General features: G+C 42.2%; 1 protein-coding gene and 1 long non-coding RNA gene across 2 annotated transcripts; one reads left to right on the top strand and one right to left on the bottom strand.

Moving 5' to 3' along the window:
• Positions 1-24,759: 24,759 nt before the first annotated feature.
• LOC122396820 lies at positions 24,760-35,179 on the top strand. The gene is made up of 2 exons (XR_006259065.1): positions 24,760-25,042; positions 33,326-35,179. It is a non-coding gene; the product is annotated as an uncharacterized LOC122396820 (long non-coding RNA).
• Positions 35,180-40,113: 4,934 nt separating this feature from the next.
• LOC122397093 (disheveled-associated activator of morphogenesis 1) lies at positions 40,114-58,235 on the bottom strand. Its single transcript, XM_043395970.1, has 12 exons — positions 58,024-58,235; positions 56,613-56,720; positions 45,662-45,970; positions 45,259-45,483; positions 44,572-45,169; positions 44,211-44,485; positions 43,787-44,119; positions 43,147-43,622; positions 42,221-42,657; positions 42,014-42,141; positions 41,673-41,843; positions 40,114-41,614 (listed from the first exon to the last, which is right to left on the bottom strand). Exons 1-12 carry the CDS (start codon positions 58,093-58,095, stop codon positions 41,348-41,350), a joined length of 3,399 nt encoding a protein of 1,132 aa, XP_043251905.1. The 5' UTR covers positions 58,096-58,235; the 3' UTR covers positions 40,114-41,347.
• Between the last annotated feature and the right edge of the window lie 13,854 nt (positions 58,236-72,089).

Below are 72,089 nucleotides of genomic sequence, written 5' to 3'. Positions count from 1 at the left end.
TTACCAAATATTATGCCTCTTCGAACGTTCCCTGATACTACTTTCACCATTGCACGCCCGCCATCGAGGCGCGATCGAACATTCCACGGATAGATGCCTTCTTAATACTTCAAGACAAAGCGTGAGTCTATAATTCGGTCCATTAACTTGTGCCGTAAATACGTAGTGTTAGTGAGTGCTGTTTAAACAGTGATGGTGCCATAATACCACTGTTACGACGCGAAACAAACGGTACAATTTATTCTGTGTTGCAGCGTAACAGTAAATTCATAAAGCCATCGGATGTAGAGTCAAACCTTTTCATGCCATCACGTTTTGCCTATAACTAAGTGCCATTAAGGCTGCTAGTTAAGTATTAAATTCATTTCAATCTGCATGGTCCTCCAAATCCAGGCGTTCTATGACTTTACTATCTGCAATAACCAGAAACCCAAGGCCAGATGTTTTATGGCGAGGCAGGTATCGCAGGAAACATCTGGGCACCAAGCGCGGACCTGGGCCCGGAGCCGCCTCGTCGGAAAACCCCAGACGAGGGAAAAATTAGTAACAAGACCCGTTACATGCCGCCTCCCACCGACCACACTGATTGGCAGTATTTTTGCACTATTTTGACCAATCGACGACTTACGCTGCCTCCTATAGCCTTGGGTACGCCCATAGCAAGGTTAGCTGCTTAGAAACCCTTGACCGAGACGGCAGATCAAACTTGACTGTTAAACACCACGCATCTCTAGTATTTGAATACTTTGTATATTTCGGCAGTCCGACTTAGAAATAAACTTGTTATTTGTTTGTTACACTAATTCACTGATTGTGCTGCAAGCACTACCTTCCGTATCCTTAAAAAATCAGTCACTCGTCATTAAGGTTAACGTGTGACGTGAGCATACTCGAAAGTTTCTTTCAATAAATTAAAATCATTTTGCTCACCCCTCAACAACCACTACTGTACGTATCGCCATGTTGCAGGACGTGAACCAATACAGTGACCAAACTTTTGAAATTAGTAACCTCACACAAACCGACACAAATATACCAATGGAAAATAACAATATAGGCCAAAAAAACAAAATAACCATACCTAGAACCTCATTTAAAACAACAAACGTTGCGAAACAAGAGTACTTTCCAACCGAAAATCAAGGAATAATACTGCAATCAGTCGATGGTATTACCATCAAAGAATACGCTCGAGCAGTTGGGAACATAATAGGACCCAAAGTCAATGTCAAATTTAAAAAGGATATCACTTGTAAGGTGATGAAGTATAGTTCTCTTGTTCGTGTCCGGTGTAAAACCAAGTTCAAAGTAAATTCTGTCGAATGTCCAACTAATTCGAGAATACAACCAATTCTGGTCAATGTCCATTGTTCTATCCAGGAGGAAGACTCCATATCTCCCTTTTAGTGCCTTTAATAGCATCGAAGCCCCACTTGACACAAACCTGGAAGCAATTGCAGTTACTGTTACGTTTCAGTCTAACACAAATACTTGTAATTCACACCCTAGTTCACTCTTGTCGCTTTCAATTCACGTAGCCACTCAAGATGCATTCGACCGTAGTTCGCATAACATATTTAACAGATCATTCCTACATAATTTTATTTCCCATTTAAATGACACCTAATTACAGAAAACACCTCATTTTTGTATAATATTTTAATGAAACCCAATATGAAGTACTGCGCATCCGCAAGAAGTTGGCTAGTGAAAGGAATGCGAGTGTGATCCCCTATTATAGACTCTAGTTTAGAGAAACGATGAAAGTGGGGATGAGTGGAACGAGTCAAGGACTCCCCTAACCCCCTTTCAGACTGTTTCTTAATAAACGTTAGCTGCGTATAATTCCTGGGCGTCACGGTGTTCCGAAATTTGACGCGGAAGTGTTCGCGAAATTCGTGAAAGAAGTCGAACAAGTGCCCCAGGGCCAGAGAGCTTGGCCATTTGCTGTAGGAACGAACAGCGAACGTTTTTGACAAAACGCTCGAAACCATTCGCTGATGGGGGTAATTACAGATCCGGGTCATACGAGTGAATAAACTAAAAACGGTACCCGGCGCGACAGAATTGTGTGTGCTGCCGTTGCCCGCGGTGATCGATTTGTCAATCATTCAAACATGCTCCAACGGTGGAGCGTCTCGCGGCTTCGTTGCGGATCAGCCCCGTAGATACGCGTGTATGTTTCATGAAAATTGACTTTCGATCCACTGGGTTTAACCCTTTTACTGCCACTCAACTTCACGCGGCGTTTTTGAATACGATCAAGCCAGTTTGACCGAGAACTGGATGTATAATTACGTTTGAACACTTCTTTGGTCGTGAAAACGAGTATTTATTTAAAAAAAAACATTGACGCAGTAATATTAATTCAAAGTGCTTTCAACAACGTTAACAAGCAATTTTATTTCAGTGATCGATACCAGCCAAAAGAAACTTTCATATTGAAATATAAAAAGGGAGCTTAAATGCACCTATTATTTGAGGTTGGCTTTTGCTAATTCGTGAAATATCGGCTTTTTGTGCTGGGCATTGTATATTTGAATGCCACCAGACAACGAGGTACATTTGAATGAGATCAAACGATCGATCGATCCTCCCCGCAATGCGATTCATTGTTAATTTTTTTTTTTTTTAAGTTACCTCGGACGCTTACAGCGGGACAATATGCTTAAATTTATGAGCTGCATCGATTCGTTTAAAACTTGAATACCGCTTACTGTAAATTCAGTCGCTGTGTTTCAACCCCTTCGAGCGATCGTTTTCTTAGGAGCAACCTAATTAAAAACTAAGTAGCCTGAGTTTTTCGCATTAAACTTTCGTGTTTTCCTTTAATCTGACGTGATATCTCTGTAGATAATTCTTCGACTATAATTGCGTTCAGAACTCTGGAAAAATTTTATTACCTCTTTGTTCTTCTTTTATTCGATCCTGTGCCGTATCTATGGAACTCTCGACTCGTTTTCCGTTCGCGTTGCAAGGTAAAAACTGTTTCACTCGTCATACAATGTGTTAAAAAAAGAGGTGAGAATTTGTAATTAGAAATCGTACAGTAGTCGGTGAACTGAAAAAAAATTACAACGAACGTAGATCGAAAAATCTACGTTATTAGACTACCCTAAAATAATAAATACTTATTAATAGATATCGAAGAAAAGATATCTGAAGGCAGTCATTATGTAATACAGAAAGAGCCAAACTACTTGCATTATTAAAACAGAAAGTCTGGTCCAACTTTGACCAAATTAATTTTAGCGAGACCCGAGAGCCCTGAACTATTAAACTCCTTAAAGATTCTGTTATCACTAATGTCAGAAACGAGGATAGAGGAAGGATGCGAATACATTCATTCAGAATTCTCCACGTTATAAAATACGTTGCAATGGAAAATAATTGAAATAATTATTCAGTTACAATTGCTTGTACTCGCGCGGAACGTTACTGCAGTTTTACGAGAGCTAAGTTCGTTATAGACTGCGTACGGTTTTCAACGGTACCGTTAATTTTTTACCGCAGACCAGAACCGTCTACCGTAATCACTGCCCCCGGACAAATACTCTTGACGAAAGTATTAGACAACGTTTAATTAAAACGTCAAAATCCTCTTTCCGCCATGCGACGAACCTTTATAACGAGTGCTCTTTTTGTCTCCGACAACTAATCGAGCTAACAAGCTCGTTCTGCGTTTGATAGGTACAATTACAGAACTTCCGAGTGCTATGAACATGGTTTCCATCTTACTCGTGACATTTATAGCATGGCTGTCGCGATGACTTATCGACCATTACAAAAGTTCTTTGTGGTCGCGATATTCAATACGCGATAAAAAAACGAAGATGACGTTGATTCGATTGTACAAAGTCACGAATTGTGTTTCTTAAACCACAGACGAGGTATACGAGCAGACCTTACATCCAGTGTAGTTTTTCGCCCCTTTTTCTGGACCTCTAGAGCCCCATTACCATTTTCGTGATACTTGCAACGTTACCAACAGGTTACACAAATGAACACAAGAGGAAGCGAGACAGAAAATGAAATTATAAAAACATTCCTGGCCACACATTATATTTTCGGTAACGAATTTTTTTCTCGAAAATACGTGGAATTTCGGGAGTATATGTGTTTACCAAAAGTGATTGCAATTAACCCCCGCAACCGAAAATAATTTTTCCAGAACGATTTGAAATTTTTCTTTTCGCCGAAAAATTTAGGCACCTACGGCGTGCTTTTATTATTGTTATAATTATAGATAGGTTGCAAGACAAAGCCTAACTCAAATTTATTTAATTTACTTAAACCAATCTAGTACACCTTATTCGAAACACTCAATCTATTGTTAGTGCTCATTAACTATTTTTTACTTGAATAAGAATTAAAGTATTTGATGCTTCTTCGTTGTAAAATTCTGCAAACATCAAAAATGCATTTCTGTGACTTCTTTGAGCCTATTTCGTAGCTAAGGTTAAAGTAATTCCGAAACGTGGACCAATTTCTTCCCATTCGTACGCACCTAACGCAAGATGGAGGAAGCACTTCCGCTGACCAAGAGAAAAATCTTCGAAAGCTGGCGGAAACAGAGGCCCACTAGAGGCTCCTTACCTGATTGCATTCGCGTCGCAACGAGTTCTTGTCGCTGGCCAGACACAATCGGGGGTGCAATATGTACACGTGCGATCGTGTAAAGACTCTTCTGTCCCCCATTCTTGTATAGCCCCATTCCCAGGTTAGAACACGGTGTTCCGTAACAACTACGGGACTATCCCCAAGATTGGCGAGTATCTTGTCGCGTCGACGGACACGAAAAGAAAGCAAATGGCCGACTATGAGTGCCCAGAGCGAACAGGGATCCAGACTGGTTTCCAAGGGAGGTTATCGCGCAAAAAGTGCCCCGTCCTCGCGCGACACGTATTCGTCTAATATTTTACGAGGAAATCGTGCCTGCCTTTTATATCGGTTTACTCAGAAGCCCCTCTTTCCGATGTTATTTGCTGGCGCAGCTCTTCCGTTAAAAGACACACGTTGCGTCCGGTTTTTATTACACACACGCGATCCTTTCGATAATTTATGGAACAATAATTTCTACGTGACCGTACGATTCCTGTCGTCAGATCTTTCGTCGATCAGATTTATGTCACGTTCGATGATAACCATCCGCGTACAGAAATTGTCTGCCACCAAACGTTATTAATTTCGTGGACGAAAACACCCTAAAGGATCGCGGCTTGCGGGCCCGCATGGTTGAATTTCGGTATCGCAAAGTATACCAGCACGTTTTCAACCACAGTTGCAACGCGCAAACAACGCACCTTCTAATTCGGGGAGCATCTAGGAACTCGAGGAAAAATAGCCGCCTCTATATATAAACCGTTTGATTAATTTTTATCGGGATCATCGCGGGGAACGGAGAACAGAGTTCGCGCCAAATATTCTCGGTCCCCAATTTAAAAGTCTGAACACTCCCCCCGGACTGACCGTTCCTTTATTTTCCCACCCTCAGATATTCGTTCTTCTTCGTGCCTGCCGCGTTCATTTTTAGCTTTTCCTCATTTCTCACCTAGCCTCTTCGTTTCGTCCTCTCTCCCGTTTTCTTCTTCCCGAGCTTCACGCTTCCTTCCTCATCCTCTTCCGCCTCTTATTCCAACTCGGTAGCCGAAAGTCGCTCCCAGGCGTCTCACTCGCGCCTCCATCCGTTTCCTTACACCCGCCGGCATTTTATTACCAGCTCCATTACCCCGCAAACAGCCCCGCGCTTTTTCACGTTTGAAGATTCGCACGATTTCACCCAGACCCAAGTTACGCCGGTGCACGATATTTTACTGGCCGTTCGCGATGGAACATAATTATTACCTGTGTTTCAGCAGTGTTTTACTTTCCCGGATAGTCGTCTCTGTTTATTTAATCGACATCCTGGTTAGCGTTCCCTTCTTTCGGAGTGGTTGATTTTCCTCGACGTCTTGTTGGGGGGGTTTCTTTTAATTATACGTAAGCATATTAAAGATTCAACATTTTATATTAGATTTAAACTATCACAGGTTTGATAGAGAATTCGTTCCTCTAAAGTCTCGTAAAATGACAGTTATCACAAATTAATAGATTGTCCATTCAAAGGAACGTAACGTCTCGTTTGAGAATAAAATTGCAGTTACATTTATTCAGAAAGCTGCGATTACAGTTTATAATATCATTCTGCTCTTCCTTCTTCCATTCGCTTTTGTCTTCGACAAAACAGAAGGAATAACAAGCAACTCTTTTTGCATTCGTCCTCGGTGGTGCATAAAATGATTATGCTGTACTTTCATCCCCGCGGTGCCTTTTTTATTTCTGTTCGCGTCGTGTGCGCGTAGGTTCCGCGAGCCGAAGTCGATTCAAAACGTACGTAATTTCGTCAAAAATTACTCCCGCGTACGGCCGAGTCTGCCACCAGCAGCATTGCCCTTTATCCAGCTTTAATTTGCAATTTATTTTATCCACGTAATTACTGCACGCCTGCTCAAATACACACTTGGGTAATGTCTTCTTTTTGGCGGCACACGTTCGACGAAAGTTTGAAAAAACTGCAGTAATTCTACCGTGTCTGATTAACTTTCCGTGTTGACTTTTCGCGAAAGTGCATGTGAATTTCTTATCGGAGACATTAAGAGACACAAGCTTTAAATTACTCGTGCACGGGGCTTGGTTAAAATATTTAAACATACGCGAAGAACAAAGTAGCAAAAAGCCTTGCCTTCTTGTTTTATATCCCCCTTTCATACCATGGAACTTTTGTTATGAATATTTTTCATGCGCGAAACGTAATATACTACGATATTCTCTTTCAACATTCTAGTGGATAAGACTAGGTTAAGTCTGACTGGGTTGTTTTGGATGTGAAACCTCTCACTGTTGAAGTCTGTTTGATGTCTAACCTTTTAACAGTAGTTCGAAGTCAAAATATAAGGGCTAGTAGCTTGTTAAAAAAGTAACATAATAATATATTGTTCGTTTTTTCAAGTTCAAGCGCAAACTATAAACACGATCATCTAATTTTGTAATTTCTCTTGTCGACCTTTATTCTAGATTAAATTATATTTACAGAACGTTTAATCGACGAAGGAGTTGAACCATGCTAGTGGAAATAATTTTGCAATTTAAAATTGAGAGAGTCTTCCCCGTTCGTTTATCATGTCTGTTGCAGCAATTGACGAATAATTTGAGATTGTAAAGTGAAGTGACTCTTGCCGTATGCGGGTTCCTGGAGCAGATATGGAAATGGCCGACGATATGCTGGAAACCGACGAATAATTTGACGATTCGCGTGATCGCACAAAAACTGGCGGAGGTTGGTGGATGCGAATAACGCGAGGGCACCGACATTACAGTCGATATGAGATTGTTGAATGTGAGCCAAGAATGGTAATACGCGGTAGGTGTGCTAAGGGAAAGATTATTTCTCCGATATCGCGCGCGACGATTAAGACGATATTATTGTGACGAGGTGTCCCCGCGGAGCTGAACTACCCTGTAATTTGTCCAAACTGTTCCGTAACGATTAAACGTCAAGGAAAGGGAACTCGCCACGAAATGGTATCGAACAATTTTCAAGAAACAATTTATTTGTCAGTTAGGGCGAACGTTATTTCATTTTCTAGCTCCGAGTCGACTTAAAACGAACTTAAGAAACACCATTAGCGAAGAAAGATTAAACAGCTTAGAACTATTAAATATTCATAGAAGTATTTCAATTGTTCCAGAGAAAGTACCAAAGAGAATTGAAATTAAGAAATAGAACAAGTATAGGGAATATACGAGCATAGTTTTTGCAGTTTTCAAAAAAATCTATTAAACGAAACTCTCTCGAAGTTATGTTCTGCCTACGTCACTTGTGCAACCCCCGTCATTTTTACACGCTGTCCAACGCAGCGAAGAGTTTGATCGTTTTCAGGATTTTCCCTTAAAGGTGTATACGGTATTTCAGTCCCGTACGCGAAGAAAGTTTCAGAACTAGAAAGGAAGTTCAATGTCCACGAATCCGCCCGCGTGATGGTCCTAACCCCATGGTCCTTCCGGTTCAAGTTTTCTTCACGTACGCTGTCCTCGTGCCTCGAGATTTATAACACACTATGCGTTGCTAAGTTTCCAGTAGGTTTTTTGTACCATTGTATCATAAATCTGATCAACTGCTCGAAGTCCTAACAATATTACTGTAAATTGTTTGCTCGAGGTCTCCGCGCCAATCAATGTCACATCTGGAGTTCTCTAGTTCTTTATTGTTTATCTTGTACATTCTTGTACTTAAATTGCCAATTTTTGCTACAAGCTGGCGATCGAAAAATTTTAAGTTGAGCGGAAAGAGGGAAATTTTAATGTTAGCAAAATCGTCGATCGAAGAATAATGTTAAGTTTGGTTTTAATATAACTCGTCCTTGACTTTTCGCGAATCACTGTTTGGTATTGTAGATTTCTGACAGGAAATGGTACAAAAAATGAGGATCTGTGAGCGGCAGTGTAAAAAGGAGTACAAGGAACGTGAAATATCTCGGAGAATTCGTTGAAAGGTACAAATGGAAACCTCAGTCTGATACGGTGAAAAGTAACGACATTCTGCCAAGATGTACCTCGACAATGTGCCTCGATGCAATCTATAACGTGTATACGTTCGATAGCAGCGATAAAAGTCGAGCAGCAGTTCAAGTCGACCGCGTGTTGCAAAAATTTCGATCACAAATCGGTTTAGCTTACCGTGTGCCGCGATGATTAAAACAGAATCCCCACAATTTTAAACTCTCCCCGGAATTTTAAAACGATTACTCGGTCGTTCTATTTTTACGATCAAAAAAATAAGATAAATTTATCCGCACTTAGCAGACGTTAAACAGTCTTCGCTCGACGAGACTGATGAAATTTCCTTCTAGATTCTCAACTATTTCCTTCCACTCGTCCCCGACTCGAGTTTCAATTCGGTCGAATGCGTTCGTTGAATGGAACCCACAAGTTTTTGCTCGGCGAGCTTGAAATTATGTAGAATATTCGAGACGATGGACTGTCGAGAAAATCAAGGGAAATCACTGGAGAACTACCAATTAGTCCCTTTAGAAGCAAGGTTCCATTAATATCAGGAAGTGGGGTTAAGCCACAAAACCACGATCAATGACCCACGACTAAATCTGCCGTTGAGGGTGCTCAAATAGATCTAGACTTAGTTTATGCATTATAGAGTTTGAAGTACGCTTCATAGTATATAATTACGATGTAATTGCCCTCTTTATTGCGTTCAAAGGTTCAAACCGCGTGGCGACAGGAATTTCGAACAAAAGGAATGCTTTGTTAACGGGTGCGGCTCGTGGGGGCTTTTATAGGAATTAACGAACCTTTCCTATAATTGTAAAAAAAGAAATCTCTATCGGCGGTGTACGTCATCGGTTCGATTTATCAACGAACGACAACAGGAAACGAATGGTTTTTAAGTTTTTTTTTCGGGATACACTTCGCGAACAGGGGCGCGTAATTTTGTGCGACTTTTCCGCCGCTGGTCGATTCCGATAACTGGTTACCAGTATATCTTGCTGTAGAGCGGAATGTAGTACACGGCCGTAAAATCTGAAAACTGTCCTGCTAAAATGTTTGCGCGGGCATTATGCGTCGTACTTCTGCGTCCTCTTCCGTTTTATTGCGTTAAAGCATTTATAACCAGGTTACGTATTTAAAATTTTATCGCGGAACGAAGTTGCACAATCGCCGGAGGAAAAAAACGATTATAAATTACACCCGATCCTGAATTTCTGGCGTGAAATGTCCAGCAGGCTGCTACGTATTGCGAATTGAATGTTTACGGGGCGAGGTTGTCAATTTTTCAATAATAAAAAATTAACGAGAAATGGAGATGCACTGTACTTGAAATAATAGAGTTACGTTTGTTTAGAAAATACTATGTAATTTTCAAGTTTCTATGAAATTCTTTGTATTTTGAATTCTTGATAAAATTATAGTATTTAAATCATAATTTTAATGATAGCTTATAGCTAAAGAAAAATAATATTGAAGATACTATGAATGCTGCAACTGTTTCCTATATTGTATGCATCTCGTTATGTATGCACTGCATGCTCGTACACAACTGTGCATCGATACAAAATGAACAATACGTACGGAAAACTTTTTTCAATACTGCCATTTTGAAATTTAATATACCATTTAAGTAAAATCACGAAAATAATATTTCAAGATGTAATTGCTATCAAAAATAAGAAAAATAATGTTTTGTTTTCGTTTCGTGATCAAATAACGCTTCAATTTCAATGTCTAACAGATTCTGTTCTGTTGAAGAGGCTGGAAAATTATGGCGCAAAACACAGAAGAGAAGACTGTATATCGCACGTTCTTAAAAGTTTAGTACGCGTAATAAACATTTTACACGCGTAACTTCGATACAACGATAGCATAATACCAGTCCATTATCGTGGCATTAGTATCGATAACCGTTTTTACGTACGATTATCACGAATTTCTTGGTGAATAGCCAAAGTTAGTTACCGTGAAATAAAGTGAACAGGATTATTCGTTTCGTATACTTCAGATACTGATCGATCGTGAAAATTAATCTACGTCCCGAAGCACATTTTCCGTAATATAAAAATTACTTCGGTTGCTCGTACTTGTTCACATTGTGGTGTACAGAAACATTATTGCCTCAATCGTATTTTGCAATTTATACTTTGTAACTGATCGTTATACATTGCATACTGTCACAGAAGCTTATTCCACATCTTTCCTTAATCTTGTGAATTTCCATATTTCTCACCGATAACGCTAAAAATAAACAGTTACGCGATAGGAGCTTCTGTTTTCGCGGTGATATCAATATGTCGCAACATTGTCGGTTTTACCACTTATTCAATAACCAGACGTGGGTTTTCCAAAGTGAAATAATTCACTAATGTGCATTTGCCAATTTGATAAAGTCTCATTTTTATTAATTGGTCGAGTAGATCTCTAGAAGCTAAATACTCCTGATAACTCTGACGAATAATTTCCACGAGAAGGGAGTCCCGTACGAAAAAATTTGATCATACATTTTCGACTTATTTCTGCATTAGGAATCGCCTAGTTTTTTTTATTGGACGAGATTCCTGCCCGCGCCCTGTATATATTATTGAATATCGACGGTACGGTCGGAATATTTAAATATTTCCCTTCTAAGGTGCAATTGCGCCTCATTTATATTTCCCGATGGTGCAATATATTTTCCGCCTTCTCGCCCCCATGCTTTTAGTTTCCACGGGCAGCGAAGTAAATCAGTTATCGCGAAACGGACTCGGTAAAAAGGCATAATAGCGCATTAAAATCAGTTTGTCTCTTTTTGCTCGGCCGGCCGGGCGCTCCTCGAAGTGCGGGCTTTAAGGCACGAAATCGATTTCTCGACGGCTCTCGTGGAAACCACGTTGAATATACATGTTCACCACCACCGAGCGATCGACCTCATCCGCATTCTAATCAGCTCTTACTTCACACGGCCAGAAACAGCTTGCTGAACTTTAAATCGTTATCCTGGTCGACCACGGAAATGCCGTAGCTGGTTTGGCAGCGTCGACCGATTCGACCGTACTTGTTCGCGAATGCTTTTGATGCCGAAAAAATATTTGCCATCCCCGGTGGCGTCTCTAATTTGCATAAACGGGAGATTCCCTGAAACGAACGCGTATCGCCCACGACTGCACACGGCCACCCTTATTGCCCCGACGGAACCAAGTTCGTCGCGAATCATTAAATCGCGATGTTTATAAGAGTACGAGATCGAGATCGACGTTACGAGCACTGTGCAACGCAGGGGAAGAAACGACACAGAAAGGACAACGATCGTCGAACGTCGCGGAGGAATTCTTAAGGGGGTAGTCTCATGTGTACGTTGCAAAATTTAACCATCTTTATTAATTTTTTTTATCTAAATGTCATGGGCACCTACAACTTTTCTGTAGGGCGTCAAACAAAATTACTAAAAATAAAAAATGAACTTTTAAGAAAAATCCACAAAATTTATCAGCGACAAAAAAAATTTCAAATCATTCTGGAAAAATTATTTTCGGTTGTGGAGGTAAATTACAAACATTTTTGGTCATTAGACATACCCTCAAAATCCTACCCATTTTCGAGAAAAAAATTTGAGAAGGTTTGTCATTTTTCGACAGAATTAAAAAATTCCAAATCGTTCTGGAAAAATTATTTTCAGTTGCAGGGGTCTATTACAATCATTTTTGGTCATTACACGTATCCCAGAATTCCTGCGCATTTTCGAGAAAAAAAATTCAGTAGGGGTGAAACTTTAAACGTTAATAACATTTTAATGAAGCCTCCATCAAGAAATTGGTATTCTTGATTTTCGTCCTATTTTAGCCTCTAGAATCTCTCATTACAATTTTCCCCAGGGCCGAACACCTTGTATATATTTTCAAGAAATGAAATAAAAAAAAATTGATTTTTTTAGCTCTGACACGAGACTACCCCCTTAAATACGATTTCTTAACCAGCCTGTAAGTCGAGAGATTTCGTTCATTAAGTTACAAAATCTTTCGATCGTGAAACAGACAATTTTGTGGGAAATTAATTAATCTTATTAGTCTTCATAAGTGTATTTCGAGCCCAGTGATCCTGCGACCATAGTTAGGGTACTTTTCTTAAACCCTAGTCGCCTGTAGCACAACACACTACCGCAAAGGGTTTAACTCTGTTTACAGTTTATCAGCAGACCGTGAATGCTGTCTCAGTTGCCCGTGTCTTAGATGCTCAGCTAGCTTTGCACGATGCTTGCGAATACAACAACGTACGCCTGGTGTAATGTTAATAGCACCTGGGGAATGTCTCGATCGTCACTACAAACTGAACGCAAATGGTGTGTCATTTTCTATTATATTAAGCATCTGCAGACAAGGTTTCGAGAATCTATTTTTTCAGAACGTGAACGGAAAGAACAATATTTTTGGATGGTCTAGACCAAAATACTCCCATGACTCTTGATTTTTTATCGTTTCCCGAGCGTCTGGAAGAACTGCGAAACACGGAGCCACGGTTTGATCATGGCTTGTTTCGGGACGATGAATCAGCGAGACTGTCGCTGTTTCCCTTCAAGCGAAACGCAAAGTAATATTCGTGCATCGCGATCGTCGATAATGTTGTCAAACTTCGCGAGTTCGACTGACGTTTAGGTAACTATGTTTCCGGCAGGCAATAGACTTCGTACGTTAATTCGACAGACTTTGATGAGACTCTATGAAATTAGGAGCAGCTTTGAGAGCTAAGAGTAATTTCGACCAGTTGGGTCTCTCTGCTGATGGAGACCGGTTCCGTTGGAATCTGAAACTATCTGAAATCAACTGCAACTGCAACGTGATGCTGGGTCGAAGTCCTCCAACTGCTGAAAGGACAACGAGACGGTGTCGTTAACACGATGATGCTATACCTAGGTGTAGTGGAAACACACAGCTATCGAAACAACGAAAATGGACTGGGAGATATTGTTACAGTTGCTTAAATTAATTCCTAAGATATTTTATGAATTCTGTACGTCCAACTATTATCTAGAAATTCTAATTTCATGCTATTCCGACTATCGGGACTAGTGAAATCCACCCCGCCATAAGACCTGGAAATTTTCGTATCGCGGTGCGAGGACGGTTATATTTTCCATATATATTAATATTTTTTCACGAAAATTGGCAAGAATATTGTTCGAGCTTTGCATTTTTAACCCATAAGGGAAACATTTACATTAGGCGATCCGTATCGTCAGAAAAAATTCTCGAATATCGGTATTTTTTCGGTCCTAAACGTTCCCCTTTAATACGTTTGCAGCAGTTTGGAATGTATGAAATTATATTCGATTGAAAAAATATTCCCGACGGCTGAAAATATTTCTGCAAGCTATTCGCCGGAACGCGTATAACATTAAATCAAGGTTTATTCAACTCGACATAATTATGTTTCGTACCGAACAATTATAATAGCTCCTCTGTAAATTAGTCGTTCCGTACACGAATAGAAAACTCGATTTAACAGTGTACAAAAATTGATCAAAAATTTTCTCAGATTGTCCCTTCGTGCCATGAATTATTCCAATGTGTTCGCGAAATACACGGAACGACGACGATACAATTTCGAAGAAGTTCGCAACACCCTATATTACAGTTTCGCGGCGGTAGCACACACAAATCCACTTTTATTTCCGCCCCCGTCGAAAAGGAATCCACTTAAAGGAAAGGGGAATGCGTATTAGGTTCGCTGGCGAGTTCTCTATAAAGCTCCGCTTAATGAAACTTTAATCGAAAGAATCGAGCACATAAATGATGAAGTATGGCGACGCGAAGGAGTCGGGCTTTCGGAAAGTAGTTTGCGATATCGTAAATCACCACCCACGACCACGGCTGTGCACGTACACGCGTACAAACAGCGTAATGCATTCGCGTGCGTACCGCTCGGAAACTGGATAATGTATTCAGAGAGATGTAACGGTATCGATGTCGAATCTTCCCCGAAAAATAACTATGTCGTTCGTGCAGAGGCGCGGAGAGGGCGAGAGGGAGGGGGGGTGGGGGACCGTTTGGGGATAGAGAACGAGGAAGGAGTGGGGGGAATGAAATTACGTGGTAGGGAATTCGTACTTTTGGGGAGCCGCAAGCAAAAGGACAATTGGGAATACCCAAGGAAGGAATAGAAATGGGAATTTAGTTCGATCGAAAGGATTCTTATTAGTAGCAGTTTCCGAGGAGGTAATCACAGCTGGGATCGAGAATTGCGAAACATTAAATTGTTAAATGAACTGGACGCGTCGTAACGACACGGTTAAACGTCAATCACCTGGATTAATTTAAAAATACCAATTGTTTAACTACTTCGTTCCGCAAATTTTAAATATAAGATATTTCGAATAAATTCACGATGCCTCGCGCACTTATGAATCACCGTACGCAGCGTGAAGTATCGTCCGCAACACAATGAAGATTTTATCTGTAGGTAAGTTATGAAACAGTAACTCTTTGCCTCTGAACATGCAAATTGGAAAGTGCATCGAAATTATATTTCATGGCTGCCGCGTTACGAACGACGCGCGCAACGAATTTTCTCTGTTAATTAAGCAAACAACCAATACAATCTTTTCGTCTTACGTCGCGACAGTTTACACAACGGATTCGTCGATTCGTATCGATATTTTCCAAACGTTCGAGTAATTTGCCCATCGACGTTGAATTCGCCCGCTTTGCCTCACCGTGAAATTCGCCCGACGTTCGCGAAATATGGCTAGCTGGAGAGTGACCTGACAATATTTCCAAAATAATGCCGGCCTCTGGCATAAACGTACCGGGAAAAAGGGGACCGTCGGGATCCCGAAATAAAAAGAAAGTAAAAACAAAATAGAAAACGAAGGGAAACGAATGCAAAGGAAATGCAGCCCAGTTTGTTTTTTCCCCGTGGTACGCGCCAACATGAAAAAAAAAATAGGGGGAGGCAGAGGGAGAGGTTGGGCCGCCAGGAATACTTAACTGCGTCCGTTGAATATTCCGAGACAGAGACGCAGATGGCCTGCACGTATGTACGCGCGCGCACAGGCCCCCGGTTGCATCGATATAGGCACACATAATATATCTGCGCATGCACGTATATCCGAAGCTCTTCGGAAAAGGGACAGCGCACGGCTGTTTAAATTACTAAACTTTAAACTTTCACTCACGTATGCAAACTAATGCAAACTGGAGGCTTGTGGAAGGAACTGCAAACAGCTCACTCGGGAGTCCCTGCTACCATCCACGCTCCCATGACGGGTCTCTCGACACCCTCCAGCCTCTGGCAGCCGCCTCGCTCTTGCTCCTCTCCTGCAACACCCCTCTTCAGCCATCCTAGGCAGCTCCTCTGCCACCAGAGCCTCCCCCGCTATCTATACATCGGGTGTCCCAATTTTCCTGTCGACGGAGCACCGGCTCTCGCGCTGTCTCTGCGCCCGCGAATGTTTTCGCTTAACCGGACGAAGACCGAGTAAAGCACGTCATTAAGGACTCGAAGTGGTATTCATTTCTGAGGCCCTCCCACCCGGGGGACGTTTGGCGCCAGGTGAGTTCGACGTACCATCGCTATCCCGAGGCTTTGTCGCGCGTAAACAATCTTCTCGACTTCCAGCCGCGGCTGTTACGAACGTCATTAAACGCGGAGAAAGGTCAACGGTTCTTCAGTCATCGATTCACGTCTCTGTGGACGCGGCTCCGTGATTTTCTATGGCCTAGGCCCCACCGGAGACCGTCTCAGAAACGGATGCCTGCGTCTTAGAACCGAGAATATTGAGATACCGAGAAGTTGATCACTCGGAATAAACGCTACACTGTATTTTTCGCAGTTATCGAAACATTTGATCTTCGTATTTGCGAAACTATAGTAACGGGTATGGGAATTGAAGTTTTCCAACGTAACCTGATTCGCTTATATTATTTGAACATCAAGATCATCTTACGTCTACATCCCCGTCAATGTTGACGTTCAATTTTAAAACGATCTGCTCGGTATCGTACACACGATCGAAAATGTTATTCTATCTATCAAAGTCTATTCAAGACCACTGAAGAGCTGTCTCCATTGTACCGTTTGGCGAACCCGATACTATATCTGCCATATTTTCGTCCAAACCCGCGAGCAGCTAGAGTATTGTCTGACACACAGTAGAGACAGTGGCTTTGATCAGCCAAACGATTTAAAATAATAGAATATTTAGTTTACACTATACTTTTAATTCGATAAAAGAACATGAAACTTTATAATTGAAATGATTTCCGTAAACTTCGGGTCGTAAGAAAGCTTTCCAACGAACTCCACGATCCTTCGTTGCTCGATCATCATCGATAGCTTCCGTTCAAAATTCGTGCCGCCCCAGCGGGCCCGTTAATCGTCAACGAAGTTCGGCTACATTACGCTTGCAAACAAGTTATAGCGCTCACAATATTAACAAAAGTTCGTACTGTTCATCGGCAAAAAGTAGTTAACAACGTTTCGTCACCTTCGCTTTCGTCGAGTCGAAATAACTTCCTCAGCAATTTCTAACGCGTTTATAGTTACCGGTATAATGAAATTAGCATCAACGAAACAACGAAGGCACTACTAATCGCTTCGCGACGCAGGTGGATTAACTTCACGATTGTAATTGAGATCTACGATTGCAGCAAAATGATCAGCACTTTCTTTATCTCGCGTTTTCTTGCTGATTGGAATCCATGAATTGTAATCTAGTTGAACATGGATGGAAATCTTCTGGTATATTTAAAACGATACAAGCAGAAGATATTCTAACACAGTTGCGTACGATACTATTATTATTGATGTATGACACAATTACCTAGAGTAATAGAAAATGAAACATCGTAGCTTGGAATCTGCAGTTGGACTGTACATCGTGTTTAATAATTTACAAGATCTCAGACATCGATAGCAAAAAAATGATCAATTTGGCAGAGTTTGACCCTAATTGGAAGTGGAGCCAATGAAAAGACGATATGACGAAATGCGACCCGTAACTAGCAGCTAACCGACAAACCGTGGAGACACTGTGCAGTACCCTTACGCGCAAGAGCAACGATAAGTCAGCGAAATTATCGAGATTGTCTTTCGAAGTTCCTGTGGCTGTGGTTTGTGGGTAATTTACTGCGAGCCGTAAGTAATAATCGATGCCGAGCGAGTAACGCGGTCTGCAGTAGACGCTAATAAGGACATACATACATACATGTACATATCTATGCATAATACATGCGGTGTTGTGTAATAGATGCCAGTTGTAACCCGCGCAAGAGAGCTCGAACGTCCATGCTTGCCAGGAAGTGCAAGATTTATCCGGCGTTACTTGAAAATTAAACGAAACCGGGACCTACGCTCTCCCCGGGCACTTATGACTCCATTCTTCGTCGTTGAGAAAGAATGGCCTGCCGTTGGCCATCACAAAGTTTGCACAGCCACTTATTCGGCCAACAAAGTTTGATAAATAAATTAAGCTTCGTTTGCGATTCTATTAAACCCATCAGTTTCGAAAAATATTGTAGAAAAAAGTAGCCATCCGTTTTCCTAGCCAGAGCACACGAAACGAGAAATCTTTTTAAAGTTACCGACTGGCGTCTTACGAAAAGTTCCAAATCTTGAATGTTTCAGACTGTTCTGATACCTTAACGTCGAACGAGTGCTATAATTTGTATGTCACGGCGTTTTTTTGTCAAGTATAGTTCGAAATTAAATCGCTTAAATCGAAGATCGCGAGTTAATATCATCTAACTGTGCAGTCGATAACCTTCAGTCCGGTCGCGTATTACAAAAGAGCAGCAGAAACCGTCGCGCAATGTCGACTGGGAAGCTTTTCCGGTCAGTGCAACACAGTTTGCCAACCAAAAAAAAAAAATGCCGAAACATTCAAGCGTGGACTTCAAAACCATATGCAGAATTTTTTCAACGGAAAACAACGATCGTTTAAAAAAAGAGACACAATGCGACCGCTGTGAAAAATTGACACGAGTCGTTTGTGGACGAATGCCACCGTGTAAGTGCCATTATGCTTCTACCCACTGAAGCGAAGGCCATTGTAACCGTAACAAAAAGCAATTTCATTATCTTTGTAAGGATTTATAGAAAAATACATGTTCTTCAAAAACAAATTACGTTGAAGCATAGATTTCCTGATACTATTCGTTAACACGCATCTGCGGTACGATATAATTGCAACCGCGAGACTGAAGCGGAATCTTGACTTTCGTACAAACGAGAATACGCATTTAGAATTAATCATTTACTTTGGACGTTGCCTGCCATTCAAGATCTACGAAAATAGCGTAGAAATTAATTTCAGTCCACGGTATGCGGCTCGATTCGCGTTTCGTATAGAACCCGCGTGTTTCACGATTCCCGTGACACATGACACGGATAGATTAATTGCATCGACATTAATAATAGGAACGTAAACTATATGTACATATATACGCACCGCCGTCTCAGTTTCATTCCACTCGCAGCTATTTTAATTATGATAATGAATTTTGTCGTCTTCGATGCGGATTCACGCGATGTTGGAAGCGATACAAGGGTTTTTTAATCATTCATCGAGCAACGTCGCCCCAAGAAATTGCCCCACATTAATAATTACCACAAATAAGGACACTATCACAATATTATTAATTTGCTATTTTTATACGAGTTAAGATTGAGACTTTCGATGAAATATAAGTATTAAATTTCGCAAATGCAATATATAAATAGTTCAAAGCGAATCATAAATTGAATCTGTGCTACTGCCATACGCTATGAAACAGACGTTTAAATAATATCTGCGACAAGATGTGTCGAATTTTACTAGTCATAAGTTACGACTCGTAATGTTCCACGTCATTTCACAGCTCGAGGATTCCCCGTTCACCTTCATCGTGAGACAATTTTACTGCCATGAGAAACAGCTGTTAGGAATTTTAAAGTAAACGCCATGCATCTTCGGTAAGGTGCTTTTTAAATCTCGGTTTCGCGAAGGATAAGGTGAGTGAAAAATGCCTGACCGAATGGTGGACCGTATTTTCTAAATATAAGCTCTAAGATACCAAAACTTCAAAGTCTGTACCTTCGATAAATTTTGATCTCTTAAAAATTAGGGTAAGTTGTCTGCTGAAAGATTTCATAAAACTTTCTCTGGACGCAAATACAGATTTTTTGTATAGTTTGTACATTTGAGGTTTAATTATGGTTAATATTACTTAAAATATTTTTCACGATTCGTTTGCGTTTCGGAAAAGGAAACTTCCACTGGGGAGTAAAGTTTCGTAATGTAACCGATGAACTGAAGTCGTATCAATTTGAAGTTAAACGGAATGAAGTGCAATGGTTGAGAAAGCTCGCGTCTGCCAATGAAAGTGGTTGAATTAAATGGCGCGACTGAATGGTACGAATTAAGATTGGTTACGGTAGAATATTTTCGGAGGTCTCTTTTTCTTCGGGGATAAATTATTCATGACCCCAATGGCTGATTAATTGCGTCCTTAAGCCAAAGGATTATTAAGATAAATGATGCTCGTAAAAAAAACACTTTTGGTATTACCTAGAACACTGAAATATTTTTTACACTGACTTCTAATTTATCCCACGAAATTGTATTATTCCGTGCATGCATGAAATTTGAAAGGCACTCGATTAACAAGGTATCGATATAACGTAGTTATAAATTTTTATTATTTCTAATTCATAGTATGTGATATTTTGCTTAAATACTAAATTATCTTTGTGAAAATTTTGTAAACTTTTACATCACAATTTTTAGATATCAGATCACTTTATTTGGAACCAGAGTTCTTACATTTAATCTTTAGTCTTCCGCGTCGGTTGTATCGGAGCCCTCAGTCTCATTCCTTCGTTAATACCTCATTGACTTCATTGAATTAATTCCTGCCATTTTAGGTAATCCTTTCTCTTAACCTCTTTAATCCTATACCATGATTACGTGTACCGAAGTTATCTTGAATTGACTAAAATTAAATAGTTTGTCCCTGCAGTTGGTTAAAGATCCCATGTGGTATTTTTCTATTTAACAAATTAATTAAATTGTATTTTCTTCAATACAGGATACAAAAATCTAATGAAAGTGTGCTTAATAAAAAAAAACATTTTAACATGCCTGTTTAATTTATCCAGCAAAATTTTATATAACATAACGATGATGGAACGTTTCTAATAATTCGCTATAGTAGTAAATTTAATTGAAACTATAACTTCGCAAATTCTATAAGGGTACGTTACCGTTTTCTACTAATACCACTGCCTTCAACTGGCGAATAGTAACAGAAAATTTTAAGTAGTAGGAGATCCGAAGATTGTCGAAGTCCTTCTTGTAAATTTCACATCTTAACAAAACTTTAGTACAAACTTTATGATCGTTCGTTGCATAAACGTTATCAACGGCTTCCCTTGAAAGTTTTGTACCGTCCCAACGAGCACGTTAATTCTCAGCGAAGTTTAGCTGCGTTTCGCTTCCAAAGAAGTTGCACTTTGTCGAACGTTAACAAAAGTTTCTACTGCTCACCGATAGAAAGTCGCCGCGTGGGTTGTACACAGTGTGAATATTATACGTGAAAAGTGAGTACAAACAGATCATATTTTTTCAGCAGGCTGTACAGGCTGTGTTGGATTTTTATGTTCTTACGATACCCGGCTGCTAGCATTTTCCTCTTTCACTATGCGATCAATGAAATATCGATACGCATCGGCGATCAAATGCCTAGAGCACTCATTGGCAAACAATACACCGGCGCCCTCAGAAAGCGTTTTATATCGACAGATGCATATATCGAAAGTTGAAGTACGATATATGTATATTTGTTCCCTAACGAACTACATTCCGGCGTATTCAATTTACCAGAACGTTTTGCAGACTGGGTAATCAAATCGTAATTAAAAGTGTATTCCAGGCGGAAATGCAACGCTAGAATTTGTGACGATTAAATGCTTACGAACGGTATCTCACGGTGATTAACTTTTGATCTGCATCAAGCGCTGATTGCGATACAGCGAATGCCTCTATAAAACACTCGTAAACAACTTAATTTACTATCGTTGAGCACTTACTATGTATTTCTATGTCGGATCGATAGTTACTTCCGTTTTATTTCGGTAGGTGAAAAAAAGAAACGGAAAACTTTTGTTAGAGTAGTCACCATTTGATTTGTCACTTGTCAATGTTTTATAGCCAATTCTCCGAAACAATGCAACAGAAAGGAAAAAATAGAAATATAAATTCCAGCGGACTACGTAAAAGGGCCAGGATATACTCGTCGATTTTGAAATGGAATATGATTGGGACTATTCGAATAATTCAATTAATAACGCGTAATTTAAGCTTGTAAAAACTAATTCTTTTCAAAATTCTTCTCCAATGTTGTCACCCATTCGAGCAGGATTTCTTCATTGAATTTCTGATTTATTTGGCAGAAAGCAAATCATTTACTGTAATATTTGTATTATTTAATTACTCAGATATTCAAATGGGAATTTTGGCAAGTAATCGAAATATATAGAATGTACTTGAGATTAGGATTCTGGCAGCACTTTTATCTGGACCTCACCTTTCACGGAATATAATATAAAATTACTGAAATCAAACTTTTCCATGTTTTAGATCATACCGTCCATGGAACCACGAATCAGAAACAATAGGCACTAAATAATTATATTTCATATAGAATATAAAGGGAAAGCACTCCGTGTAAAAAATTTAAATGAAATTAAATCCAACGTAGGATAAAATTACCATAATAATTTGTTCGAAAAATACGATATAAACTATAATAAATTTTAATTAGAAGCAGTATAAAAATTCCTACTTAAATGCAAGCATGTAATATTTTATTATAATTATAATGTGCATTCATTATAATTATAATATATTCCTTTTACAGAAAATTGAAATCGTAGTTTTGAATAACAAAGTATGTACTTGGTTTTAAAAGCACAATGTTTAGTAGTAAATAATAGTTTACCGCATTTCTAAAGAAAAAAGGAGAAGGAATGTCGAAACGTATATATGTTTACTACACATTCAAACTATACTGCGCATTCTTCTTTAATTTAAAACCAGGAAAGTATACTACATTCTTAGTCACTTGACGGGATACGAAATACAAATAATTAATAATTTATCACTCATTGCGTGTATCAAGAAGGTAAAAGGAAACGTATTGCGTACAAGGTGATTATCGAACCGCGTAATTCAGAAATATTTCAGACGAATTTGTAAGATTTAAAAAATGATATTTTATTTCAAGTTTATTGATTTTACGTCAATGTTTGTAAGTTCTTGGTAAAGACCAGTAAATGTTATTTTCGAATATGGAAATATTATGCGCTATTCTGATGCTTCGATTGATACATAGTTAATCTTGGTACAAAAAACAAGATATGTAATTAGAATAAATGAATACCTGAAACTTGTTAGAATATTGCGCGTCAATACACATGACGATATATAGTGATTCGTAATTTTATTTCGCGCATTTTTTTCTACGCATAAACAGATTCATATGTGATTATAAATTTTCCTTGACACATCCGCTTCCCTCACAGTAATTAATTAGTACTTTATCTACGCTCGGATCAGATCTAAATACCGACCTCTATTATTCATATTTACGATCTTATCCTATTTATTAGACAATATATACGATTCTATATATAGCTTTGGATATTCCTAAGAGCAAAAACACCGATTATCGTCTGAGCACTATCGGCGCTTGGATAAGTGATCATTTAGGCCAGTGCGTTTCAACTGATAGGTACGTAAATAACAATTTTTGCCCAGCTCCGTTTAACATCGAGAAACAGCGTAAAAATAAATGAGATTTATTTCAGCTCCAAATAACAGCGAATTTATCTAGAAAAATTTGGAATTACGTACTCGGTGATTCCCCCGAGGCCGCTACGCGCGCCGTTTCAATGAATCGATGAAAGATTGTACCATTACTGTCGGAATCGTAATATTCTTTCCGGTTAATGTTTGCAGACAGTTAAAAAAATGTTCTCGTTGGGCAACGTATCATTGTTCCTGGAAATCCCCACGAGACACCACAGCACGTTTATTTCTGACGTCTGAACCTGCCAGTTACACGTCGCGCATGCGTCAAGGTCATGGTCATTGAACGAGGATAGTGCAATCGGGTGAAGATCGCATTAGTCACGTCACGACCGAACACAACCGATGCTTTCAACTTTAATTGAACGAGGACAGAGCGATCGCATTGGTTATAATCCAAGCAAATTAGAACATTCATCGAATTATCGAGACACTCCGCTACTCTGAAGAGGTTATGTCATCGTGGCGGCCTTCTAACGGATGGCACTTTCTCAAATTTTTTATTTCGATGCCTGAATTAATTTTATTTCTACGACTAGAAATATTATTATGATGAAATAGCAAATATACCAGTGTATTATCAAATAATTTCTCATTTTCAAGCTACGGTTTGAGAAAATGCCAAGAGCAATCCAAAACAGGGAAACCTGGAGTGGCAGTCAACGTATTAATTATAAATTAAGTTAGTGTAACGGGAACTATTAAACTGTGTGTAAACAATGTTCGATAACACCACGTTTTCCTCATTGGGGAATTAACAGGTCGATCGTATGTCAATTTCATGAGTAATTGATTGCATGATTTATTGGAAGAAATTTCATTAGACGTTGTATGTTGCATGTGAGTTATACATGACGACGAACTCTCCCATTTCGAATTTTAGAATTGAGAAACTTTAAGACAGGGCCGTGGACGGCCATTTTGAGCACTTCTCGCGAAGGTGAACGACTGTCCATTATTGGAGCGTAAAAATAGCTATGACTCGGTAGCAGGACCTTATAGGGCACGCGTTTACATGTAATATTCCCATTGCTTTTGTATCCACGTTCCTGGCGTATATCCGCGCGTGTCAAAGTTCGATGACGCCAGGCGAGCCTAAACAGGGGATTAATCGCCCGAAGTTGCTCCGACGTCATAAGGAATCCTATTTATGGAGGGCTTCCTGGCGTTATCCTGCCGGGGGTATAAATACGTTCTTTTATTTCCCAGGAGAGGTCCGAAAGGATGCTGGAAACGCAGAGAGCGCTTCGAAAATGTAGTCTCCTCACGATCAGACCAGTTCTCTAAGAGGTGATCACCGGCTGCTTCGGATTAATCCCTTCCCTCGTTCCTCCTCCCGCCCCGGTATTCCGCGAAACTGGTGACACGTCTAGAAGGAGACGGGTAGAGGCCTTCTTTCTCGCGCGTTCCACCTCCTTGGAACGGATCCTTTCAGTGCCTGGCGTAGATTAACTTTTGATACGAGACCTCGCAGTCTCCGAGCGAGTCTCGATTCGTACACGCTGGCTGGGACACGTCGCGAGCTACCGATTATCAAATTTCTATCAGCGACAGCGAATTACTCGTAAAGCGCAACTTTACTGTCCGCCTGCTGCAAGCGCAGAGAGCTCGAAGGCGCCGCGCCAGCGAGGGATAAAGGACGGGGAACCGGAAGAACAGGGTGGAAATAAACGGGCAAACGTGAGTGCAAAGTAATCGTTAATCTTGTTGCCCGGGCGAGAAGCGTGCGAAAGTGTAAGTTTAATCTAAATTATGGAAAACGCTTTGCATCTCTAGTAGGCGCTTTAGGGCTTCTCGCCCCGCGCGCGTTAAACGTTTCACGCGCTGCTTTATTGCCGATTTTGAGGCGGTCCGCGATTACAGTCGGATCAAAATCAACTGCTCGTTTGAGGCCGAGAGAAACACCGGCTACACGGACGTTTGCTTCACCTTTATCTCCTGGCGTCTTCGCGCCGAGTTGCAGACGCTTGGTCCGTGTTTCTCATAAATTAGTTTCTCCCTGGACGGAGAGGCTAACGAAGGGCTCGAGATATTAGTCTTCGATTTTAATCTACTGTTGCAAAATTACAGGCTGCGCATATATCTTGCGAAATGCTAAGCGCCTTCGACTCGATTTAGGTGAAATGAAGTTGTGTGCCTTGCATCGTGAACATTGATTTTCAAGTAACGCTCGAGTTTTACTATTGCAATATTCGAGATGCCATCGAAAACAGAAAAAAAAATTTCTTGCTGCAATCACACTTTTTGCTGTTCGCCTTTTCCGGAAAAACATCTTTGTCGACGTTACGATTCATTTCTGGAACGCAATTAACTTTGTAGTATATCAAGTTGTGGTTATAAATTCCTTTGAAAAAAATATCCAGCGAACCAGTTCTATCATCTACTTCTTGACTTAAGTCCGTAATTAACGCCCATCGTTCTGCATAACGTTCAATGCAAACCCACCCAGTTGCAATTATTCTTATCTGTATTGATAAACGAGCGTAGACGAAATTCGTTCTGTTTCGCGGTTAAAAAAAAAATTGGTAAAAGGTGAACCGAAAGGAAACAAGCACCCGCGAATGCGTCATCTTCTTTGACACGTAATTTCGCAAGTCTCATTGTACGTACTTCTATGCGCGCGATCGCATAAATTTCCAATGCACGTGGATATCCATAAATTATCCGCGGACCAAGGAATTAAAAATGAGTTCGCGCGGGTTAAACGTAACGATACTACGAGACAATTGATCATCGCCACTAGAAACAGATACGATAAAATAAAGAAAGAATAACTCAATCTAAATTCCCATGAACTACGAATAATTCATCATGTTTATTGTCCCAACGACTCCCATTTTCTTTCGAACGATGAACCGACTCTGTGCTTCATCGATCAAGTTACCGGTTCTCAAAGCTGCACCAAACGTTCTTTTACGACATAAACGAGTTGCCACTGAATCACCAACAGCGATAGGATCAAACGTACCATAAGTTACAAGCGAAAGAAACAAGTGGTACTTAAGGGAAGTTGAGAAAAAATGGTTAAAAAATTTGTAGACCTCTTATGCTCGATAAAATTTACACTAAGATGAAATTTTAACAAGAGTTACAAGATTTATGAGATAATATTGTTTTCGAGAGTTTACAGATATTGTTAAATGCACCCTGATTTCTTAATATTAAATAGATATTGGACAGCTATTCTATATGGCAAATTAAAAACTACTTTTTATTAGACGTTTATGTAGACCATTATACTTAGCAGTTTCATTCTTTCGCTGATAGCATAATCGATGTTCTTGATTTGAATACCCTTTGTGCAACGAAAGAATAATAAAAAGGTGTAGGTGGGATTAATGTAAACTTTTCTTTCGACTGTAAGAGCAATAAACGTTTTATTCGCACTTTATTCGCTCGTGCGTACGAAACAAGAAGTCTGCATTAATCCCACTTTAAAAAGTTTTAAATATTGAAGCGGAAAAGAGAACAAAATCAGCGTTCATATACTGCTATATGCAAGATAGAAAAATAACTACAATTATTAGTAATAATTTCTTTTCGAGCAAAGAATTTTCGAAGATTTCTATTTTTATTAAATGAAAGAAAGTTTTGATGACTTTAATGACCTATAATACAATTTCATTGGACTTTGAAGTGACCTAAGTTGTTCGCCCACCCGGTATATAAAGTAAAGTCGAATCTACTGTTCGGCCACTCAAAACTCGAGAACCTCAACCTCGATTTCGATGCGGTTTTCGCCAATGGATTTGTCACTTCTCGAAGAAGCTTCCAAGCTTTAGATCTCCACATAACATCTTCAGAAAATTCAATAAATGCAAAAGATAGTTGCACTGTATATTTCACAATTTCTACACCAAGCAGCGAGATCGTACTTCAAAAATGCCACCAGAAGAACATCCAGAATATTCAACTCCATTTTATTCAAGTCGTGAAAATATGAAATAGCGAATCAAAAATTTAAACATCGTATCTAAGAATAATACGATGAACGCATTTGTTTCGTGTCGACGTTTTAGCGTAAATTGAAGGTCTTCGATATCACGCCATGTACGTTCTAAAAATTAACACAAGCACGACAAAATACAGTAAAATTCCGATTATTCGGCGTACTTGGGACTAGGGTAATGCCATAAAATTAAATATGATGGATAATTGGACTATATGTACATATACCTACATATGAAATAATAAAAACGAGGAATTGGACAATTTTTAAGGGGTTTTGTCACTTTACGGGATTAAGGAACAACTTTTCCAACATTCTTAGAATTTCTAAATATTCTTCAATAAAATACGCGTTGTTTCCATTTTGAAACATTAAAATCCTTCAATCCATCCTAAAGTTACGATCCTTTAAACATTTCTGGCCACAAATTATATTTTCAGTAAAGAATTTTTTTCTAGAAAACGAGCAGGATTTCGGAAGTATGTGTATTCACCAAAAATAGTTGTAATTGAACTTCACAACGGAAAATAATTTTTTTACAATGATTTAAAATTTTTTAATTTCGTCGAATTTGTTCACCTACTGAGTTTTTTTTCTCGAAAGTGGATAGGAATTCGAGGGTATGTGTATTCATCAATAATGGTTGTAATTGATCCCTGCAACCGAAAATAATTTTTCCAAAACGATTTGAAATTTTTTAATTTTGTCGAAAAATTTAGGCACCAATCCGCTCTCGATTTTTCTTAAAAATTCGTTTATCATTTTTAATCGTTTTGTTTGACGCCCTATAGAAAAGTTGCTTAACACGTTTTTGTAGGTACCTATCAGGTCTGCTTCAGAAAAAAGTTTCATTGAAATATACTCACTATTGTAGGAGTTATGGCTGTTTGAAAATTCGACCATTTTTATGGGGTTTTTCTCACTTTGCGAGGTCAAGGAACAACTTTACGAATATTTTTGGAACCTTTACCTTTAAAGAATTTTTTTCATGAAAGTGTACTTGAATTTCTTAAATTAAACAGTACATATCGAAGTATCGTGTTAACGTTCAAAGAACGTAACTATAACAATCTTTGCCCGCGTTGGGAAATAGTTGGAAAGAGAATCGCGAGATACAATTATTCGGAAATAACGACAGAGGCACGGTGATTCTAGTTTTTTGAAACAACAAAAGCGACGAGTGTTACGTTGAAAAATTACGATACATATACATCGGCGAAACACGGGGCAATAAATTATTTAAAAAGCCGTTACGCGTATTATAATGGATCTCTTTCGCGCGGCTTTCCTCGCGAGGAATTCTGATAAAGGACGAGAAGAATTGTCCTCGGGCGAATTCCCGTCTCCAACAAGAGTTACAATTAATTGCTATCTACACGCAATAAATTGCCGCGGAGAGCGCACGAGGAACGATGATAATGTAAAAGCTTGGCGTGCTCTATCTTCTTGAATCGTAGGTCATTGTATCGTCCAGAGGAGTTGAAAACTTACTTTTAAAATTATTGCAAAACCTCCACATCTGCGTGGTTCGTGGACGTTTTTTATTTGTATTTTATCCTATAAATTTCTTGAAGCAAGATACGTATTTATCGGAGTATGTTGCAGATCGGATCAGGTTCTACCATTAACTTAGACTTCATTGACTAAACTATTCCGTCTACTCTCTAATCTATTTACTACATTTAACCCGAACCAATATTTAATCCATCTGTAACACTAACCGAGATTTGAAAGTCTAATCTAGTCCTTCTACCCAGTAACCTATTGCCTAGATTTAACTCAAATCTACATCTAGCACATACCTAATGGTAACACAAATTTCATCTTCTAATTCCACTACCTCTATCCTCTGAATTACTAAGACGCTGTAAAAAATGTCCTAGAGTGATATTCGCAAGAAAAACTCGCTTATTGCATCGACCGAGGAGCACCCTTAAGAAAATGCATTTCCAATTCCGGATTCTCGCGTCCGAAACGATTAAATCGATGGCCCCCAAACGACCCAGGAGAATCATATAATGCTTGTTTAAAGCGTCCACATTTTTCGTGACCAACACACAAGCGTTCCCCGGCTCTCTTCGCACAGATGAACGAACTTCTCCGACGCGGTAAAACTTGCCCCGAGCAAGACGAGGAGGGGGGGAAGAAAAGAGATTATATCGAGTTCTCCCGGTAGCGTTGGGCGCGAAAGAAAGAGAACGCGTTTGTTTCTTCGCTATCGCGTTTCGCGAAATTTTCACGGGGTTCCAAGAGGGGTGGATTCACCCGATGGAAAGTTTGAATTTAATTTTCCATCCGAGACAAAGCTGCACGGTGCTACGGCGTACGAGATTCGGACGCGGTCGACTCGTCGCGCGTCGATTCGGGATTCCCGTGTTCTTTCGCTTCCGGTGTATCGTCGATAAAACTAGTATCCGACGCGCGGTGCCCGGCTCGAGTTTGAAAAACCGCTGTAAAGTCCGACTTTATCTAGAAAACTGTTCCCCCGGACGCGGACGTAAATTTTTACGCCGTCCCATAAAGCAGAGAAGCTAGCGTTGCTTAGCTCAAACTATCCTCCGCTTGTGCCGCGAGGATTAGGGGAGTGTTCTAGTCCAGACTGAAAGGCTGAAGCATTTTTAGAATTTTATAACAAAATCTACTTATGATGCGCGTCTTTGTCGGGGATTTATAGCCTTTACGATCGAACCATTGTTACTAAATTCTGTTCAGAGACAGTGTGATTCGTGACACTTGAATAACGTTTATGAAATTGATTCATACTCCCAGGATCATTTCATAAGACCTCCGACGGATGCTTCCGAAGGTTAAAAAGATTGGACTAACCAGGATACATTGTTTGTAAAGTAGCAGTTTAATACCTTTCGTGCTTTTCTAGAAATAAAATTTCAAATATTTACCATTATTCGAGGCACGAGGAACCCTCCTTAACTTATCGGAAGTCATCCACTTCAGGATCATAAAGCAAGCTCTCCGCAGACTCTGCATCCTCCAGAAATGATTGATTGATTCTTTCTTGTCTGCAGAGTATTCTGGCGTTTTTATCCCCGTGTGAATGCTCATATCATGCATAATCTTTAATAAAAACGATGTATCTTCGTAGTAGACACACGTGGCTATAACAGTTTCCATATATTGATCAAGTTTTTATTACTGCTTCGACGGGAATTCACCGACAAAATATTCGTAATTAGATATTCAAAAATATTCTGGTTTAAAGTTTCCTAGCAGTGTTTGTATAGTTCGATATTACCTAGTGGCTTTGACTCCTAGTTTTCGGGGAATTTATCAAGTTGTTGTCTCGAGTTAGTAGACAAGTAAGAACACTTCGAATCGCATTTTTCGTATTGTTCCACGAATCACAATTTCGTTGGTCAGCTAAACTAGAATGTAACCCCATCGTGCTACGAAACAAACAGCTCATCATAACACACAATATAGTTAGATGGGAGTTTCGGATATTGATAAGACCCCAGGAGGCAAGAAGTCGATTATGTACCTGCCATTCTACCTAAACTAAGCTATCTACTCCAAACATTCGAATTCCCCTTGAGAAGACTCGAACTTGCCTCGTTCACGCGGATGATACGAGAAATTCGTTAATTTTTGACAAATTGCCTGAATATTTTCAGAAGTCTAGATGTTTTACAACTCGAAACTCGCATCGAACATAACACGTTCGTCTGGCAACTGGATGAGCGTTTGCGATGAATTAAAGTGGCTTCAATACCGCCTCGAGGAAACTACGTCGGAACTACGGAAGGTCTGATTTAAACGCGCAGATCGAGACAGTGGCGAACGAACTGTAAAATCATAAATACCCTTGGGAATTACAACGTTGCACCGTGCTGTGGTTATGACGCAGAACCGCGCCTTATTTTTATTAAAATGGTCATTAATATCGCTTTAGGCTATTCAGAGTAGCTTAACCTATTCCCGTTTAATACTTGCAACATCATTTGTAAACAGAATTTGCGTTCCAGCGACGGGGGAATTCTGAATCATTCCGAGAGCTGGTATCCGAGGGTCGTCAAAGCAATTATTTCTGCAGACTGATATTCTCATTAATTGGACTTTTTAAGCTGTTTCGGTCTTTGTTAAGAGTTCGTGGATGGTTTTGCGCCGAGCACGTAAAAGGATGCTTTCATTTGCGAGGTTGTTAACGTTAGAATTTTTCAAAGACTGGATTTATTCGAAATGGTGCATTAAAAAACTTTGGAGTCAGTACATTAATCGTTGCATGAACCCTGGGGTGCGCGGTGAATCAATACTGCTACTATAACACAACGAACTCTAATCCTGCTAGATGATTACCAGAAAGCATAAAAAGCAAAATTTCTAAGAAACGATTCAAAGAAAATGAAGCGATGAACCCAGTATCCCACTATGGTGTTCTAGAGTTAAAGGTGATGGGGAGCAAGAAGTTGTGCTTTATTGTCACGATACTTCTACAATTTCACTAACTATCTTCGCTTCTAGCAATTTACTACTTGCTGCGGGATACTCGTTAGTGACGCGACTAGAAATGTACATCCTTTGGGTCCAATTTAGTAGCAGCTTTCAACAATGTTACAAATTGTGTGCGGCAAAGTGGTTGGAAGGTGTAACGTGATCATGCCGCTCCACGGTAGAAATTTAGGCCACTAATTCGTTAGACGCGTCACCACGTCCTCAGCAGGATTTTATGTTTAGGCAAACATGGGTTCAGAGAATAGTTAGATACAATTCGAAAAACGTATTAGGATCGGATTCGTTTAAACGAAATTAATAATTATTTCATTAGAAGAAAATAATTTTTTAGTAACATAGAAATATTATTAAATATTTTTCGAGAATAATAAAAGTGCAAGTTAAATCATGTTATTGCGTGGAATTCATGAAACTTGTGCGGTTGATATAGTGTTAAAAGAGATGAGACTTAGGACATTTTGGACATATGAAAATAAATGGAGCTTGGAATATTTTAGCAGGGTGTTAGAACAAATGGGACTAAGTATATTTTCAAAGTTACAGTTACCTTAGTATCTCGCTACAATTTCCCAAGTCCCATCTATTCTCAGGCTCTTCTCATCTATTCTCAAGCTATTATAATAGCTCACATTCTAAGGGAGAAATAATGAAACAACGCATGAAAATTTCATGATTTTCTTCGCTTCATTATTTAGGATTATATAAAAGAAAGGAATGAAAGTTGTCTACATAGGCTTTCTTTAATTTTCTCGTTTAGTCCTGCCAAACAATTATTTTATCAAAGGGAATGGGGCATAATTGAGTGTCTAGCGCTCAGGAATATCCTGATTTACACCTGCATCTCCTTGATCCAAAGATCATCAACGTGAATACCCTCTGTCTGCTACTATTGAGAGGAGAGGAAGGATAACCCACTTATCATTATTCTAGTCACGATGGAACGAATGTGGTAGACCCACTATATTCTAGTTGACATAAAGAACTTTTCACTTGTGACCCAGAAGCTTTAAAATAAGTAAGTCTCAGTTTTGTGCTGCAGCACTCAGGAATACTGAGTGTATAGCCTATAATTTACTTGATTCGAAGACAATGAACACGTTCCAATCTCCTGCGCAATAGTGCTAGAGCGTATTAGACCTACAATAGTGCTCTCGTCATTATACAAGTTATGGAAACCCACCAGACTCTAGTAAGGAAGGGTCATTTGGCTGCTCGAATCTTCTCCAGGTTCATGGGATCGTAGCACCTAGGATACATGAGTGTCCATTTCACCCATGTAGCCCTTAGAAGCACTTGGGATATCTAGCCCACTTCCTTAATCCTAAGATTCAAGATTAGGATCACGTTCTACCCTCTTGTGCAACTCCCTCCAACCTGAACTAAAATCATTGATGGGGTAAGACTTGAACTGACCCTCCTACTCATCTTTTTCGAATCATGATCAAGTATTCAACACCTAGGAAATTAAGTGCAATTGATAATAAAAAAAATATTCATATCAGGGTAGAAGAAAACTATTTAACAGCTGGTATCTCTATTTCCAGAGTCAGACAACGGCAGGATTGCGGATTTATCCGCGGATTAGAAACGATGCGTTCCACAGCGATGATAACAGTGGCGTTCACCATTTGCGTCGTCTGCATTTTTACCGACCCTGCATGCGCTTTCAGTAGAACTTTGGACAAGAACATCCTCTACTCGCCGGAACAAGTCGAATACATCAAGCTCTCTACTGCAATGTGTCCTGATAACACAATCTTGTGGCCAGCGAATCGTCGATGCTACAGAGAAGGTGAACAAGGTCCCTGCAATATCGGTCGCGTACTAACCTTGCATCAGCAATATCTGAAACCTTACTGCAAGGATCAGTGAAGCAATAAAACGTATAGATATTACTTTTGCCGGCTGCATGCAACCCTATCGAAGATGGGGGCAGGTATTCGAAACGACTAGTGGCGTGCTCAACTGAAATATTAGTCTGATAAATAATAATTATGAATTTTAAAATAACGGTATGCCTGTTTTGCGGTGCCATCGTTGTCAAATAATTATTTAACAGCATTGTCTTCTTTTTATTAAGAAAGAATCGATCAATTCTGTGATAGGATTGATTATTTTCGTATAGATTAATTTCGAGAGGCGGCAAGTACTTAAATTTAAAATCTCAATTTTTAAAATACGAAATACTGAATGCTGAACACTTCAGAGATTACAGAATTGTCCTAGTTTTCTTTTTATAAAGATTTCAATGTCTACTTCTTAAGTTTTACATAAATAATTTCGACGAGAACGATCAGTTTACGTATAGCAAATTTAATAGTTTATCTCTAGTAGCTCCCACTTATTTGGCATAATTTCAATTTTATTTTACCACGAATTTAAGTACGTAGCTAATTTAAAATATATGTATACATACACTTGATATTACTATGACGAATAATTGAAGGTGGCTATATGTATATTTAGTATATGAATAGAGAAATAATTTTAACAGGTCGAAATAAGGGAACAGTTCATGCAAACATGAGTTTGACTATGCCTCGTTTCGTCGCTGGAGACGCTTAAAGTTTCATAAAAATACCTCAGGATTATAGAGTACCTTTCTGTTAAACAACTTCAGAACTCACTTTTAACACAACTGTAGTTAATTAATTATTCAATAAATTGTCATGGAATAATATTCGGTAGTAGTTTCAATGCATACTGCAACATGGCGGATCCTTTCATCGCCCAGCATTTTTAAGTTTTTATCCGACTTATTTTTCACTATCTACGATTTCAAAATACGTTTGGATTAATTTTTAATAAAAATGCAAAAGAATAGACGAATTTTACTATCAAGGAACGAAATAAAAGTTTAAGTGGTAAAATTGTTCTCTTTTCTGGAAACTTTGAGCGACACCAGCGACACAAACGCCACTTTCGAATTCATATTTATATAAACTTTTCTCATTGCGCGCAAATGATGAGGCGATATCAGTATTAGTAACAGTAATAAAATATTCTACGTACTGTGACATTTTGCGTTAATATTGGAAAAAAGTTTATATATACAAATATCGTTTAATTTAAGGCGAAGCATTTCAGCTCTGAAGCAGGATGAAATGACCTAAACTATAGACTGAAATCAAAGAATAACGTTTAGCGAACAAATATTGAACTTTACACAAATTTACCGACACAAAGGCAATAAATACCATGCGCATGTATTGCATGAATATTTATAAAAATTCTAAAGAAGTAAGGAATGTAATTATTAATGACAAATTTTAAGATTAAATTATTCCCCCGATACGTGAACTTATGGTGATTAATCGAACCGTAACGATGTGTGCGTTATTTAAATTTTCAGCACTGTATCTGTTATGTTTCATTTTATTATAAAAGTATATTGCAGAGATGTGTGTTTTGAGTAAAATTATATGACTTTGTCAAACTGTATCCATCTTTCTCCTTTACATTTCATAATAGGAAAATACAGAATTTAAAAAATATTTAAGCCTTTCCTTTGGAATGAATGTTTATAAAAGATTTGATTTTTTGAAAAACATAATCGATTTGTATGCCTAAATTAACAGTATGTAAGATTATAATTTAATATATCAACTGTTACTACGTGGACCTCTAGAGTAAGTATCCTCATAGCTGTATTTTCTCTAATCCCCCCTCTATTTGTTTGCATAACCACTACGTGTCCAAAATAACAAGGCATCCACTATTAACTCTATTTTAAAAATGATTGCTACCGGATAATAGGTTCGATAACATCATCAGATTTTCGATCTTCAGTCTGTTACGCGTACAAACAAAGCACAATTGAGTTTACCTTGCACGATCCCTCGGTGCACTTCTGCATCGAAGGGCACCGATACCCTCATCGTGATACAACTTGATCGAAATTTACTTTACTCTGTAGCAGCGTTAATTACTTGTTTACGATGGTACAGTAATTTTCAATCGATTGGGAAACTAAGAGCGATGAATAAACGACCCGATAGATTTTCTGAGCAAATAAAGGTACTCTCCGTAACTGTGGTCACTGATAGCGAGCAGGATGATTAGAAAATCTATGGACAGCTATAAATTTTAATAACTCTTGCTGTTTGTTCTCTTTTCATTTTAAATTACGTGAAAATGAAATAAGAAAATACTATATAACTTTATTTATCCTATGTATTAATTCTGGACCGTACAGCTCTCACTCCGTTAACTCTTTGGGGCACGCTGGGATTAAAAGTGTCCCACATTTTCGATGCACCGTAATGCATGGTGGGACATTTTTAATTTCACCTCGAAATATTGCAATACCTGCATGCGCATAGGTTTATATTTCGTCTTATTTACGGAAAGCAGTTGGTAATATCTTCAACAAATGTTACAAATGTATTCACTTGTGTTGGCAACATTCAACATGCCAATACAGGTTCATCAATTGTTGGAAGCGGAAGAATTTTGTTTATTAATAAAAAATATACCAATTTTGTTTAATTTAAAACGCAATAAAATTTCTATGCAACTATTTTATCACAGACGAGGTATACGACCTTATGGACTTTCGTGGCCCCACAGACGAGGTATATGAATAGACCTTTCACCTAATGTAATTTTTCGGCAGGAGTTTCTGGGGTCCCGGGACCCCATTACCATTTTCGTATCACTCGCAACGTTATCAACAGATTTAGAAATTAACACAAGAGGAAGTGAGACGTAAAATAAAATTACATAAATTTTATTATTTTTTAACGGAATGAAAGCTGTATGGTCCAGAATTGAGCATCGATCGATTAATTTCATTGGAATAACCAATCGATCGAGATTATTTAAAGATTTCAAAATTATTAAAATACGTAAGGATCTCATTGATAAATACACCGCAAATCCTCTATTTTTTATTGTAAATTGTAATATATTATTTATTTAAAAACTAACTCGGCAAAAACGTATTTGCGACTCGAAATCAGTGTTATTAGACCGCACACCAGGACGAACAAGGTATGTGGAACTATAAGAAGAACGCAGCCATTAGCACATATTATTTCCTATGTAATTAATAATTGTATTAATTACATACTAAATAATATGACCCAGGTCTCACCACGTGGAGGTTGCTGCGAGTGGAGACCCGAAGGGAGATAGATGGAATCAAAGTTCCATCGATCTCCCTTTTAGCTAAGCTTAGCTGGATTACTAAACTAGAGAGATAGAAGGAAGCAATGTTCCTTCGATCTTCTGGTTTAGTTGTACCAAGTAATTATTTCGTTTGAAAAGGGGTGAAGCTAAATTATGGGATACGCGACGCGACGCGACGCGATGCTGAACCGTGCAGCAGATCTTCGGATCGAATCAACACTGCCCTTGGTAGATTGATTCCTATTTCTAGCAATCGATCTATCATGGGTAGGCGACTAGATCTTTCGGACAAACTGGACGGCCGATCACATGTTTCGATCGATGAAACAGCGGTGATCGAAGCTAGGAACCAGAGAACGAGTCGAGAGAAGCTACTTGTTAAATAATTACTTGGAAATATTGGGAGACGCGTACGATAGGGACTTAAAATTAACGTCGAAGCTCAAGTCTGGTCAAGTTGAAACTAAAATTCGGACGATAGAAGGAAACAAAGTTCCTTGGATGTACCAAGCAATTATTTGGTTAAAAAGAGGGACGAAGTTAATTTGAGGGCCACGCGACGCGACACGACGCGACGCGAAGCTGAACCGTGCAGCGGATCCGAGGATCGAACCTACTGCCCTTGCTAACTAGATCTCTACAGGATAACGGACGGCTGCGACTCCGAATCTAAGGTCTCCATTGCTCCAACGCAACCCGCCGGGAGCCCGAAGGACCCGACTCAAGTTGTCTGACAAAGAGAGAGTACCTCTGTTTCAGTGTCGACTTCCGCTGGAAGGTATGCGTTTCCGCAGGATACGGAAACTCCACACCTTCCAGCAGAGTACCATTTTCCCTGGATCGAGCTACCAAGGGAAGGCGGTTAGATCTGTCGGGCCAGCTACACGGCCGATCACATGTCTCAATCGATTTAACAGCGGTGACCGAAGCTAGGAACGAGGGACCGAGCGAGAGACACAATCTACTTATTGAATAATTGCTTGGTAGGACACGGAGACACGTATAATAAAGAAGGCTTCGACTTTAATTTTAATACTCGCGACGAAGCTTAAGACTAATCAACTCGGAATTAAAAGTCCCTCGGCGGGCGCGGCGTTCTCCCTCGGTGTCCTTGCGATTAATCCAAATTTAAACTGAAATCAAAACTAATATTTATATTAGTGAGACATGGTAGGAAATTTAATAAACACTTAAAAATAATCTATCACCTAGCTAAAGGGGCTAAACGTAAAAATAGAAATCTTATATTGATCAGTGCCATCGAAACAAATATGGCATATCCATCGACACCATGTTTTACGTATCAAACCGAACATTCTTCTAATGATCAGTATCATCGAAACGAATACAGTATATACATCGACACAATGTGATACAACTCAAAACGACCATTCGTAACAACGATAGGAACTTGGATCGAGACACCAAATTGATTCAACACCAAACAATCAAACGAAATGGAAGAATCAATGAAAGTACCTCCGCAGAATATTACGAGAATTCGAGCAAGAAGGTAAAAATAAAAATTCATGGAATCGTGTAGAAACGAATATAGTATATGATTGAAAACAATACTACATTATTATATCGTGCAATACTATACATATCAAAGCATTCACATAAATCCGACAAACAATGTAAAAGTAGAAACATAGAAAAGGAACATTCATAATAACCAAATAAAATCGGATAGATAAATACAGTTGAATTCACATCAAACAAACAAATGAAAATAATAAAATATAAATAAGTGGAGTGGACTTACTACTTGTTGTCAGTACATAGGCTAGTTACCATAAGGGCCAGCTGTAAAGTAAGAAAATATTCATATTATAGCAACATCAGTTAGATAAACAAGGCAAAATCAGTTCATTGAAGCACAATTGGCATCAAATGATAGAATAGAAGAGGGGAGAGAATTTTTAAACAGTTCTTACCGTTGGTCATCACCGTCCGGCACTGGTCAGTAGTGGTCAGTAGTGGCAGGAACGCGAATCAGCACTGGTCAGTAGTGGTCAGTATTGGTCAGCCATGGTCAGCTGTGGTCAGCGCTGGCCAGTAGGGGTCAGCAGCGGTCCCCGGTTCGCTTTTGGCTATTTGCCCACTCCCGAATTCGCGACGCGACTGAAGAATTCTTCGCAGTGACCCTGCTTATATGTCTAAGGTGATGAAAGGGTGGGGAAACCAATCAGAGCTAAAGTTAAAGTTAACAGTTAAGACTGTCTTGTCTACAAAGGAACTATTTCGATTAGTCCCACCTCTTGACCATTTCTGGATCTTCACTGGACCGCTAACCTTGATGTCAACCTCACTGTTGACCACCAGTGACCATAAGCTAGTCATTGTTGATCATCGTCCCATTAAAACCATTAAGAAGATTAAAGCCTTCTTACGAGAATCCCCTTACAATTTGATGCATGTCCTTTTTAACATTTTGTTCCACTTTGGAAGAGTGTATCTCGTTAATTTTTATCTTTTTATATGTCAGTTCGAACAATTGCCATACCGAGCGAAAAATTTGGAGGTGATTTTAGCGTCCTCGTCAGTTGAGAAACTATTCACTGAATTAGTATTGATGGACAGACAGTTGTAACGTGTGAAACACTACCCTGAAAAGTAAACGCGAAAAATAGTAATTCGCAATGCTATTCTTAAATAACAATAAAAGCAATCGCGTATGAAATTCGCAACGCTACCCTGAAAAGAAAACGCAAAAAATAGGAATTCGCAACTCTACAAGCAAACGCGATTATTGTATATTCGCAACTGTATTTTTAATGGAAATATATTTATGTTTCGCAACACTAATGCAAATCGCGTTTTGCCCAAAAATTCTGGATCGTGGTGTTGGCGGCGTCCACCGTTGATGCAAATTCACATGGAATAAATAAACTAACTACTTCAAGTTACTTAAAATTACAATAGAGTGGCACATATGGGGATGAAGTTAGACGTTTTATATACCTCATCTGTGGTAGCACGTAACTATCCATGTACGATTCTGCACAGTAGCTAATGATAAATTAAGAAAGAAAATCATCTTCACCGACGAAAATAAGAGATGACTGAGATCAGGGGAATGGTTTCGTTCGAATTTTCTATTTATTCGGTATATTTCTTTATATATTAGTACATGTGACATTAAGGACGCAGTAATATATTAACTGGACATTAATTCTTGTCGAGCAGCTGATCTCTACAAGAACGAGACATCGATACTGAATATTTACAAAAATACAAAAGCTTACAAAACATCGACTACTATACAACGAACTCTGTCTAGAATCGTTTCGCCTCCATTCGACGTCTACACACCGAGAACTAACACGAATTTCCGCCAATGACTTAGCAACATGTCAACGAGCTTCTAATTAATTCTAAACCGATGCTGCGTTTACGCAATCGTCGCTTTCTAAAGATAGAAAAATCAGACTTGTAGGTTTCGTGGGCTGGAAACGTAATTCCACCACCTAGGCCTGTCTAAAGTGTTTCGTTCATAGTGTAGAAAAAGATCTGTCTCAAAAAACGTGTCGCGTTTCAATAAGGAAATCCGTCGATCAACGAAAAATCAAAGTCTTTCGATTCCAACATACTTGTCGTTTATCAGATTCGCGTCGCACTTGCTTTCCTGGAAATTTTCCTTGGTCCGATTGTTGGCGAAATCCTTTCGTCGAAGTTTTGCAAATTACTTCCGCCGCACGCTGGCAACGTTAACGAAAACATATGTAATGACTATATATACAAGAAATTATCGCGTGGAACTCTTGCCTGACTCGTGTAACACAGTCGCCTTCAACAATGTACAAATTCGCGTTCAATTGGCCGTTCTGTGGCAATAAATCTTTAATTGACGTGTACGGTGTTTGAAACAAAAATTTCGTTCGATTTGCATGAATGAAAGCATCGAAAACCACGTGCCCTAACGTGTTACTAATTACTCGATCGCTTCGAGCCTCCTCTAAATTAAAGTAATATGTTGACGACGAGTGTCGGTGCACCTTAGTTTTCTTCCTAGTGACTTTGAGCGCAGTAATGGTCGTACGGCGATGAAGAACATGGACGAAAATGAATTGCACACACACAGAAAACGAGATTCGATCGTAAGCTTTCAGATCTTGGCTAATTCAGTTGGGATCGCGAAAGGGAAGGAAGACAGTTTCGAGGAAAATTAATTAATACTACACGACCGATGAAGAAACTTGCGGCAAAACGTAGATTCGCCCGCTTCGTTTTTAACTCTATTTACACGCTTTTTACCTTTCTCCTCGCTCTTTCTACGCGCGAAGAACTGGATTTATTCGAACGCGACGTTGTAAGCTCCCTGTTTATCACCCATCTTTTCTATCCGAGTCGTCGAAGCGACCGTATACGTGATTTGGAACAGGCCTCGCTTAGCCCGACGTTGAAATCTCCAGCTCCGACTCTCGCCGGAGATTTCAATGCCGCTCTCTGGAGTCCTCTCTATGTGCGCTGTGTCTTCGTGACTCCTGGCCGCTCGGCGTCACTGGACGACGCTTCGAACGTTTGAATTTCGCGATATCTTCCCCGAAAACGTCCCCGGTTCTAAGGGCCGAGATCAGGTCGTCGAATTCGCCCTTGTTGTCGTTCTGCCCGTTGCTGTTCGCCTCGTTCTTCTTGCTCAATGATATGCTATTCAATATTCCTTCGCGAGAATTCTTCCTCTCCATCGTCCTCTTTCGCAACTGCATTAAATTTACAGAGATTAGTATTTCATTTGATACCAAAAATTGTAACACTCACCTCTTGTTCCTGCTTTGCTCTACGCTCTTCTTCCTCTATCTTCTTTCTCATGTTCTCCACGTCCTGTCTGGCCTCGGCCAGCGCCTGCAGGAAGTTCTCGAAGATCCCAAAGAATTCGTCCGGCTGGACGCCAGCCGAATCCTCGCCAAACAGTCTCACGGCTCGATCGAACTATTTATAAGAAGACAGCTTTCTTTATTTCGAGATAAACAAATTAAAAAGCCTACGTGAACGTCACGCTCGTCCGTAGATCGACGAAGGGCAAGAAATCGGTGTCCAACGTTTTATATATAGAACGATGAACGAATAAAAAGATCAACGACCGTACGATAAAAACTTACTCTAGTTTTCATGTCTTGGAAGAGATCTTCCGCTTCCGCTAGCCTACACGTGGCCTGGGCCTGGAAGTCCCTCATCGCGGGTAAGAACATGTCGCCCTGGAGTACCTGAGACTGGCCACGATGGAATTCTGAGAGAGAACCGAACGAGAAACTGGATTAATAAAGAACGAGAATGCCTAAAGACCTGTTATTAAAAGATCAGCGTACCTATTTCTCTCTGAACGTCCTGTAAACCGTTCTTCAAGTTAGCCACCTCCTTTTGGAGGTCGGCCATGCTGACTCTGGCGGCGGTCCGGACGTGTGGCATGTCCTCCTCGATGTCCAGCACCTCCCTGAACCTGGACTCGAGAATTTGGACCAAATAGTGCAAGAGAGTGGTGCCTTTGGAGCAAGAGGACTTCGTATCGACTAGACGGTTCAAAGAGGCCAACCGGAAGCCGCAGGCGTTGCCGCGCGCGTTTCCGCGATTCACGTAATTCCCTAGAGCTAAGACCAATTCCAAGAGCTTCCTGAGACGCCGCGATCTGGCAACTTGTCGACTAGCTTCGAGAACGGCGCGCATTCTCGGTGTCAGTTCCGCGATGCTGGCCGCGAACTTTTTCTTGTAGTGAAGAGATCGCAGTCTCTGTTCGTAGTGCGGTACTCTGCAACCACGGAATGCCAAACGATTCTCTTTATTCGTTGACAAATGAACAATCGTCTCTGATTATTACAATTACTAAGATGAGTCAAAATGGGATCTGCCGTAAAAGGAGCGAAGTGTAAGAATTTATATTCCATTTCGTCTAACAAGGAATGATATCTGACCCGATATAGAGACCGTACCATTTGCAGCTCTTGTAATTATTATACAATAGAGAATGTAACCCAGTGTCCAGAAATCGATTCTGTAGCGTCTCTGTAAACTTTCCAGGGTTATTGTCTTCGCGTGTTTGAACACCGGATTGATCTAATTTTTGGTTATCGGTCGTGATAATATTTGCAAGACGTCGGCAAAAATGCTTTGGACGCGATTATCTTAAGACGGAAATTGAGGACATTGATAGTGCAGTGTACAATCGATATTAAATGTTAGTGAATATTTGTAGAATTTTCTATCAGGGCTTTCCTGTATGTTTCATCGCGATACTTACTTGGAAATTTGGTACAAGAAGCAGTCGGCCCTGCTCTGAAGCTCTTTCTGGTGCATGTCTAAAAGTGCAGCCTCCTCCGACGAGGGAATGTACTTCAACAACTGCTCGACCATGTCTATGTGCAGAATATTCTGTTGATCCATGGACAGGATCGTTCTTGTGATCTCATTGTCGGACAATTTCAGCTTCGATAACAGAATCGTACAATTCTGGGCTCTCCTGGAATCGATAACCGACATGGTCCTCTTGTTCTTGCCCAGAGTCCTCAGGTCCTCGATGGATCCCTCCGCGGACACGCCGTTCTTTTGATAAGCGCAGAATATCTTGTCGATGGACTCTAGATCCATCACGTTGTACAGCTTCGTGTCGTCGAGCTCCGACCATATTGTGCCTTGCAACTTCTGCTCGGGGATCTTCGACCAGTTGAACGATTTCAGGGGGTTGCCTGGCTGAGGAACGTTCTTGATGATCTCTACCTGTTTGGATTCGTTTCGTTGCATCAGACAGATCTCGACCAGCAAGGGACGATCCCCGGATCCGGAAATTTAACTTTACTAGATTTAAAATCGCAGATCAGGGATCGTTCCTTGCAAGCTGGCGGAAAATACTGAATAAAACAAAGTTCGACAAAGGATCGAACCTTCATAGGAGGGGGTGCAGCTGGCATTAAACACGGGGGTGGCGGGGGTGCGAGAGGAGGTGGTGGAGGCGGCGGTGGCATCGGTTTCGCCTCGACTTTCTCGAGGACTTCGTCCTCGACGATTTTGATCGTCGCTTTCGCGTCGTCGGGCAAACTTCCGGACGCCACCAATTGTTCCAGCCGCTTTCTCTCCGACTTCTCGTTGTTTATCTGTCGCGACAGGGTCTCGACGTTGTCCTGCATCTCGGAGATTCTCTGCTTGGTCTCTATGTGCATCGACGTCTCCTTCTCGAGGCGTTCCTTGACCCTCGCCAAACTGGCCTCCATGTCTTCCTGAAATCGTGTCGCAAATGTAGAAAGAAACTAATTTATCGAGAGGACGCCGGATAAACGAGTCCGAATTTGTCTCGACGGTTCGAATTACTTTCTCTTGCGTCCTCAGATCCAACTCTTGTTCCTTCTTGGCCAATCTGGTCGACATGTCGGAGTTCTCGCGCTCCAACTCTTCGGCCTTCTTCCTGGCCGCGACGAGTTCCTCTTCCTTAGCGAGCAAGTGAACGATTTCCTTCACGTTGATCTCGATCGGTGCCACGTCGGGATTCCTTATGGTGCCGGCGTCGTTCCCTTCGGATTGCAGGACGATCTGTTGCACGATCCGGTCGAACAGGAGCCAGTGCTGCGGATGGGAGCCATAATCGACTGCAACAAGGGAAAAGAATGATCGATCGGTCCTTCCTGGCTTCGCCCGGAAAGAAAAGATAAGCGATTCGTAAACGGAAACCCACGTGGCAGTAGAAGACAGTGTTCCAGGAGACTCAACAGATGAGGATAGGCGGCAGTGTGGCTCAGTTTTCTCCTCAGCAAATCGAACATCGCGGTGGCGCTCTTCGTGTCCACGTGCTCCTTCTCGAACTTCCTCGCCAGCTCCTTCTCGTCCTCGTTCCTGACCATCTCAAAGAAATCCAAATGCCTGTCCAGCGTCTCGTTCTCGTACTTGCGGAGCTTCTCGATGATCGGCTGAATGCCAAGCATCAGAAGCTCGTATCTCAGGTGCAGTCTGAACTCCAGGGTGACTTGACCCGGCCCATAATTCAGCACCGCGTTTATAAACGACATGATCGCCGTTTTCAGGGACAGGTTGTCCTTGTAGATGCCGAAGTTCTTGTCCAAGTCGTTTATGATGCTCTGGAAGCGCGTTCGCTCGGAATGATATTGTTGGAAGTGCAACATGGCCTCCAGAACCTTTCGATGGCCGCCGGGAACCAGACACACCGCTCCCAGGATCTCCAGAACGGAGATCTTCGTCTTTATGTTTTCAGTCGCCAGCGACTGGGATATCGTGTTGATGGCTGTCGGATGCGCCAAAACGTGCGCCCTTCCGTTCTGCAACATTTATCGTCCACACCTCTTAACTCCGTTTCCACGCCGGAATTAACAGAGTTGTAAAACTTTATTAACCATAGTTTGCTCACCGAGTTGTTCATCAACGCCTTCAAGCATCCTATCACGCTCGTGTGGAGGTTACTGTTGGCCGCTTCCGCGTCCATGGTTCCGAGAACTTGCAGCAGAGCGTTCAATCCATCGAGTTCTATGAACCTGAGGACAAAACTGTGCGGTTGCGTCCTCAGGGCAGTCTTCAAAGCCTCCACCTGGCGCATCTGGTTCGAGACCTCGTCGCCCTCCTCCGTAAAAGGACTCTGAAATATAGACGAACCTTTTTTACTTCCTTCTAACGATGAATCCAGACGTTGGACAGGTTTGGTCCGGCCTTTAAGCCTTTAAGATTTTAATTGCGAACTCGGTGGCGAGTCTAGACCAATTGCAAGCGTTTTGGAAGAAGGTAACCGGGACGAGAGAAAAGAAATCGATACTCACGCTGGCAATCGTCCGGAGTCTGTTGATGTAATCCTCCGGATCGCCGCTGAGGTCGGTGGTTCTGAGTCCGCCGTTTTCCAGCGTGCCGTTGCCTTTTCTGGAGCAGTAAATCTGCCACTTTTTGTTCGCCGGAAGTGCCAGAACCGCCTGCCGGTTGGCCTGGGTCAGGTCCAGCTCGTCGACCAATTCGAGGAACATCTTGTTGAGTTCCTCCTCGGCGGGCATCGGCAGGGTGGGTGTCATCGCTTGAAGCGTGAGCGTGCCCGTGTGCTCCACAACGCAATACGTGATTTCCGGCGGCTCGTCATCCTGAACAGAAAGAAAAGACCGGTGCGTTCAGTTACCTGTTCCAACGTTGCCTCGTCTGACCTTCGCGGTGGTCTGTTTTTGCAGGATGCTCCGAGCACGATGATCATCACGATGCCTCGCGATGATCAGACGTAAGCAATAAAACATTAATGTGGGCCGGAGGAACGTAATTTAGGTCATTTGTTACCGCAACGCCGCGGGACTTTGAAATTTCCCTCGGCCAAGGCTGAATTGATTGATACAAAAAACGAACGCTGATGGAATTACGAAAAAAAACCGCTCTAATCTTTAACGAACACACCGGAGTAATAGTATTCGATAAAAATACCGGGATACTCGATGCAAGCTTATGTTGTACAGGGTGTTTCGCTCTAGAAAGAGGTAAGAACCGTCACGATTTAAAAGCAGGTATCTTTAGAGTAAACTCTGCTTGAGAGACAGTTATTAGAACAAAGAGATTCTAAGAAGAAGAATTGAGTTTGCTCGATTCCTTCGCGTTTCCGTGAAAACCGATTGGGAACGAAGACGATCGAGGGTATGTAACCAGGTCTTGACCTTATTGAAGACGAGCCTCGGCATTAAATCGCGGAGTCGGTCGTCGAGATGCTGCCGGTGTACCAACTTTGCATGCGTACAGTGTGTGCAATCGACGGTCACGTAGACGCAGAATTCCCTTCGAACGTGCGCCGAAAAATGTCCTAAAATGGCAACGACCAGTCTCGATGGCCAGAACGATAAAGTGGCTTTCAGAAATTGTTTTCCGACTCGAATATTTAAACAGGAGGAAATCTTGCGTTTTGAATAAATTCTGTATTCGAACGACGTTTCGGTCCACTTCTTTGGCAGCCTCCTTTAGACACAGACCGCTTACAGATTAGATAAAGGAAATTAGTTCTTGTTAGTAGCACGATGATTGTTGGCCAATCTTAATTCGAAACGAGGAGTAGTAATTTGTTGGGTTAACGATTATTATGCTATTAATAAGAACTGAATCTGTTTTCCAAGCGGAAAGAAAGCAGGCTGAATCATAATTTGAATATAGAAATCACTCATAACGGCAACTTCTCCGTTATTCGGTTGCAAATAAACGTATTAAAGCTGTAACCATTTGGTGTTCTTCGAGGTTATCATTTGAGGCCATTACTTTTCATACTGTTTTATCAACGACCTTGCTGGCAATCGAATCAATTTAAAATATCTACTGTACGCCGGTGATCTTAAACTATATATTAAAATTAACGACGTGTTGCAAGCTAATGTGCTTCAAACTGGCCTCGATAGATTCTCGACATGGCGTGTAAACAATAGGTTCGATCTTAACATTTCCATACGCCATATAATGAGTATCCCTCGTAGCCGACATACTTACATATACTCGTACACCCTGGATAATTTACCATCAGAAACTATCGATAGTATCTATGATCTAGACGTAATTTACGACACAAAAGCTCCCTAACGAGGTTGTTAACAATTCGATCGAGTCGCTTAACTGTATCCTTTCCTTCTGATAACTCTTTAGAATATGTTAATTCTACGGAAACGAAAGTGAGAAATGTCTATGGAAGTTAATTTCGTCGAATAATATATGTTCATTATGCGAAAATATGCATTTCCAATGGAGACTGACGCAATAATATGCGTATTAATTGTCTTCGAACGGTGTTAAGTTTTGCAATCCTCTCGACAGAAGTATTAATACACTGTCTACCGCTTTCTGTGCCTTTGGCCATTTTAATACAAGGTACAATACATTTTTTTCTGCCATTAATAGAAGTAGATGATTAATAGACGTTACGTGGTCACTTTCAACGATCTCTAGCAACTCGCTTAAATGAATCAGACGATTCTTTTATCCTCTGCTCCAATGGGATCTTTTATCCGTTAACGAATCGAATCGTTACAAATAAAATAAAAATGTGTAACAAAACGATATGCATGTAAAACGCTCTAAGCCTAACCTAGTTTTAGATGCCCTCCTTTTGCTGATAGGTTCAAACAAGGGCGCCACGCGTTTGAAGTTCATTAAGGCACCCGGTCACGTTCAGTCTACAGTAACATGGACGTTTGTCCCGCATTCGCGATCTCCGAAAAGGAAACCATTAACCCATTAACGGCCAAGTAACAGCCAAATATTATTTTCGAGCATTTTTTTGCCCAAGATAACATTTCTGTGGGATAAAATTGATCGAATGCTGTGGAAAAAAGTGGATAATTAATAATTTTCACGTAAATGGCGGCTAATGGGTTAACATCGGACGTTGTAGCATACTCTCGTGCCTCTTTCGCCCGACTCGGCCGAGCAGTCAAGAACCAACGGCAGCAAAGGTCAGGGGACCGGCTCAGGCACTGGATTCCTAAGGTACTTTCACACGTGAAATTACCTATTCGCGTACCAGGACCGTCGATTTATACTTCGCAAACATCATCCTACGCCTGCGAGAGTGTACGGCACCTGAAGTATTTATTGTCCTCGTTGCAGCGAGGTCTCGGTGAACTTAGAGTCCACGCGATGCATCTTTTCACTCCCTCTCGTTTACTTGTTCCGTTCGACTGCTCTATTCGTCATAATCGGGGAGACGAAAATACAAAGTCAAGTACGCGGACAGCCATTTGCGCGAGATAAAATCTACGGCTCGTACGACAGGAAACAAAACAGATAACAAAGATTCTTGGACCGTGGTCAAAGAAGTCGAGGTACAATTTAATTTACGAGGACGGTAGGAGAAACGAAGAGACAGGTCGTAGATGCGCTTCGATAGCCAAGAAGGAAGACAGTTTTATCTCGAGATAGGAAGAATTGTGTCGCGGAGAAGCGAACGAAGAGATATTGACTGTCTGTAATCCTCTGTTGACAAGCACTCCTGATAGATGCAATTCGCTGAGATAAACCCACATCTGACGATAGCCTGCAGAGATATCGAGCCGCCTCTATCGATCTATCCTTCCTCCAGGGACCGTTTAATAACTTTTGCTATTAAAAAAGATCTAAAGGTAGTTGATTTTTCGGGTAAGTGGCAGTAAATTAGTTCGTCTGGGTCGTTCACGTGCGGGATAAGCACGTGAACGCGAAACGGGAGGAGATAAAGCGTGACACGCGACGCGAGCTGCCGGTACGCGCACGTGAGTTCGAGATTGAAAAAATGGCAAAGGAGGTCAGCCGGTTGCCGGTTCGACTCGCGACGTTTCGCACTGACTCTCGATCCACGTTCCCCGAACGACGAAAGTCTATCCTGCGTGACGGAACGCCTCTACTAAATCGCGCGAATAGATCACGCGCCAAAGAATCGCCGAGATAACACGCGTAGGCTTGAGTTTCGCGGCTTCGGACGACGATCCATGAGCCGTTCGCACGTCACTAGATTTATGGACGCCTGGGAAAATACGGCCTGCCGTGAGACCGTGTATATCAATCTTCTTTTGCACCCCCAACTAATCAACCACTTCCCGATCTGTGCAAATTATTTCTTACGGAGTCGCGAAGCTTCAATTTATATCCGATTACTGGTACTCATCGTTGATCCCTATAATCTTGCTCGAAAGTCAAGATTTGTCGACGCATAAATAATTTATTTTTTAATGTTCTGTTCGCTTCTGCTGATTACTACTAACAACAGCAGGAGAATCCTGGCAACCTCTGATATCATATAACGACCGCCACTGGCCTCTGCCGGCTTCAGCTGGCTTTTGCTTGCCTCTTTTGGCCCCTGCTGACCGCTGCTGACCACTCCTGATACTTCTGACACCGTATAACGATTACTACTGCCTGCCTCTCCCAGGCTCTGCTAGCTTCTGCTGGCCTCTTCTGGCCACCGCTTATATATCAGTAGTAATCGTTATCTGTTGTCAGCAGAGGCCAGCAGGAGACAGCAAAGACTGGGAGAGGCTGACAGTAGCCAGTAGTACTCGTTAAACATTGTCAGAAGTATCAGGAGTGGTCAGGAGAGGCCAGCAGAGACCAGCAGAGGCCATTAGTAGCCAGCAGTAGTCCTTAAATGTTGTCAGAAATATCAGCCATTGTCAGCACTGACCACTGCAAGTGTTAATTTTATTTTAAATATACACGAATGTTTTCCTATGAACATACATAGTCGGAAAATCATTTAAAATAATCGACGATAGTACAGCAGTAACCGGAAGTCTTTTACTTTCGCCATCTAATTGAAAGACTGGATTGTCGGATGGAACTGGGATGTAAATGAGACTGTCGTATATTACCTAATTAAATTTATTTTTACCGACGTTTAAATAAGCAAAAATAAACGAGTCGATTGCGTTGTCCGACCAAGAAGGAAGCACAGATAAACTTTATTATGCGCGCGATAGTTTGATGAAACGAGCATCGATGGAATTCTAATCCAGCCGTTTGCCAGGGCAGGCTTGATCAATCGGTAAAAAATCGAGAATGGCAAAAATAGCTTCGTTACCGTCGACCACGCGTTCAACGTCCGCGCGTAATAAAACGTACGAGCCGGTCGGCCGAGGGAGATGATTACGAAATATAGCTTACGAATGCACGAGATACAAACAGCCATAGATAATCGCGTCTCGGGATTTTCATAAACGAACATTTTTGCCGCGTCTCTCTTCCTCCTGCCCACGACCAGCGCTGTAATCCGAGGCTGGATCGGTGAAGCGACGTTATAACTGCATAAAGCGACCCGATTTAGTGCAACGACGCCGTTCAATGGCCGCACGCGATGCGATTAATGCCAGTTAGCTCGGAACGAAAGCGAAATATTATACGCGGCCGCGTCACGAACGCGTGGAAGGTAGACTTTACTTCCCTGTAAGTCGGATCTATTTACTTCTGACGTTTAAAAAATTCATTATTTCCTATCCCCTTGTTATAAAATTTCTAGACTCTCTCGTTCATGTTTTCCACGGCAGCTGGAACGTGCCGCGAATCGACGAAGAACAGGAGGCAATTCCGGGCGGGCCGGCGAAAGAAAATCATTACGATCGCGATCTATTCTGCATCCCTAAGAAATTGCGAAGCGTTCGCGATGCATAGTGGAACAGATGGACGGATGGGAAACAACGCTGGCAATCGAAGCCGCCACATACGGCTTCCTCGGAAGCGTCGGGCTAGCAATAAACCAACCGAGTTGGTTCCTGGCAAGAAACCCCGCGGAACGTGATCGCGTACAACTCGCAGGCATTAGCATAATTTTTTCGTTTCTTCGCGAGGATCGGCCGCGGACCGATACCAGGAACCAAGTTTCTTGTCAAACTCCTTTCTTCTTTACGAGCTGCTTGTACGCCGCGAGACAAATGGCTTCGCTTTCCGTCGTTTCGACCGTGCAACTTTTGCACGAAGCCTGGCACGACTATCGCCAACCGTTGCACAGGGTTACTTACAGGGGTAATTTGAATGTCGTAAAATTCTCAAGTGTTGCGGTATTATACTCGAGTTACACGACCAAAGGTGGCGAGATATTCCCCTCGGAAGTATGCGAGAGCCTCTGGAATCTCCGAGAGGAATAGAACGCTACGCGAAACTGGACAATTCCGCTAACGTCCAACATGGCGGACTCTTCAACCTCTTTTAAGATTAATAATCTGCAAGCAAACGGTGAACTCTGAGATCGCGGACTGGCGAGGCTGGTCGAAAGGAACGACTGTATCCCGGGAGCTTTCTCGATTTTTCCCGGATCGTGGATTATCCGGGATTCGATAACGTGAACGAGACGGACGAAGAGCGATAATGCTTGGCGAAGAATCCAAAATGTCCGAAGGAGCCGCGGCGCGGAGGCATGCAAAACCGAACGGAACACGGTTCGTTGATCGCTGGGAAAAAGCCCGTGCGTTTCCATCGGTTCTTGCGCTTCCGATAACATGGACGACCGGCGATGTATAAATTCCAGCATCGTCGATAATTGAAAGCGTCGCCGCTGAAACATCGAAAAAGAACGAACGTGCACCGTGAGTCATGCACGATACCGATCGTTTTGAGACTTTCCACCGCGCGGCTCGTTGCCTTCTACGGTGCATTCCATTCCCGGCGGATCTCTCGTTCGACAGATCCGACCGGGTAAAAAAGGACTACAGAATTCCCGAGGATGCTGGAAATACGATTATGTTCTCCCTTTTTCTCGCCAAGACACGCCCTGCGGCGCTCAGGAAGCGCCGACCCGGGGTTGATCGGCATTATGGAATCCACGGGTCACAGGATTTGCTCAAGGACGACTGGCCGACTGGGAACCATCGCGAGTTCCTCCTGGAAGCACACTTTTTAGAAGACCGTTCGCTGGAACGACGATTCGCGTTCCTCTCGACTATCCGATGGATGCAAAAAATTCGTTCGATCGCAGAGAAACGTGTGTGATCCGTGGATATCTGGTAGCCAACGGAGAGTTTTACCAAAAGTAAGACTACCTTCGTCGGATATCAATTACAGCAAATATAAAACGAGAAGCACCCCCACGGTACTGGAATTATCAATTTTTCCTGTCACGTTGATAAAACGCTCGTGTCGATCCAGAATCGTTAATCGAAGGGACCATTTTTCACTGTCGCTGGACCAATTTGCCTATTATTACTCCCATGAAGATAATTGATGGAAACCTACGCTTCTAAGCGAGCGCTTCGATCTTCGATCGTCCGTTCCACGGTTCATCTATCTTCCTCGAGCGGATTCCCCTTCGAAGGATCATCCCCGCGATCGAATCGCGATCGCAGAGATCGTCGACACTATCGCGGTCCAGATTTAATCGGTATAATAAATAATTCTCGAATACCCTCGACGAGATCGATCGCAACTCGTTAATTGCTAAATTATATAACTTTGGATCCTCTTTATATCTTGTTTTAAATGAAATGCAAATAAATCCCGGAAGTTTCAGGGAAGATCTTATCGAGCTACGACGAAAGCAAGTCCTCGAAGGTGTCTGATGGATGCAGAGGCAGAGAGGTGGGGCGAAAACAAGGAGGATCGAACGCGTCGAGAGCTCAATGGCACTCGGTTTCCTGGTGCGTTTATCCGGAAAATGGACGTCTCGGTTGAGACGTCTATTCCGAAATCGGGACGCGAATTACGAACGGATTTATCACCCGTCAGCAGCATCCGCGTTCCCATTATCGGGCAGACGGATCGCGAGTGCGACGCTGAGTGGATCTTCCCCGTCTGCATCCAACGCGCGAACCATGAAAATTAAGCGATGAACATCGATAAAAATGGAAACAAACGCGTATTGTTTCGCGGCATGTGAATGGCGAACGTTCCTCCGCGATAGCAGAAATCGCGTTTCGCGTTTAATTAGCTGGCACCTATCATCGTCGCCGCTGTTGCGTTTAATGTTAATTACCTGCAGTCGCTAACCACCGTACCGTGTCATGGACGCAACGTAGACGTGCATTTTATTATTATTGTTGCTATTAAGGCGGTGTGATTTCATGGTTGCCTATGTCGGACAACTTTCTTCTCCTCGTAACTCACTCGATTACTTCCTAACCTTCTAAAATCTACGCGGCGTGCAGCACAATATAAAACTTTTCACGAAAATCCGTTGCCCTCGGATGTTTCTTTCGCGTAGATCGCATCTGGCGATCCAGATTGAAACGGAGTCCGAGTTTAGATCGCAGATAAGCGGCTGCAGACATCCTTTTTCAGTGTGCTTCCTACTCGGCCAGGATGCATTCAAGGGCGCTCGCCTTCAGGCTCCATCGATCGCCCCGAGGAACTTGGATTATGCTTCTTTGTTCATTTATCTTGCGAGAAAATGTTTAATAGCGCGCGATTCGAACGCACAGGGTGTTCAATTTAATGCGGACCACCTAAGTATCTCCTCTGGACTCCGACGATGCGAAAGACGTTTCACAGACGCGTGACATTTATTATTTTTTATCAAAAAAGATATCTCCATCTAGATTAGAATGCGCGTGATCCTACGTCACAAGGTTTACACAGTCTCTGATCTCCAATTTCGTGAAATTCCTCTTCTAGCATGGAACGAGACAATTCAAGTTTACAGACATCCGCTAACGATGACGTTCGATGTTTCCTGATCCGATCGAGATAGGCGTCTGCAGTCAAAGACCCCGGAAAGGCGGATAATTCGTACGAACGAGATGCACCGACCCGTGACAATGCAACTTCTCGCCGCCCAGAGTCTCCCAACTTTTCCATCCGGCGAACGATGGTCGATGAATAATTTATCGATTATCGGAACCGAGGAAACTCATTGCTTCGTTTTTTGGGCGGAAACTGCGACGCGAGGAAATTTATCGAGCCGCTTTATTGTCAGTTTTACGATGCCCGCGACGCTACCAGAGTCGTTTGTCGCGAGCCTTATCTTCTCCCACCAGAAGAAGAGTTATCGTCGTCTCGATGTTTAGCGAGTCACTTTTCCATGACGGCCAAGCGAAACAGAACGGACACGTTTTGTATTTTAATTGGAAGCAATTCCCCAGAGAATTTTAACGCGCTGTTGCAGGCCTCGTAATAGTAAATCGTTACACCCTGGATCAAAGACAGATCCTTTTTATTTCGCGGCACGCCTATGTTCATTACTAAATTCCTATTAGAAAGGCACACTCTTAGATTTCTTGATACTTTTCCACGCGGAAAAGCTGGTTTCACGGGTATACGAAGCTCATTAACTGCTTGGAATTTCGGAGAGATAACCAAAAAAGGAATGTTTAGGTTTTAATCTTGTGTCTTATCTTTGTTCTCTTCTACATATAGCGATAAGATATGCAAACCTTTTCATCAATATTTGCTTATCTAAGCGAGAGAGGTGGAACTTTGAAATTGAAATTGTATTCTACTCGAAACAATAATTTAGCAATGCTGGTATATCTTGTTTTAACTAGGTCTCGATAGGATCGTTCCAATATCGAGTTCCTAACGTCACTTTCGGTGGGTTTCTGGTTCAGGAGCAGTTCGCGATTGATTTATAATCCGCTCGCAATGCGATAATTGCGAACGCAGTGGAGCGACCGGAAGCTCGATTAATGACTCAATCTTCGCCACTTTCGATCCGAATCCAATTGGCCTTTCTCCGATTTATCGGAAATCCTAGCTGCGATATCTTTCGAAATCCGAGGCAGACGAAAAATTGGATGCACATTTATTATATACTATATCGTTTCTCTTGACAATTAGTTCCACGCTCGTTTTATTCCCCCGACGTAATCGTTACAGCGACGTAAAATCACAAATTGAAAGCCATCGGAACAGCAGCGAGACAGTAATCGTTAATTGCTCGAAGTCTGGTGCGATCGAAATGGTTAAATTTACATTTGCACATGTTGGAAAATAAATTATTCATGAAACATCGAATCTTGCACCTCGACAGGTTACCGCGAAGCAGCAAAGGCATCGGTGAGATGTTTAATGGACCGAAACACGTTCAAATAGGCAGTAAATTCCGACAATCGTGAGATATAAAGGTAATACCGTTAATGAACGAGTTGGAAAGCGAAGAATCCAGATTAGAACCCTCACGTGCGCTACATTTAACACGGAATAACACGGTTATTCGACAGCTAACATTCATATTGCGACGAAAAAGTTTCAGAATTCTTTGAAAAAGTAAGTTTCAGAACACTGGGGATTGTATGCTTGTCAGGGAAGATGCGACGGTGGTGATTTTGCTCGTCGAATATTTCGAGAACCGCTGAGCGAACCGCAGATTGGCACGCGGAGGATTCTTGATTCGCCATCAACAGTCTAGACGTTCCTCTTCAGGATCTAAAAGGTCCAATAATCGCCGGGTGTCGGGCGCGTCGACACTCTGCGAATGCATAGAGCCACGCTTTGCATTGCAGATGTCATTCGAGTCGGCGCAAAGAATGCTTTGCATTTCTGGGTGTGTACCGGGCTGCAACGGTTTAATGCGCCGTCATCCCTTCGAGATGGAAACGCGAGTGATCTCGACGAACGCGACATCCTTTCAGAAAGCTTCAGAGAGACAGTCTTTTGCGCCGGAGACCCGTAAAAGCGTTGCAAATTCAAAGGGGTTCTAAATATTTAAAAAATTCTGCCCATCCGCGGTCCGCGTACTTCCGGTCGCTCCGACCAGTCGACTCGCCCGACGACTTCCTAATGGACGATCGGCTTCGTGGAAAACCAAGCGATAGGTCGTCGTTCGCGGCGCATACGAATCCAAAGAAATCGCGCGAAAATGGATTCCACTTTTTTCGCAAACTGGCCAGCCAACTAATTTGTCAATCGGTCGTTCGATTTATTCTGCTTTCGACGAGCCGTTGTTACCATTACTCGCTGTCGCAACCATTCTAACGACATTTTCCGACTTACTTTGTCTCGTGCAAGCACAAAACACACACGAGATTCGTAAACATGATCGTGAAACGAGTTTCATTGCGGAAATATTAAACGCTGGCAATTTTACGAAACACACCATTTGCTGGTCGAGTAGTTTAAAAGGCAGCCTTTCGAAAAACAGTAATTTCCATACTCGATGGGTTAACGAAGGCTCGAACGGAGCCACTATCGATCGGAGTATGCAAGTTTGATTAAGAAAGAAATTGCGGAAGGGCTTATAGTTTCTTTTTCTTTTCGTGGAGGCCGCTGATAAGCGAGAAAGTAACCTCGGGCAAATTACACGGTAACTTGTAATTACTTCGGAGGCTCGCTTACTCAGGGGAGGTTAATAATTAAGATAATTCTGGTTCTTACCTGGAGGCAACCGCAAAAGGACTTTTTCACTCGCGATGGCATCGTCTGGCAGCGACCCACGAATTCCTTCAGGGGCTGTGGACTCTTCACAGGACAGGTCGGAATCCTCTGCAAATTGAAGAACGTCGAAATTACTTAATGGACCGACGTCGTTTCAGAAAATTAAGCATTTCGTAACTTTAATGCGCCCGCCGATTGCGTGGATACCCACGTCCCCGGAAATTCTACGAGTTTCCGTCGCGGAAACGCGCGGTTTCAGAGAAGAAAAAGCTACGTTTGCTTTCACTAGTCTTTGTCTAATATAAATTCTTACGTCGGAACGTTAAACAAACAGGTACGATAACTTGTTACGAAGCTGTTAGCGCAACGCGGCTTTTACGCGACAGTGTCGTAACGCTGACCTGCCTTGTCATCCATTACGGAGAAGTTCAATGTCCTTCTCGAACGGACGATATGAATTTCGTGACTGTTACGGTAACCGGAAAGGTGGATCATGCTCGAGTCAACAAACTCTCGCCAGAAACCTGAAATCACGACGACGAAGCGGTTTCGGACATTTTAATACCTTGCTGATAGCCAAAATCTGCGTCTCGATTAAACGAAATGCCTTGAATTTCTTTTTAATATTAATTATTACGCATTCTATTGTTAGACATTACGGTGGAAGATTAATTTCTGGATAAAATAGAACAACTTTGCTCTTTCCCGGAGCACATTTTACGAAGCGAACGGTTCTTCCAGCGAAATCCTTAATTGACGAACGACCGTCTGGCGTTCATGGAATCCATGAATCTTCCCGACATCGTCTGGACATCTTTACAACGTCGTTTGACCCGACTGCGTGTCAACGACGGTCAACGAAAGATCGCGAAACCTTCTTTCGAGGGACCGTGATGCCCTCCTTGCAGAGACGACAAAGAAATTAAATTGCGGAACCGGGTCGCGTCAGACCCAAGCTTGCAAGAGAATTTAAAAGGCTATACCAACATCTCGACTTGCTCTATATTATTCTTCCTGCCTCTTCTAAAATAAATTTGCAAACGAAAGTAATAGAAAGTATATCAAGTTAATTAACTGCATCAATTTGGTTCATCCTTCGAAGGAGAAATTGCTTTTTTGATCTTTTATACGTTCAGGAATCAATTAAAATTCGTGCTAATTAACGAGCATCTGAATTTTCCATTAGAAAAAAATATCAGGAAGTATGCTCGAATCTCGTGAAATTAAAAACACGTCGGTTGCAGTTGCTGATTCTGATTGTATCAATGATAAATTGATTTCGAACTATTTTCACCTGCTTGGCCTTAATTATTGTACGAGTGGTACGAGGTTGGTGTCTTTAGGAGACGTTGCATAAGAAGCATAGCGTGTCAAAGCGAATAAAATCGGTAGAGGAGGAGCGATCACCTACTCCGAAGAACCACGACGTCCTCTCGGGCTCCGGGTAGGACTCGATGTCCTCGTGGTGTCCGGTGGAAGACATGTCCGGGGATTCGATGGCTTTCTTTCTCGCTTTGGACACGGTGAAAGAGTGGCCCGAGGCGCCAGCACGATCCCGATCGTAATCGTCCCGGCAATTACCCGCGAATTTCACTTTTGCACGTCCCGAGCGACCGACCGCGCGTCGGCGAGACTGCCTCTTGGCTGAAGAGGCAGTCGACAACGAGGTCGACCCGGCCACAGCACTTCTTATCGTGTCGTCGAATTTCTTATCAGTCGCGAGGAAGGAAAAATAAAGAACGACGGTAATTTCTGCTCGCCGACTATCACGCGACGCTATGCATATCGTTACGACGTCCTCCGACGAAGGTAATTGATAAACGATAGTCGAGACGCCGCTGGACTGGAAAACTATTTAACGAGCCCCGCTTCCAACAGCTCCCGAACGTTCTTTTCCCCTCGCGTCTTCTCCGCGACAGATAGGAATCAACGATATTGCGATTTACCTGGTTTTCGGTGGCTTTTTATCAGGCTTGTGTTTGCCGTGGCGTATCTCTGTGTCAATCACGGAGAACTGTCCGAAACGAGTACCGTCATTCCGGGAAAATATTGACAGAGATTGTCGCTTGCGAGCGACCAGCCTCTGTGAAAAAGAGATCCACAAAAAGGTCTCGTTCTTGAGAAATTCCGTTCGCCGCTTTCCACCGCGCCGTGAAAATTTATGGCGTCGACGGGCCACCTCGTTGTCGCATTTTCATGGAAGCTATAATCCGCGAATACGAACGACCCGCGTTTAACACCTTTCTCTTAGAAAGCACGAATATCCGCGGGAAACTTGGAAATTAACCCTTTCGCGGTTTAGCCCGCGCGATGGAAAGTAAAAATGGGCACTTTCTTTGCCACGCTTTATTAGCTTCTTTTTAACGCGTTTTCTATTATCGTTCAATTAGAAAACCGTGCGCCACACGCAGAGCTGCCACTCTCTTCAGCGAGAACTGCAAAACACGACGAGCTCCTTTTCGAACGGACTGTTTCTTTTTTTTTTTTCTTTTATCTCGATGTTCGCGAGAATCTGGAACGGTGACGGACGGTTCGAAGCGGTTTGCGATAGCGGGGATACCACGGTTCCCTTATCCCGTGGTGCAACTTTAGCCGGGGGGTAATTGCAACCTTCTATGAGCCGTTAGCTCGAGTCTCGTGTAACCAGAATGTTACACACGTAATCGTGGCGTTCGTGCGTTCGCGGTGCTCGAGTATCGCGTGGATATCGTGGATATCGTGACAAGAGACATTACCAGCTCTCGTGAAATTCTTCTCCTACGGTGTGGAACCTCCCGTGAAAATTACGCGATCGTTTCATTATCAAAATTGCTCCAATGTTGAATGGCATCGTTCTCTTACAATAGATCGACAAACTAACCTGCAAGATGCTCGAATCCCCGTAGACTTTTGCTCCGAATTTCTATCGAATTGCAATTCCTCTGTGGCAGAAAATCTTTCAATAGAACACGATACACGCGTGTAAACACACTTTCAAAGACTGGACGATTTAATCGGCGCAAATTGTTTCATAGCCAAGCATCGAAACGCGACCAGAATGTCATGCGCTGTAGATTCTCAACTGTAAACACCGACCGGTCAGTGATTCCCAAATTGTCGTTTCTGCTTTGTATTTGCGCGGGAAACTCCAATTGTCCGGCTGCTCCGTCTCTTACGAATTTACTTCTAATTATAAATAGGACAGGACCCATTAGTTTGGAATATCACATCGCAACAACGAAGAATGCGATGCGTAAATAAAGATTGCGCGTACAAATAAATTAATCAACTCGTATATCTAGGTTGACAGATAGAACAGAGCGCTTGAATGGGTTCAACAAGCACGAGAAATAGTCAACGTTGCACGACTGTAATACACAAACGAGTAATTGGTTCTGAAATTAATAATCCGTCTCTTATTGAACGGGATATTCGATCTTAAAACTCGCAAACGGAATAAACTTCGTGGAAAATGTTTTAACGAAGCCTGAGGGCTTTCGACGCGTTATTGCAAATACGTTGAGTAACAAAAGTGGTTTTTTATAATATTCAATTCCATCGGGAAGCGAGGTGGAAACCGCCGTTCCGGTTGGAATCGCGTGTGCTTCCGATAACGACCGCAGAAACGAAGCAGGAGAAACGGCTGGTTAAGCCTGAAAGTTATCTTCTTTTGACGATGCAATTATAATATCGGGCGAGTGCAATTTTAAATCCGGGCTGCACCGTAACACACATTCTGCTACTTTGTCGATAACTGTACATCGTCGAAGACATTTGTATTTCGAGTTTCTGGGTGACGCGTCGACGAGAGAAAAAAAGAAACGGCAATTTTCGTCGGTGTCTAAGAGGTTGTCGCCCTCGTTTCTCCGCGGTTGATTTCCACGTGTCCCGCGCCTCTGGATCCGTGCAAAACGAAACTCGAAAGTTCACCGGTGGCCCGCGGAGGCCTCGTTTTGCGCGCCCCGAGGAACTTCCCGGCGGAATCTGCGCTTTCGAGCCACCTTTATCGAGAATGCAATCCATCCGAGCACGGAGAAAATCTCCTCCGAGATTTCTCGTCTCTCGAGGGGCTAACGAAGCGCACGATTAATTACTGACTCTCTTATTTTAATAATAAGACATCCAATTTCCTTAAGTAATTTTAAAATTTATTTGCGAACTCTAATTTTTATCTGGACAGGAAGTTTGACTATCTCTGTGGGAAACTACCAACGGTTTTTCCCCTCGTTTGACAGAAATTGCATCACAGTTTCGTATTCGTAGACACTGGATATTCGGGTTGATCAAAATTCAAAGAGAAAATGATCGGTATCTTGCGTACCGGAAGCGTAGGAGATCTGTAACCGAACGATACCTGACTGGCCGCTTTGGAGCGCGAGGTCGTGGCGATATAGCAGTCACGAGAGTTTCCGTATTCACCTAAATATATAGAATAAGATAGATAAATCAAACAGAAACCCATGGTTGCCCGACGAAAAGAAACTCGACGGTGTTTCGCCCATTCGTTATACCGAAAGAAAGCATCGTCCACGGTCTCTGTGTGCTCTATAAATTCGTTCTGTACCGATATCGTTCGCGAGATTACATTGATTAACGAGACGTTCGTTAATAGTGAGTACGGTATCGGAGACCTATCTCGCGGTTACGTTGGTTTGGCCAGGCCTCGACTGCGATGTTCGCCGACTTCTCGCTGGTTTAGAAAGCAGCCAATCATGGCATTCCTTTCGATTATATATCATGCGTGCAATTATGACATTAACCTTACGAGGGAGGCTGGCTGGAATCGAGATTCTAATTTCGATCGCGAATAGAAGAACGTTTCATCGCGCACCATGATTTATAGATGCATTCTCCAAGACGAGAAGCACCGCTACGAGCCTAATGCTCGGATCGAGGATACGAATCAACCTGATCGAATCTCGGCTCGAGAGGAGACCGTGGATAGAATTTATTCGCAAATGGTAGACGGATCTTTAAGGTCGTGGAAATCAATCTGCGAAAGAATTATAAATTTATATGCACCGTTCGCGAATGCAGTTTCTCGGGACTTATCTACGGAACGCGATCAACGTCGCCTCGGGTTACCAAGCGATCACCGAATAACGCTGTTTCGTATTTTCTTTCGCTGTACGTCACTGTCATCCTCGATGTAAACAGCAGCCGGCGAACCGGAATAACCAGAGCGATAAATTTCGTGTCCCACCCTCGCAAGTTGCAACAACTCGGTCCAGAGTTGCAGCTCGCGAGGGACTCGACGGTGTTGCTCTCGATCGCGGAATTTCATTGATAAGCTAGCTTCACCGGTGCGTGTGCTCGACACTTTCCGAGTTCCATGTCGGATGGGAAACGGAAAACGAGCATCGAACGCTCGTGGTACCGGTTAGCCAGCATCGGTAGCCATTCTTCGGTCGTTAGAAGCCCCCAACGCGAAACGATCTCGCGTGATTTGTCACCGTGGCCCTCATCGTGCATCGTACGAGAATGTTAATTGCGAACGGCGTTCCGAGATAGGCGACGCGCGATCTACACGACGGACCGATACGTTTCCAGAACAGAAGAACAGAATCCAGCCACGGCTTAATAGGGTTACGGAGCCTTTTATCGTCCTTGTCGCTGCAACGATCGCGTTGTCGAGTAATTAGCGTGATTCCCTGGCAATTAAAGTTTCATTGAGGTGCCTCGAAGGGAACGGGGCAATATTGTCTCGAGAAAAAACAGCATCGTGGGACCCGCTCGTCGGGTTTCCGGGAGTCGCGCGATGGATGTTACTGGGATTTATTATTAATTTATTCGGGAACGTAGTAAAACACGGAGTTATTCGGTAGCGATGCTCGTGTCCGATGAACGACCATAACGACGCATCGCCGTGAGCGATGATCCATCTCGAACCGATCGCGCGCCTCGAGACGCTTCGCTGGATCGAGATCCTCTCGAGCGTGTCGCTCTCCGGCGGAGCGTTTCGCGCTCGAGCGGGGAAATCGAACAACGAGAACCGACGACAGCTTTTGGAAAATCTCTGAGCTTTCTAGCCGCAACGAAGGACACGGTTTCGGTGATTTACGAGCTCGTTAAAGGCGAAGAACGAGCCGCGAGCGCGACTATAACAGCCACGACGATCGATCTACGCCTCTACGGTCGTCGTAGATATTTCTGGACGCCCCTTTTTAAACGGTCCCAGCGACACGTAGCGTGTTCGTTTCAACTCTTTCGTTCTTTGTACCCTGTGTCGATCAGCAAAATACTCACGGTGGAAATATTTTATTTAAAACGTGAGGAACGAAACGTTCCGGCGCGCGTGGACGTGTAAGCTACGAGGGAAACACGTGGTGTGTCCATGGATTAGTAATACGATATTTTCGAGAGTGGCATTTACATGTGAAACTACGTTTCTGGAATGGTAATTTCTGCGACCGTTTTCTCGGAGGCGGAGGAATTTGTTTCGACTAACACGCGGGGTGTTTACGTTCTAAATCAAGAGAAATACTGTTTCCGAATTAACTTGTGTAAAGTGTTGATTAAAGCAAGATCAATTTCGAGAAGTACCAAACTTGAACGAATGCTAAAATATAGTAATGCTTGTACGATTATTATCTCCAATTAAACTATCATTGCGACGAATTCGTTTTTCTACCGCCGCTTAATTAGCCCCGCGATTTATTCCCCCTTCGTAAAATAGGATGCTGCACTGCCATAAGTGGAACAATAAAGTCGATATCAGACCAGGGCTTTGTTTTCGCGGATAGAAAGCAGTAACGAGTCTCAAACTCCGACTTCCTGCGAATAAGTAAACGCTAGAGAGTCCAATAAAGGCCGCGGACGTAACGATTTATTTTACATGACGATGCTTCACAATTTCTTCGCGAAACGGAAACCCACGCTCGACTCTAACAAGAACGAACGCGGCGATATCTCGTAAAAAGAAAATCATATACCTGTCTCTGGCAAAATAAAAAATAACCGCGCCGTACGATACGAACAAGTATCGCTCTCGACGAGAAACTTGGCTGTTCTAAATGGAATCAGGAAAACGCTCACCGTTCTCGGAATCTTTTATTCGCTTCTTAACGGGGAAAACTCCGTTCTCGTTAAAATCGAAAGTTCCGTTGGTCGCATCGTATGCGGGGAAATTAGTTACGATCGTCGAGCCTGGGCAACAGGTGCCCGAAACTGGCCTAAATGAATCGCGAGCAATGCAGTACCACTTTCACGGAATCATTTTCAACCGGAGAAATAACTCAGACACGTGTTACACGAACGAAACTATCCCATGAAAGGAACAGAGGCTATTTATTCGCCGCGTGCCTTTATTTAAAACAAATTAATGGACATTTCTCGAGACTCGATAAAGTTATCTGGCCGGAAACATTTGCGCTGTAAGTGCCCGTTCACGGTAATGGCGTTGAAATCGCGATTCGCCCCGTTTCTTCGACATGGATCGAAACGAAAATGGATCTCGAAATTTCCGACAGCCATTTCGAGAGGGATCGCATACGAAATTAGGGAGAAAGCGCGAGATAGGGCTATTATCCTACGATGTGAAACGCTGGCGATATCGATCCGGATTTGGTAAGCATCGATCGGTGGGTATCGATAGGAGAAGGGCCTCCGAAAAGAGTTTCACTGGTCGAATACCTTCGGTGAGAGTCCAGACTGGATGAAAAGAGAAACGCCGGTCGAGAGACCTGATAATTCGGCAATTTTTCGTCAGCCATTGTTACACGAGCGTTTCACCGTGCTCGATCAAAGGAACACGTTCGAATTTGGCTGTACCCTGATCAGAAACATTTAAATACCAATTGTCCTGAGTCCACTAAGATGGATTAAAAGAAACTTTTTCCAGTAACAATTGTTAAATGAATTCAGCAATCGTTTCCACGGTGATTTGCATAACTCTGCGGCGGTTCGTTTATCTCGATGGAAGACGTAACGCTTGGTACAAGGAACTTTGCACTCTAACGCGCTCAGTATGCGAATCGATGCGCAACGTGGCCAACGATTCGAACGAGGAACCGTTCGAATCGGGATAGCTCATGGTTTTCCATCTTGGCGTACAATAGTAATTAGTCGCGGACGCGTACGATGGGGAATGTACCCTGACGAAAGTATGGCTGCTTCCTTCGTTGCACCGAGCACGCAAATGCTCCAGTTCGATCCCCAGAAAAAATTCCGCGGGCCACAGTAAAATCAGCTGGCCTCGGTTAATTGACTGAATTTCGCGCGAGTTAATTAGGCAGCGAATTCGGAGGTAAATCATTCTTGCGCGACCATGATAACCGGTATAACGGGACGGGAAGGTCTCTTGGGCAAACATAAACGAATCCAAGTTCATACGTTCGCAGAAACGACGGTGAAGGGACTTATTACCTTAATTGCGTGGAATTAGAGGTATCTAGAAAGACGTTGCTTGCAATTATACCAATGTATAATATTAAATTTCTTGCTCGAGCTACGTGCAGCGTGAAATGAGCATAGCAGGAAGAACGCCAGTCCCTGAAGACTGTCGGTGGATCGAGAGACTCCTTCAACAGGAAGTCGGCCGTAGAACGAGAAAATGGACGAACAATAGTCTTCAACGTTCTGTATCTCGCGTTACGTATTTCTTACTTTCGTCGATAATCTTTCGATCGCCGCGTTATCGATAACATTTCATAAACAATTGTATGTTAATGTTTCCATAAATAAAAATACAATGGTGATAAGCCCGGAGAATGAGCTGGTTAACGACATGGGCCATATATGCATATCCAGTGATCTCCAAACACGTTTGTCAGACAACTTGAAGCATTATGTGCCGTGCAACGAGCCGAGTTACGAAGTACCAGCGAAGCAAATTAATGTGTGACTTACGCGTTAATGAGGAACTTTATTACTCTTAACGCGTTAACTGGTGGTCCCTGATTAATTGAAAATACGATTCAAACGTCAAGGGAAACATACAATGCAGAAAGATTGAATTAGACTATAGACTATAGACTGCCTTATAATTTTGGAAATATTTTTTAGAATAAAACTATGCGTGAACAGGCTTCAAAAAGCAATGGTGAACTTACGTAAGATTAGAATTAACGATACGTGAAGCTTACGAGGGGAAATTTTCTGTTCCAAGAGCGAACAGAAGAGAAAATGCCTTGTCATACACTTCATGTATCGTTACTCTTATTCTTACGTAAGCTTAACTATATGTTTAAAGATTCACTTGCGATTTTACTGTAAAAAGCGTAGAAAAAAGCGTGCTCGTGAATTATCCATGAGGAACGATTCAATTATGTACAGAATATTTAAATAACGATTGTCGAAACACGTGCCATGTTTCCGAACTTTTACTTTTATTTTAATTTTCTGCATGGGTAATCGAATCGTTACCCGTGGAAAATTCACAAGTACACAATCGACCGATTATGCAGAAATGTGAATAAGTAATTGTGATGAGAAGCACATGTTGCTTAGGATACCATAAATGCAAATTGCATTACACGGAGTCTATTAAAATAAAAGTAAAAGCGACCTTGATTTTTTACCAAAGATTAAATATTCCACTGTTAATAATCGAACGACTAGTGTTTGTTCGTGGCACATTTCGTCAAATTATCAGACGTATCTGTATAATCGATCGTTGGAATAAACACCATGCATCAAATTCTCCTGTTAGATCATTGGAGAACGTTTATCCCCCGTTTCGATTACCATAATCTCCGTCCATAAAGGTAACAAAAAAGGAGGAAATCGCTCTGGTAAATCACCAGTTCCAAGGACGATTAAACCTCGCGGAGATTCCGCAATTCGAGATTCGCGAAACCGACGTGTCCGCGATCGTTGGACTTTTCAATCCCCCGGGCTCATTAACGTGAGATCGCTTTCGAAACGCGTCCGAGAAAAATTGCGCCCGACGACAAACGTTGCGTCGACGCATAATTCCTGACCAGGGTAATTCATAGCAATTTAGCTGGTGCTGCAGGCGGCTGACCGGTCGCTCCAGGAACCACGAGCATTGACCAGCTTTAGGAGCAGCCCGCCGGCGATCCAATCGGCAAAAACGATCGAGCCGAGTTCACAACCAGTCGATCGTAACGAGGTAATCGCTAAACGCATCTAACCGAGTCGCTGTGCCGGAAAACACGCGGGAAAACACGACAGATGCACGAGTGCGCCTGCGTTTAGGATTACACGGTGCTTTTTACGATCGCGACAAAAAATTGCCGTGTAATTTGCGCTGCTGTTTATTAATTGAGTTGGAACGCGATCGTCCCCGGTTGCCAGCGACCACGTTCTATGATTTTCTTCGCTCGAATACCGTGAACATCGAACGAAACTATTTTTACAGCCTCCCCATTCGGAAATATTTGATAAACCACGCGTGTTGGCGCGTTCGTAATAATAATCTCGAGGTAGCCAAGTGAGCTGGTAGACAATTTATTTGACGCGATACTTATGCACCTTGAATTTGCGCAAGAAAAATGACTCGATTTAACGCGTGATGGCACATCTGTGTCGCTAATGTTCTGGCTGCAATATGTACGTATCAGCGTTAAATCAAGCGTAATCTGATTAACGATTACGATTAGCAATTACGATTATCAGGTGTTAAGCAATCGAACCGAAGCAAAGGTGGTCGGTGAAACGGATACATTTTTAGAAAAGTTAGTCACTGGCAAATTGTATAAATACCGTAGCACGAGGCGTTGAATGGTTTCCCCGAAACGCGTCGCGATATTGAACTTAAAAACGCCGCGGTCTGAAATTACAGGCGTTGAAAACGATTGCATCGCACGCACGTGGCGCCGTGCATTCGTTCCAGGTTTGCACAATGCGAGGCATTATTTTTTTCCCCCTGTCTGCCAGGATCACGATTCAGGTGCTCGTTAAGACCGAACGGTAACGATGTTCGCGCAACTATAGAAAACGATTTAACTATTTGATCGTGCAACGTTACCAGATTCAGCTTGCCCATCTTTTCCAGTACGGTGTCCATCCTGGCTTCGATTTCTCTCTCCTCGAACGAATATCTTGTCAATTGCGTCCGTCGAAGGGTCGGAATATTTATCCCCTGGATCTAGATTTTCCCACAGTCACTAGCTACTCGCGGAATAATCGACGGAAATGTCTCTCGAGTGTCTTTTCGATTAATAATTTTCACCCACGAAGATGCCACAGATCCGGTCCACGTTTTCTCGAAAACTCTGCTCGGGAATCGAGTCGCTGCGTCATTGTTTCTATCGATCGATTCTGTTTCGATGAACGATTATCCCGACGACTTCTTTCGGAAACGATCTTTCCTCTTGTCGCATCTTGTGCCTATCCGAAACGCGTTCGAATGTCATTTCCTCTCGTCGGGATAGGTATATTCTTTCGTCATGTTGGATTTCGAATGTTCGAGGAACCGAAAACTACGCGATAGACGGAATTACAGGTTCCTCCAGTGGACGTAGCGATCGCGAAGTCTCGAGGCGATCGTGGAACGCGAGAGGATCGCGACTGCGGAACCTTCTTGCTCGCGATTGTAGGTTGAACTGCCAGGTGAAAACACAACACCTCTCAACCTGCACAGGTGCACACAGAGGCCTCCCGGCGGGCCCCTGGTAGGAAGGGGGGCCTACTTGTACTCGGGGGGACTGTTCAACACGGATACCTTAATCTTCGCGCGTCCGTCCAACGAATTCGTTCGACGCTGGCGAGCAACGTTACCGGAAGCAAACTAGTTTCGTACGTTTCTTTCTTTCTTTTAATTGCCAACGGGATTAACCCTCTAACACGATGAAATTAATATCCGCGTGCAATTTGTCAAGAAGGAGTCGTAGAGATGTCGTAAATAGACCCGTAGATCTCGCGTTGAATATACGACGGATACTTTATCGTTCATTTTGTACGAAATGATGGATGGAGATGCTCTCTTACGCGTCACATTAGGTCCAGGTGCGGAGGAACAATTTATGTCCGCGATTATGATAGCGGCGTATAATAATTTGTACTTTGAATATTTCTACTACTTAGAATATACTTTTAATATAAAATTTTTTGCGTCCTATAATTGATCGAAGTAGGTTTAAAATGGTACAAGAAGAGTATAGTCTGGTTGTCAAGCTACGATGATTAATGTATTGATAGAAATCGATTAAACGCGGTACAAATAAAGAAATATCGCCTCGTCGTCTGAATTGAAAAAGCGAAGACATAGAAAATCGTAACTCATTACTACTAATGAGGAATGGGAGAACATTGCTCCTGGTGCGTCCTTTAATCGTAAAAATCACCTATAGAAATTGGATGCTCCAATTACTACCTGCGTGGACAAATTAAAAAAAAAAAAAACAAAGTAGTTTCGTTACAAATATCTTTAGGGTGATTCTTGGCAGTTCACGAAACACTATCTGGCTAATTATATAGAAGTAGAATATTTAACGTCACTGTACCGTTCACGCTATTATAATTATACATTAAGACCGCAGTAAAAGTACAGAGTGTCATAAAAATGGCATCGATCTCGATTCGGAGAAAGTCCATGTTTTTAATCAGTGACGGATGACAAGAAATATTAAATGCCGGAGACTGTAACAAATCGTTTGCAATTATACAAGAACGCTTGTTAGCTACATGTATGAATCTTTGTGACAGCTTATACAACGTGAAAGGTAAATTTTCCAGCAAAACGCCGTATTTTTTTAACGTTCCTCGGCGTCGAAGCGCGAAAGCAAATAAAACTCCGAGCGCAAGAAGTTTACTGAATTTCTTATAATATAAATTTCTAATGAGATTTAATTACTCTAGCATCCTGCCATAGGCGAAAAGAATTCTCGAACAAGCCCTTATTTTTAGCCTTCCTAAGCGTATGTACCCGGTTAAGTAAACGAGTGAAAAACAAACAGCGAATACTTTAAGCATAAGTCGGTCGGTTTGGTCGCTAGCGACCCAAATTTATACGCGAGTCGGCCATTTCGAGGCTTTACCGCGCGAACGATGAATATTTAATACAAAGTCGGCGCTGGCGAATGTGTAATTTGCCGGCGCGGCAAATGCAAACGAGAAATGCAACCGACGTTGCATTCGAGGTAAAATATTTTACGAGCCATTAAACATAACCGCCTAAATATTAACCGTGCATTAAACCGGTGTTCGCACGTAACCGAATGGGAAATGAAGACCGCACGATACGTTCAAGGTAAAATACTGTCGTTGTAACTGTTAACTCTTTCGCTTTCGTGCATCAATGTGCGCACATTTCGGCCATAAATCCCGCCGGCCGCGGTACGAAATCGGGCCAGTCGGTCCCCGGCGCGAGATGAAAGGCACACGCGTCCAGAGTTCGTGATTTTTAAATGGGTCCGCTTCCGAGAATCGCGCGAAACAAAAGACGTTGACGCCAGAAAAACGGTGCAAAGTTAACAGAGATCCGTCCTCTGAAGATTTACGGTGGGAATCCTCGAGTACTGGCCCGAATCTGAAAGCTAAGACGTTTTGTTGAACAAGGCGAGAATGAGATGCTGTCGAAAGCCTCGCCGAAAGTTTCGATTTCAAAACGGAGAACGAGCGCGCCAGATTAGGGAGAAACGCGGTAAAGCGACGCCGTGCGAAAACGCAAAAAATGCAACGAAGCCTGGTGGGATTCGTTGCGTACAGAACGGTCGCGAAAAAAAATTCCGCGCGTTTTCAGCTGGAATCCCGGCTTCTCTTCCGCGCGGTTTTCGGTACGGGCGTTTAAGGAGTGATTGCGTAGCGCGCGTTGCACTTAAACGGGCACCTAGGCGAATAGGAATAAAAACCAGTCGGCTCGCGCGAGCACGTGCACGCGTGACACGTGTCTTCCGACTGCGCAGTCCAAGGATTAATTCAAATATCTCGCTTCAAAATATAGGTTTCGAGTGGCAGAACACTCTCTTAAATTCGTATTTTCCGATCTTCGACGGAAGAAACGGAACTGAAGGCGCGGCAAAGGACGTTTCCCGAGGGACGTTCGACCCCGGAGAAAAAGGAATTCCTCTGAACGTTTGAATTAGGAAACCGTGAGAGCATCGATGGAAAGGAATCGTCCTTGTTTGCCCGACGACCAGCAGCCTTGCAATGGAATGCAATCTCTTGTCTCTTCTCGCCGCTGGACGACTGGTTCTTCAGAAGCAAAAACGAGACGCACGAGCGTCAGAATATTTTTCCCCCTTCTATGCGGGGGTGGAGGGGGATCGTCGTCTTTGCTGTCGCGCTGGATCGCCGGCCTTGAAGACATTCTTCGTTGCGGTGGTCCACGGTTTCGCGGCGATGTTTCAATCGAGTCGGCTCGCGACCAGCGGGATACTGCCTCGAGGATCGCGATCCAGAGTCGTAAAAGGGGTAAATTTAACCCTCAGGTACTCGTGCGCTTGCGTTTCGTGCACCGCCGCGCTCCTTACTCCTCCAGAACTTTTATCAATCGAATATAAAATTGTTAGAATCGAGTTTATGTACTTGAACTTCGTTCCTAGAAATTTTTAACAGAGTGGCGATGGAACTCTGAAGCTCGCTGAGCGAAAGTTTGGTCGAATCCTTGGCGAATAGGTTGGAGAAGGATGCCTTGAATGGACCCTTCGTGTCCTTCGAACGCGATGACCTGCGCAAGCGAACCGGTACTTTCGTATACGGTTTTCAACGGCCGCCATTTAGAAACCGTTCGACGCGGTTCACTTCTTCGACTTTGTTCTTGCCTATATGCCTGCTGCGCCCGACCTCTGCTTCGCTCGATCCTCCGTCGTTGGCCATGAATTCGAATTAACCGTACCATATACTTATAGGAGCTGGTTAAAATTTCACTCGAATAACAAACGACGAAACGCTGTGAAATATTCCACTCTGCAATTATCCAACGAATAACTGTACACGATCTAAAATTTAACTCGAGTCATGCTATCGCGCAGAGTTCTCGAGAAACATGCGAACCACGTCTGAACAAATTACAAATGGCAGACAATACAAAATGCATGCTTCCAAGGTCCGGAAGGGTTAACAATAATCTGTCACAATTACTGTCATTTTCTTTAGGCGAACGTAACTAATGAAAATGAGTACGTCCATTAGATGAATGGAAATACCCTCTGGCTGAACGTTATGGGAATACGATAAACAATCCCATTGTTAGGAAGCAACAAACGATTTCACAGGCCGGCTTCGATCCGACGAAGTAAGCCAATGGGTTAATACGACTGTTCGAACGATAAGCATAAAGCGTACACGGTCGTTCTACAATTTGTCGTACATCCCGATGCTTTTAATACTGGTAAAGCATTTCCATACAACTATCGCTGCAACTTCGTTTTAATCGCTGAATGCCTAAGGAACGAAGCTTTCTCCGCGCGCGTTCGATGATTATCCCGTCTAAGAAACGGACACGTTTTATTCAAAGTCGCGATTATTCCAATATCGAACGGTGACTCGTCGTATTAGCAGAGTCCATTAGAACGACTTTGCGGTGTTCCATCGTTGCAAAGGCGATCCTCGAGGGCAATTCTAGTTCTAGAAAAATAACGACCGTCACGCGTA

Source organism: Colletes gigas, unplaced genomic scaffold (genome assembly GCF_013123115.1).
Source record: "Colletes gigas isolate AHSC1104 unplaced genomic scaffold, ASM1312311v1 Colletes_gigas_Sc00008, whole genome shotgun sequence".
NCBI classification, from domain to species: Eukaryota; Metazoa; Arthropoda; class Insecta; order Hymenoptera; family Colletidae; genus Colletes; species Colletes gigas.
This window is presented reverse-complemented; position numbering and strand designations above follow the sequence as displayed.

What these genes read in the sequence shown, in the direction of transcription:
- LOC122397093 (XM_043395970.1), bottom strand. Translation starts at nt 58,095, where the DNA reads ATGTCTTCCACCGGACACCACGAGGACATCGAGTCCTACCCGGAGCCC. An exon ending in CCTTTTGCGGTTGCCTCCAG is followed by an intron (nt 45,971 to 56,612) that starts GTAAGAACCAGA and finishes CTTTCTGTTCAG; the next exon opens with GATGACGAGCCGCCGGAAAT. An exon ending in GACTCCGGACGATTGCCAGC is followed by an intron (nt 45,484 to 45,661) that starts GTGAGTATCGAT and finishes TCTATATTTCAG; the next exon opens with AGTCCTTTTACGGAGGAGGG.